The sequence below is a fragment of the Cibotium barometz genome, chromosome 20 (genome assembly GCF_041138505.1).
Source record: "Cibotium barometz isolate CiBa-2024 chromosome 20, ASM4113850v1, whole genome shotgun sequence".
NCBI classification, from domain to species: domain Eukaryota; kingdom Viridiplantae; phylum Streptophyta; class Polypodiopsida; order Cyatheales; family Cibotiaceae; genus Cibotium; species Cibotium barometz.
Genome location: NC_141065.1, coordinates 36,144,343 through 36,216,431, shown reverse-complemented (window position 1 = coordinate 36,216,431; position 72,089 = coordinate 36,144,343). Strand labels below are relative to the sequence as shown.

At 40.3% G+C, this 72,089-nt stretch overlaps 1 protein-coding gene and 1 long non-coding RNA gene across 9 annotated transcripts; both read right to left on the bottom strand.

Annotated features, from left to right (window-relative positions):
- Positions 1-42,771: 42,771 nt before the first annotated feature.
- On the bottom strand, positions 42,772-45,914 carry LOC147627830 (uncharacterized). Of its 4 annotated transcripts, none has more exons than XR_015268339.1 (5): positions 44,549-45,914; positions 44,358-44,451; positions 44,068-44,196; positions 43,214-43,976; positions 42,772-43,127 (listed from the first exon to the last, which is right to left on the bottom strand). It is a non-coding gene; the product is annotated as an uncharacterized LOC147627830 (long non-coding RNA). The 4 variants fall into 4 exon arrangements; XR_015268340.1 differs by having other exon boundaries at positions 43,214-43,311; positions 43,392-43,976; positions 44,358-44,644; XR_015268338.1 differs by having other exon boundaries at positions 43,214-43,716; positions 43,801-43,976; positions 44,358-44,644.
- Positions 45,915-47,780: 1,866 nt separating this feature from the next.
- LOC147627829 (phosphatidylinositol/phosphatidylcholine transfer protein SFH6-like) lies at positions 47,781-54,627 on the bottom strand. 5 transcript variants are annotated; one of them, XM_086814799.1, is made up of 14 exons: positions 54,118-54,627; positions 51,908-52,195; positions 51,578-51,677; positions 51,178-51,444; positions 51,002-51,079; positions 50,814-50,915; positions 50,643-50,692; positions 50,434-50,533; positions 49,945-50,043; positions 49,687-49,806; positions 49,253-49,385; positions 48,557-48,963; positions 48,366-48,440; positions 47,781-48,280 (listed from the first exon to the last, which is right to left on the bottom strand). In XM_086814799.1, exons 2-14 carry the CDS (start codon positions 52,186-52,188, stop codon positions 48,260-48,262), a joined length of 1,833 nt encoding a protein of 610 aa, XP_086670925.1. In that variant the 5' UTR covers positions 52,189-52,195; positions 54,118-54,627; the 3' UTR covers positions 47,781-48,259. The 5 variants fall into 5 exon arrangements, with proteins under 5 accessions (XP_086670925.1, XP_086670927.1, XP_086670923.1 ...); XM_086814801.1 differs by having other exon boundaries at positions 49,687-49,800; XM_086814797.1 differs by lacking the exon at positions 54,118-54,627 and adding an exon at positions 53,130-54,056.
- Positions 54,628-72,089: the final 17,462 nt, after the last annotated feature.

Genomic DNA, 72,089 nt, shown 5'->3' with positions numbered 1-72,089 from the left:
TGTATCTTGGTGATCCATCTACTAACTACAATGAATTTCTAACTTATTTCTAGATGATTTCGGGTCTTAGGAAAAACTTCTCTAAATCAACCAGTTATCCATTCTTCCTACTGAAGAAATGGGAATGGTCACAAGATTTGGCTTAATTTCTTATTCAAGAGATGGGCAGGCATCTTACTGACCCACCTTTTTGCGTGGTCATGGTCTAGCACCGAATTACTCAATTTTATTCCTAAAGATATTTCCTAAAGAACTATAATAATAGAATCAAAATCATGAAAATTCATTCTTCCTGGGACAGAATAGAACTATAAATAATTCTATTTGAATAATGGGATTTAACAAGGATATTTGTTTTTCCAATGATCCTTTTAATGAATATGCATACATCATTTATTTAAAATATTCACATAGAATTATACTAAAGTATTATTTTCTCCAATTGGACCTAGGCATCAACATGTCATAATTTATCTATATTTAAATATGATGAAACTTCCTCTTTTGATACCAAAATTAATTTATGCATTTACCTAATTAAAAATACAATAAAAATTCCTCTTTTGATAAATAATAAAAAATCCCCATGTATATACATACCATGAATATACCTATTTTAAAATATGACAAAATTTCCTCTTTTAATAATTATAATATTTTTACATAGAATATGGTGAAAATTCCTCTTTTGCATCTAGATTTTTATGCATGAATTTTATTATCTTATAGTAAAGATTTTACCATAACTTCCCCATATTTTCTATGAAATGAGAATGCTTAAAATTCCACTTTTAGCCAAAAAAACATAAAATTCATTTTTCTAATGATAGAAATTCTGCCATAGTTTCCTCGCATTTTCTATGAAATGAGAATGCTTTAAATTACACTTTTAGAATAAAATTTATTTTGCATAAACGTTCATTTTCTTATAATAAAATTTTGCCATAACTTCCACGCATTTTCTATGAATTGAGAATGTTCAAAATTACACTTTTAACATAAAAATTAGTTTATGCATAAACCTAAGCTTAAGCTTAAACATAATTACATTTAAGCACCTTGTTTATTTAAGAAACAATACCCAAATATGACTTCCATATAAAAATTAGTTTATGCATAAACCTAAGCTTAAGCTTAAACATAATTACATTTAAGCAAGATCAGAAATTAGGGAAACCTATGCAAGTTGAATTGGCAAGTGGGAAGATTCTTTTCACTCACCTATCGTATTCAGTTCAATCTAGATGGGAATCTAACTGACTGTCAGTTCAGAGTTATACCTTTGGGAGTTTTCCATGGGATCCTTGGAATGGATTGGCTCCATAAAAATCAAGCTGACATTCACTACGTATTCAGTTCAATCTAGATGGGAATCTAACTGACTGTCAGTTCAGAGTTATATCTTTGGGAGTTTTCCATGGGATCCTTGGAATGGATTGGCTCCATAAAAATCAAGCTGACATTCACTACCATAATGGAACCATTTCCTTCCGTGACCTCCAAATGAAAATAAAGTTCAAGGAACCGAAATTTCAAGATTCCCAAGTCTGCAGTTAGTAAAGGCTTCTAAGTTACTAAAAGGACTTAGAAAGAAGCAGCTCATCTATGTTGTCAAAATGAATCCAGTAGACTCAAAGTAAAAAGCTAAAGAACCTGAATGGTTAAGTGTGATTATGATGATTTATTCCCAGTAGAATTAACAGAGATGCCTCCAATTCGGGAAGTAGATCATGTGATAGAATTGACCCCCGGAGCTCAGCCAATAGCCTTACGCACGTGCAAAATGCCAGTTCCTGAAGCCATCGAACTCAAGGAACAGCTTAGACAGCTGTTAGAACAAGGGTTTGTAAGACCCAGTGTTTCACCTTGGGGTGCGCCAGTTCTCTTTCAGAAAAAGAAAGATGGAATGCTAAGACTCTATGTGGACTACAGAGGTCTCAATGAGCTGACAGTTAAGAATATGTATCCTATGCCGAGAATTGATGAGCTTTTGGACAGGCTAAGTGGAGCCCAGATCTTCACAAAGATAGATCTTAAATCAAGGTATTATGAGATCAGGACTAATGTGCAAGATATCCCGAAGACAGCCATCAATACTCGGTATGGGCATTATGAATTCACTGTCATGCCGTTTGGATTGACAAATGCCCCAGCTACATTCAATCGATTAATGCAGGACATTCTCAGAGAATACTTGGATGATTTTGTTCTTGTTTTCTTTGATGATATTCTGATTTACTCAAAGAATGCAGCTCACCATGAAGCTCATGTCAGAAGAGTTCTTGAGATCCTAAGGAAGCACCAACTCTTTGCAAAAAGAGCAAATGCACTTTCTCTACCAACCATGTTGAATACTTGGGCTTTCTGGTATCCAAAGATGGAATTTCTCCAGATTTCGCTAAAGTCCAAGTAGTCATAGTCTTTGGCCTGAACCAAAGATAGTGAAAGAAGTCAGAGGATTCTTGGGATTGACTGGTTGGTATAGAATTTTTATACCAAAGTATGCTCTCATAGCTTCCCCCCTAGCTAATCTTCTCAAGAAGAATATTCCGTTTCAATGGTCTACCAGGTGCCAGAGTGCTTTTGATAAGCTAAAGACCGCCTTGGTAACCAATTCCGCTCTAAAGCTACCAGATTTCTCTCTACCCTTTGAGGTAGTGTCTGATGCTGCCAGTGGTTTTGCCCTGGGAGGTGCACTCATGCACGAAGGTCATGCAGTGGCCTATGAATCCCAAAAACTCAGATCGCATGAGAAGAATTATGCTGTCTATGACCTGGAACTACTTTCAGTAGTATATGCCCTGAAGTTGTGGAGACATTACCTACTGGGTCAAAGATTCATTTTAATGACAAATCATGAGAGCTTAAAGTGGATCTTCACTCAGAAAGATCTCATGCGCCAAAGACGGTGGATGCAAATCCTGCAGGAATTTGATTTTGAAATCAAGTACCCCCCAAGCAAAGAAAATGTGGTAGCAGATGCCCTCAGCAGAAAAGCCTCCTTGCTTGCAATTACTGTAGTGTCAAATCCATTGATTATTGAAGCAAGTTAGAAGATCATGCAGGATAGATTCTTTGGCCCTATTTCTACCCTACTTATGCAAGAAAGCAAAACTCCACAAGAGTTGAACCGAGTTCAAGGGTACAACTTGGATGATGGAATTATGTATTATAATCGTAGGCTATGCATTCCCAATGATGAGGAAACTAAGGGTCAAATTCTGAATAAATCCCATGATAGCCTTATTGTTTACAGGACATCTAGGTTTCATCAAAACCTACATGTCTGTGAAGAAAAGCTTCTTTTGGCCTGGTCTAAAAAAGAATGTACTTAATCATGTACGTCAATGTCTGACCTGTCAGAAAGTCAAGGCCGAGAGAGTAAAAATGCATGGAAAGTTGTATCCCTTAGACATCCCCCAGATGAAGTGGAAATGTATCAGTATGGATGTTATTACTGGATTACCCTCAGTGCAATCAGGTTACAACTCCATCTTCGTGGTAGTTGATAGACTAACCAAAGTTGCCCATCTGATTCTAGTAAAAGAAACCTACACTGTAGTGGATGTGGCCAGAGTGTTCCTCAAAGCAATCTTCAGATTGCATGGCCTACCCAGAAGAATAGTAAGTGATCGAGATCCCAAATTCACGTCAAGATTCTGGACTGCATTTTTTGAAGCAATAGGAACTTTCTTGGATCTCAGCATAGCTTACAACCCCGAGACCGATGGACAAACTAAAAGGGTGAACCAAGTAATCGAAGATATACTTCGGTCATGCTGTGGGGGCAGGGAACCCAAGAAGTGGCTAAGCTATCTGCACTAGTCGAGTTTGCCTACAATGCTTCTTATCACAGAAGTATTTGGATGAGCCCTTTCAAAACTTTGTATGATGGACAAGATTGCTTAACTCCATTAACTTGGTCTGACCCATTGATTAGGGTGGAGATGTCCAGACAGATGCTTGATGACATGGAGCAGTAGATGCAATCAATTCGCAAAGATATAACAGCTGCCCAGGATAGACAGAAGCAGTATGCAGATAAGAAGAGGTCAGACAGAAAATTCAAAGAAGCAGATATGGTCTTCATTCGAGTACGCCCCAAAAGAAGTTCTCTATCTCTTAGGAAGTACAAGAAGCTATCCCTCAGATATTGTGGACCATATTTGATTACAAAGAAAGTAGGTGACTTAGCCTACGAGCTTCTTCTATCTCCTCATCTCAAAGTACATAATGTATTTCATGTCAGCCTTCTTAAAAAGTATATACCAAGCCCAAATCATGTGCTTGATGAGATGAAATCTTAACTTCTTCAACCCAAGGACAGATGGAACTTCAACCTGAAGAAATCCTTGATATTCGAGAAAAGGTTCTCAGGAACAAAATTCTGAGAGAATTATTGGTCAAATGGAAGTTCTATCCTTTTGAAGATGCCACCTGGGAGAAAGAAGCCGAACTGTTACGAGATTACCCCCAGTTTGTAAGATGAAGACATCTCGCGTTTTTCAAGTGGGAGAGAATGTAATATTCCTCCCCAACCTCTCAAGATATCCAGTATCTTCCCTTGTAATCAAATTTCTCTTCAGAAATATAAAAGATCTTGTTTCTACCTATTTTAGCTTAGAGAGAGAAAATATTCTAGAGAGAGGATATTCAGATTTTAGATATTTTCAGAGGAAAAATATCTCTTCTTATTAAAATAAATTCTCCCAAAATAGAAGTTCAAAAAGATTTTCAGAAGGTGCATTAGAAATCAATTATAATCTGTTCAAAAGGCCTTATCCTAGGGGTCCAGATTTTCTTAAAATTTTAAATTAAGGTTTTGAGGAGCCAATCAGATTCATCCAAATATGTGGAGGAGATAAATAGAAGAAATAAAGAAAATCCCCCCAAAAATGAGTAAATACTCACCTAAGATGAAGAGTGGACTAAGGACCAAAGGAAATACTAAAAAAATGAATTTTTGACACCTCAGAGTGGGGATTCCCCCTCATGAAGGAGGTGCCTATTTCACATGTGTGGTGGAGTTTTAAATTCCTAAAAATTGAGATATTTCATCTCTCCTCTCTCCTAATTCAAGTCTAGTTCCAAAAAGTAAGCTAAACTGATCCAAAAATGGTCAAAAATTGACCAAAATTCTAGAATCAGTTTGCTTGGTTAGAAGCTCACTTTTTCCTATAAATAGAAGCCTCCCCCTTTTGTTGAAGCTTAATAGTGTTTTATGCACTGTTACTCTATTCCTCCCCAGAGCCAAAAACTGTGAATTTATTAATAATTCATTAGTTTTTGACCATTCCCTCTTCTAAAGAATTGGTGGCCACTCTTGCTGCAAACAAGAGTAGATCCCTCAAACCATCAAGCCAAAGGAAAGCTCCCAGATATTCATGTAAGTTAGAAATCCTACTTTTTCTTTATTCTTTTAATGATTTTCTAATTTTTGTTATCTTAAAATGATAAATTGATGCTATGCCTTCTTGGAAAGGCTTTCCCCTCTCTTCATTCTTAAATTCAGCCTTTCTTTATCGTAGTTAAGTAATCAAATTGTTAGAATTAAACTTTTCATATTGTTTCTCTTTTAAAAGTGAAATTTGATTAGTTTAGAATGCTTTAAACCATTTCGGGATAATTTTTAAGTAATTTAAGGTTAGAAAAAATTAAAAAATTATCAGCCATACAAAGGAGGTTATGGCACAATTTTATTAAATTTTGTGAAATAAGTTTTATCTTTTATTATTCAAAAAGAGTAATCCCCATCGTTTGTGTATTCTAAAAGTGTTATTTTCATTCTAGGCATAGAAAAATGCATAGTAGAAATATTTTTATTATAAAAGAGTTATTTCCATTAAAATTAAATTCTATGCATAGAAAGATGCATATTGATTTTTTTTTAAAGAGTGATTTTCATTAGATTTAAATTCTATGCATAGAAAGATGCATATTGATTTTTTTAATTATAAAAGAGTGATTTTCATTAGATTTAATTTCTATGCATAGAAAGATGGATATTGATTATTTTTTTATTTATAAAAGAGTGATTTTCATTAGATTTAAACTCTATGCATAGAAAGATGCATATTCAATAGGTAAGCCATAGCGTGTAAACACGTACTCATACAAGAACTTAGTTGTGGTTCTGGCATCATTTTTTACTGTAGCCTTTGCTTCTACCCATTTGGTCAAATAGTCAGTTGCGACTATAATATATTCAGCATGCGTGTGACGAGCTGGAGATTAAATGGGACCGACAAAATCAATACCCCATTTGGCAAACGCACGTGTGCTTAACATAGGCCGCAATGGCATATTGTCCTTTGTGATGGGAGGTTTGGTCCTTTGACAATCGTCACAACGTTTCACATATTCTTCGGCATCCATTTGTAAGGTTGGCCACCAAAGCCCAGACCACCTAATCAACTTAGCTGTGGTATTGCCCGAAAAGTGTCCACCCCCAACACCTGCATGTGCATGAGTCAAGATTTTCAAGTAGTCAGCTTCACATACACACATGCGCAAGTTGCCATCCGTGCCCCTCTTGTAGAGTTGGCCCTCTATCAGCATATAGTTGGCCGCTTCAACTTCAATAGCATGCTTTCGATATTTAGGAATTGTTCGATCAGTATGACCATGCTGAAGATAGTCCACAATATACTTACTCTAACTTGGTGTAGTTGAAATTTGGAATAATGTGACATTATGAATTGATTGTTGAATATGACATGAAGCACAGTTACGAATAAATTTTTCAGCATCCGCATGCATGGTAGGCCACCATTGCCCATCCTGAGTTATACGTCGCACACAGCTGATGCATGGATTCCACCAATACCCTCATGTGCCCATTCCAAGATCTCCTCATATTAGTCAGGGTTAGGTATAAGCCGCAACACTCCATCATTACCCTGACGATATAATCTCCCTGAGATTAACTTGAATGGTCGCCATAGGTCCACATTAGGACCCGCTAGTTGTATCTGCCCACTTGTTAAAATTTCTAAGATGGGTTCAGACCTTTTAGGAGCTGTCTCTACAAGGAAAAGTGTTGAATCTAACATATCATCATCCACACCCACATAGGAGCTTTGCCAGAGGTGATTCGAGACAAATGATCTGCCCTAAGATGAGTTGTTCCTTTTCGGACTGCCACTTCAAAATCAAACTCAAGAAGGATGACAAACCACCTCACAATCCTTCTAGTTGCACAAGGCTTATTCACCAAATATAGCAGTGCTTGATGGTCCACAAAAAATATAAATTTGTTTGCCAAAAGGTAATGGCGAAACTTTTTCACTGCATATATCATGGACAAACCTTCTCTTTCTGTTGTGGTATAATTCTTCTCAGCATTGTTCAACTGTCGACTAGCATATGAGATTGGGAAATCCTTATTATGTTCTCCCGATTGAGCCAAAATACATCCAATTGCAAAGTTTGAAGCATCAATATGGACATGAAAGATTTGGTTCCAATCTGGTGCCCGTAAGATGGGTGCAGACACTAATGCTTGCTTCAACTTTTCAAAGGATTCCTCACACTCGTCAGTCCGATTAAACTTTACAAGAAGAGCATACAATGGTCTGGCTAGGACAGCGTACATGTAGATGAATCGACGATAATAGCCGCAATGTCCCATGAATATTTGTACTCCTTTAGGGTTGATAGGCCGAGGTAATGAGACAATGACATCAATTTTATCCATATCTGTTGAAATACTATTGCGAGAAACGATATGGCCCAAAATCTTTCCTTGTCTTACCATAAATTTGCACTTGTCAGGATTCAAGAATATACGATAAACTTGACACTTTTGAAACACAAGTCTGAGGTGTTCTATATGATCATCACGCTCTTGTGAGTGAACACATAAATCATCCATGAAGATCTCAAGAAATAGCCTAAGGTACTCCTTGAATACATGACTCATGAAAGGTTGCAGGTGCATTTGTTAGACCAAATGGCATAACACGATAGGCAAAGATGCCATCTTCAGTTGGCAAAGGCTATCTTGTGTTGATCCTTCGGATCAATTGACACTTGATTGTAACCGGAGAATCCATCCAAGAAACTATATGCCTTTTTCCCTGCACCATGTTCCAAAACATGATCCGTGAGATTGGAAGTGGGTAATGATCACGTACAGTAGCTGCATTTACCTTCTTGAGGTTTACACATACTTGAAGTTTTCCATTTTTTTTGGGCACCACTACAATAGGGGAGACCCATTCAATGTGTTCAATCTCATAGATAAATTTTGCCTCTAAGAGCTTGTCTATTTCTTCTTTTATCTTTCGTGCAAAATTCTCATTGTAAGTATAAGGACATGGCTTGGAAGGCTTTGCATCCTCTCGCAATGGAATTGTATGTTGACATATGCTTGGATCAACTCCTTTGAGGTCTTTATAACTCCAAGCAAAAACATCACGATACTCCTTTTATTGTTTGAATTAATAACTTCTCCTCATCTAAGGACAAGTCTGTGGCAATCCACACATAGCGAGGCTCTTTTCCTGGCTCAGCGATATCAATTTTTTTTGCATCTTCTAGACCATCATATGAAACCCCTGGCATGCTTGGCTTTTGTCGCATGGGCTGTTAAAGAACAATCTTCCGATCTTGAAGAGTGTACTATGTGAAGTTGGGGGGAACATTGAGACCTTGGTCTTGTCCACTTGAGTCATCACTAATTGAAGACCATGCGGTTTTGAGCTCTCTTTTGCAATCTTGCATCAGAGTTTTTTGTTCAACCTGCCGTCGTTATCTTTGCAGTTCCCACACTCTCTTTTGAATCGGTTTGAGACTTGAGTTTTTGTTTTGGTCTCTTTGTTTTTTTGCGATTTTTGCTAACAGTTTTTAGCTTTTCTCCTGGTTGGAATCCATTTGATCGTTTTACTTGGTCTTTGATACTATCTTGTGCTTGGACATAGTATAGATATCCATTCTTTCCTGAGAAGTGAGGTGGTGGTCGAGAGTGTTCATTCTTAAACTCCTCGTTTTCTTTTTGTATTCTCTCACGTCCTTCCCTCTCATCTTGTTTACGAATTCTCTTATGGCTCTTACAGCATTTACGTTTGGGTCGGCTTCGAGGGATCTCTATTTGAACCTCCCTTCCTCTCTCAAGAGTAGGCGTGCCTTTCCTAACTCTTCCTCGGGGATTATCACATCATCATCAAAATCAAAGTCCCATCCGTCTTCCTTATCAGCATCATTAGCCGATTCGAGTGTTAAATCCTCCACTGAGACTTCCTCTACATGCAGTGCTGTGGATGCAACCCCATAGTACAAATCATCTAGAAGGTCACGTGGTTGTACCATTCGTATAGGAATAATGTCATATCCATCTGAGTCACAAAATTGAATTGGCTTAGGTAAAGCCCATGTCGATAATGTTGCAAGGACATGACTCCATTCTAGGGGATCAATTAAGTGCTCAGGGAAGGGTTGTGGAATGTATGCCTCATCTGATATACTTCGATTACCCTTAAGTCTCTCAGTGTTGAAATCCTTACATGAGGCTCCACACATCCACATATCTTCTCGCCCATCTGACAATGTAACTCTTGAGCCCTCAGATGAAGCAGAATCAAACTCATCTATGGAGACCGCGTTACATCACGATATGAGTGATTCTTTAGGTTGACCCTTGTGATGACAGAATCATGTCGGAGGTACAAATAATTGTATCCCCAATCCTGAATCATTTGAAATTGTCGCATGAATGGTCTACCCAATATCACTTCAGAGTTTGGATGCTTTCCAAAATCCACTACTGCAAATGTGTGCTCATATTCAATCCCACATGTGGTGACCAATATGTTCTCTAGCAGCCCAATGGGATGTTCTAAGCTTCCATCTGCTAGCTGCAAGCGCATCCTTGTACTCCTAATAGCTGGTTTGCCCCACTTTTCCCAAATGGACCTTGTCACAATGCCCACTCCTGCACCACTATCAAGTATTGCAGTTGAAGCTACTTTTCGCACTTCTAATGGGAGGGTAGCATTTCCCTGATCGTCCTTACAAAATTTTCTTACTTTGTTGATAGGAACTGGCATAACATGCTTTGTCTCAGGGTACATTGATGGTGACCCTTTTGTAGCAATACCTGCTCTGACAAACATGTGGCAATATCATTCCACAACTCTGGTCGAAGCTTTATCAAATCAAGCAAAGGTAAGGTACAAGCCACTGGTGCTGACAAAATAGCTTGCACGATACCCATATCCATCTCCTTTGTCAACCTTCTATGCATGGAGGGTATCCTCAAGGTTTGAGAATAGTTCTCATATTCTCTCAAATAAGATGGTAAGGTTTTCATTGTATGCTTACTTCTAGAAGAAACAATTGTTTGAACTTCCTCCTGGGTGCTTGGGCGTCTAAAGTTGTTTTTTGTGCCCCTGGTAAAATCCACTTCAGAGAATGGAGGTGAAATAATAGAGGACATATTCTCATTATCTTTCTCATGAACTACTGCCCACATCTCATTTGCCATGTCCTCGTTAGCATCAATAACTTCATCATTGCATGGGAAGGCAAGACTAGGTGGTGGCAGAATGCCTTCTTTCAATGGGGTGTCAATTGGTGCAGACTTCTTTCAATGGTGGCAGAATGCCTTCTTTCAATGGGGTGTCAATTGGTGCAGACTTCTCGCTATGAGCTTGTGAGATCAGCTCACTTTTCATTTCCCACTTCTGGTATGGTTTCTAATGTTGGCTTAAGAGAGGTGGGGCCCCGAGGGATAGGTGGAGGTGGGCCCTCAAGTATTGATTGAGCTTCCCTAATGAGTTGCTGATGTACAGCTAGATTGATCTTCTCCTCATCACGAGGGTTTGGGTATTCTTGAAGCTTCTTGGGTAGCTTAGATAAAGCTGCAATGTGACTTCTATGAGCATCAATGATGGCATCTAGAGTCTCATTCACCTTATCCACAAAAACAGAACCCCCAGAACTATCCTCGGTTGTACTAGCCTCATCTTGTTTAGCACTAGGCCCAGGTTGAGGTTGATGCTCCTCATGCACTTCTTGGGATGTAAAAGCTTGATCCTTCATGTTTTGTTTGAGAACTAGTGGATGCACTCTTAGTTTGCTTGTTGCGGTTCTTTTTCCTCCTAGTGGTCCTTTTTCTATTGGAATGTAGGGTCTTGTGACTTGTCCACTAGATTTGCCTTTGCATCCCTAGTTCGAGGTGTCTCATCAGTTTGCATTTCGGCATTTCGTGTCTGTGATCTAGTCATGACTCTAAGTGGCACGACATCCTCATTCTCTGATGAAGGTGGCGATGGAACTGCCTCTACAAAGTTGAGTGAGACCTTTGGTTGAGAGGTGCCTTCCTCATGTGGTTTCAGCAAACAATCCTTTGGAAAGTGTTCTACACAACACCCTAGACAATATCTTTCAATTGGTAGAAACTGTGGTACTGTTATATTGGATCGAGCTGCTTGCCTTGGGCAATGTGGACAATCACGAGCCCAATGGGGTTCTCCGCACTCATAACAAGGGCCCATTAGTTTGGCTTCTACTTTCCTTTGCTGCCATTGACCCGAGGGGCCTGGAGTCCTAGGTTTGTAGCCGCCTAGCAACATCAAAGAATTTTGTTCCCCCGGTTGAGGCTCCAGTGCTTGGCTTGGATATGCGGGACTTTCAACGACATTTTCCCTGGATGAATATGATGCATATTCCTCCTCCACATAGCTTGGGTTTACCAAGTCTCTACACATATTTAAATTGTCGTAGTCAACAAACCTCACAGGAGCAGTCCCAGGAGCAGGAGGTTGAGCTCCAAGTACAGGTCGTGCTTGCTCTTGTGCCATCGGTGGCTTACGTTCAAAATTAGTATACTGTTGATGCATTTGTGGAGCCCCTGCACCCCTTTGCTGCTCATGCTCTTGTCTCATTCTTGCAATGCGAGTACATTCCTGTGTGGTGTGGGTATAATTCCAAGCACAGGCCTGGCACCACTTCTTTGTGGGTTGGTTTGTGACTAGAGGAGAAAAGGTATTACATTCTTCGGTTTTATGGTTACCGCCACATGCTCCACAAAGATGAGGACCTGTAGGTAGTACACTCCTCATTCGCTGCTGCTGCTGCTGCTGTGGTTGCATGGGTGGGCGATAGGTTTGTCCCAATCTCCTTAGTACTAGGTTAGCTATCTGGTCTGGATTTACTAGTGCGCTAGACCCTGAACTTTGATCATCACCCCACTGATCTCTAAGTTGCACCTCAGGGCCAGTACCATCTTCGAATTTGAAGTTATCTGTGAAATCCATAGCATCATGGCAACACTCATCGAAATATGTATGCTTCTTTGCATAGAGATGTGTGTGCAGTGTTGAATTTTTGAGTCCTTTTAAGAAGAGAGAAATTAATCGACTCTGGGTGGGCTTCTCATCTTCTGGGCAACGATTAATGTACTGCTTCATCCTATTTACACAGTCTCTAACACTCTCAGTCTCGCCTTGCTTGAAAGAGTAGATGTTTGCTACTGTGTCATGCTGAATCCCCATCAAGGAAAAAGCAGCAATGAATCTCTCTTCCAAAACTCGTAAAGAAGATTTGTCTGAAGCCTCTAGTGCCTGAAACCAAGCAAGGGCCTTTCCCTCAAGAGTGAGCCCAAACCCTTCAATTTGCGTATGCTTGTCAGTCACTTGCTCAGCTCGAACTACTTGCCTAAATGCTGCTACATGGTCATATGGATCTCCCGACCCTTCTTACTTCTTTACCAGTTTCTAAAGAGTTGATGGCCTTACTCGTCTTGAATACTCATCACATCAGGCCTACGGCCTCTCTCTCAGTGGTTCCTCTCTTTGGTAAGGTGGTCCATATGCATTCCGAATTGATGTGGGTCCCCTATTACCTGCCTTACCAACCCTCTCCAAAGATCTTGTTACCCGCATTTCAGGAGGTGCATTTATGGGAGGCCGAGTTGGCTCCCCTACCCTCCTCCGATTGTCATAGTGAGAGAAACGCTGTTGTGGTGTGATCTGTGGTCGCACTTTTGGTGTAGGATAATATCTTGGTGCTAGAGTTGGGCTACTTGCAGTGGTCCACTTTGATGTTGATGGTCCCTCTCTAGTGAACTCTCATAGGGGAGGAGCAACAGTTTCTCCAAGAAAGGCTGTCTCTCCTAGTTTAGCTATATTAGTAGAGAACACTTCCATGAATAATGGTTGTCCTCTCCACGTGAGCTCACGAATCTCCTTCCAATCTAAGGTTCAGTATTCATTGGCCCATTTATCAATGGTTCGGTTCTTGTATCCTGCAAGCTTCTTGACTACCACCACAAGTGCTAGAGGAAGATCTAGCTCTGGCAATCTAGTTGTGGCATAATATCCTTCTAAAGAGTCCTTATAGACCTCTTGAAGTGAGTCATCCTGAAAGACCTTTGTCACTGGAATTTGTCGTACAAACTCCCATTGGTTCTCAGCCCCCTGATCCATTTTGCTCTTGCCTTTCCTGTCCCTTTCCAAATTTAGGTCTTCAAAAAGTAAATCATCTATGAATGGCTTTGAGGACTGGGCATTGGATGGTCCAGGCATGTCCGGCTCAATGAGCCAATCATCTCTAGACTCCCTTGCTCCGGAAGGCTTCGATAAGTCTAGGACCTCACTCTTAGAGAGTCCTCCTAATTTGTCTACATTCTTTGGATGATAGGTGACTTCGTAGCGAACACCATCTCCGCCTATGTACATGTTACCCTGGTCATTGACTAGAGGTGCTCTATCAAGCTCTGAGAAAAAGTCTGCAATCTTAACGAGATACCGCTGCTGTGGATCCCTAAAGATCTCAGCTCCTTGAGCATTCGTGTAGACATATTGAAGTCTCACATTGAGTAGTAATCCCATGATGTCGGCTTCAAATGGATTAAAAGATCTTGTGGGTGTCCTATTTGGGGCTAAGGGATGACTATTTGACGGCCCTAGATTGTCCATAGACAATGAGGTAGTTGTCCTGGAAAGGGTATCAGATTGGGATTCGAAAAAGGTTTCAGCAATATCTGCCAAATTTCCTACCGATTGGGTCCCACTTTCCTGCGTAGGCACTCTAGAAGGTGCCCTAGACCCTATGGCAGTGTCTATATGACGTCCCGACCACAAGTGCATAAGGTCAAATTTTAAGGTTGTTTTTTTTTAATTAATTTTTTTTTAAAATCCAAAAATTTTCAAGTTGGCTCAAACTTTGCCAGAACCCATTTTGAACCCCCTCGAACACATTAGGCCAAAAAAGTAGCGTATTTTTCAAGATCAAAAATCGCCTAAAATTTACCAGTTTCCCATATTGAACTCACTATGGAAAAATGGTTCCGGGACCGAAATTTTGACGATGGGTGTTTTCTAACTCCTCTCGAAAAGTTAGATAACCTCTCAATTTTTTGCGCAAAAAATGAAAAATTTTCTAGACTTTTTTTTTTCACCCCCTTATCCGGTGTGGTGGCGGTCTTTATGGTGCGGTGAGTGGGTCTCTCCGCGCGGTGCGCTGTTCGCACACAACCGTCTTCTTTTATTATTATTATTTTTTCTTTTTTGAAGTGCGTGTGCAGTGAACTAAATGCGTGTGCAGCTGTGAGATTTGCAGCGAATTCAATGCGTGTGCAGTGAACTAAATGCGTGTGCAGCTGTGAGATTTGTGGCAAATTCGAAATGTTCAATCTTCATGTGTGTGTATAGATTTCAATATTCATGTGTGTATAGATTTCAGTTTCTCTACAGGTGCAGGTTTAACAGAGAACTAAAATGCACAAAATTAAAGATGCAGAAAACTAAACTAAGCTAAGAACAGAAAATAAAACAAACATGCAGAAAATTGAAACTGTAAAAATTATCCTCAAACAGAATGACAGAAATGCAAAAACAGGCCTCTCTCTTTCGCACACAAATTGAAATTGGCAAGTTTAGCGCCTACCTCCAATCCTTCCCGTGTGTTGAATCCTTGTCCTGACCTCAAGGGAGAAGCGTAGCTAGCCAATCGCACTCAAATTGCAAGACAAATAAAGAGAATTTAACAACAGATTAGTCTTAAATAAGTATCAAAATTAGTCCCAAAGCCTGCTCTCCTATCCAGTTTTGCAACCGAACAAGGAGTGGTAGTGTGTGTATGGTGCTCAAGTAATGTAGGTACTCGCTCCCCGGCAGCGGCGCCATTGTAGAGCGGTTCTCTCTACCGTGCAATATAGTGCTCATAGAGTACTACCGATCAACAAATGTATTGAGAAACACAATGTCAATCCGAGGACTCGACCTGATTAGTGCATGAAGGCTTATCCCTTGCGGGAGAGCTCACATACACGAACCACCACTTAACGATTCAACCATTCAATCACCTCAATCAATCTCTCAATCCCTTAAACCCACTACACTAATCAAGAGAACAAGCAATGCATGGCAATCTCTTAATCCCATTCAAACATTGATTAAATCTTAGCTTTCCATTAGGGGAAGGTTGAGGTCTATAGGGGCCCTTTAAGTTGCCATGTGATTAAAAGGTTATTAAGGAAAAGGGCCAATCATGTGATGCCATGTATACAAAAATGTTGGGTGATTAAAGGTGGTCAAAAGATTCTCTAGAAGATGCCTTTTGTACTTTTCATTCCCAAAAAGTGAGGGGAAAGTTTGTGAAATTTCGAACATCCATAACTTCTACATATGAGCTCAAAATTTGTCGGAGATTAGAGATCCAGAATCTACTCGCTGAGCTCTTTCCATAGATATGTCACATGATATGGTTTTGCCCACTCAATTTAAGAAGGTATCTAAAGTCAAAGAAACTTAACATTTTAACAAAAAGTCATTAAAATCATAATATGGCAGCTTAAAGGGCCCCTATAGACCTCAACCTTCCCCTCATGCCTAATGCCAGCAAACCCATAAGCGTGCATCTACTAATCCACAAGCTTAAGCAAGCATAGAATGTAACATTCACAAACCCACAAGCTCATAGAGAGAGTCTATCCATGAATAACTCATTGCCAATGAAGTGGGCAAGAGCTTGCATCAATGGAGACTACACACACACACACACTACAAGCATGTAGCATACATAAGAGAAAGAAAGAAGCATTCAACTAATCATAGATTAATTACTTCAATGATGCTAAAACAGATTAAGAGAATGAAGTGGAGCTATACTCATTGGAGCTTGATGCTCATTAGAGTAGTACAATAGAGAGAGAGTTAGAGAGTTGCCATAGCTTGAGAGCTCAAGAGCTTCACTCAATAGCTGCTTATGAGAATGGCCAAAAACGTCCACTTTCTTTAGCTAACATCTCTTTTATAGAGATGTCACTAACCCTAACCCTAGGCCTCTTTCACACATGGGCGGACAACCGCATAAGTGAGCCTTGCTTAATACACTTAGAACTCTCATTTAGAACCCACATTGGCCTAAAACGATTTACATTGCACTTCGGCACAAAAATATGAAAAAATTATGTGCGTCTTTATGTTCCCATGGCTACAATCCCGCTCTCTCGCATTAATTGCTTCCGGCCTCCTTCCATAATCCGTGTTCCCGTGAGTGAACAACATGCAACATCTACTTATCAGCACACCAAGCATACATCTACCCCTCAACAAAGTCTTCAATCTAATCATGAGGATGTGATTGACATCAAGAAGGGGGGATGTTAACCCATTTTAGGGTTAACAAGGTTTTTCACACCTAATTATATGCCAAATCATGAGTAATCTACATCAAATTTCAAGGATGGACACACTAAACTCATATACAAACAAGCCATGAAGCAATGGTGCCCAAATCTCAAACTTGGACGAGCGCCCATAAAGGTTCGATGAATAATTAATGGCATTTTCCGCTCTAAGAGCACGTGTTTGTGAGCTAGGATGTGTGCCCTAGTGTTGGAATGCATCAATGTATTGTGAGATGAAGCAATGTATAAGCAATAAGCCAAATAGAAGGTTCGAGCGCCTGCGCGACCACAGTCTAAGTGTGTGTGAACACTTAGTGGCCATGTACATAAGATAATTTCTCTCGTAATGCAAGAACACTCTCCCATTGTGCAATTAAGCTTTCCCTTTTGCTACAACCTCTTTCTAATCTTCTCTCTAATGCATGCTAGTGAGTGTGTATGAGTGGTTTGCAGTGAGAGGAGGGAGTAGTGCCCATAGTCAACACGATGGTGTGACAATGCTCACACAAGAGAAGGTAAATGGTAAGTTACCTATGGTGGTGTTGAGCTTCGAGACCTCAAGGGTTATGAGTTAGGCCATCGAAAAGATCCCCACAATACATTGAGGTGAGTGGTTCCCTTGAAGCTATCTCATAGCATTAACATTGGGATAAATGAATCTATGGCTACTACTAAAATCTAAACTCAAGGTTTATATAAGTGTAGGATATATTTCAGATTCAATAGCCATACCTTCTTTAAATTCAATAACACCATAGGTAAAAATAAGAGTTAATGTGCAAAAGGAGAAGGAAAATTCTATGTGACAATGATGTGTAAACCTGTATGAAAAAGGATCAACATACAATGATGAGATAAGTGTATGAACCGAATGAGCATATGACATAATTCACATGCGGAAGGACTAAGGAGTCATTTTAGACTTGAAAGACCTTGCAATCAATTCCCCCATCGTAACACAACCAAGGCGGGTTGTGATCTTTCATGTACATGTAGACACCTCAAAAGATTCAACCATTAGTGTAGCACTCACCCAATCCAAGGGGAAAATGTAGACTTCATTGTGTACATAGTAAGCCAAAAGTTCTCAACATGAGAGAACTAGCCTATATCATAATCGAGCGAGAATCCCTTGGCATGGTATTCAAAGTTGCTCATAATAATAAAAATTTTGCAAGCTGGGTTGTGGTGGAGCACAAACCATGGTACACATTTCATTAACAATGCCATAGAGGTACTAGACAAGGAGTTCATGATCAACCTGAACGCTTTGGCTAGAAATTTGGTTGACTAAGTTTCTCTGAGTTTTATTTTGCATGGATCCAATGAGAACATTGTGTCCCTCCAAGTGAGCCCTTCCTATTTGCCAGTAAGTCCACCAGATATAGCCATCCATCGTCTGACTATGCAGCTCCTCTAAGGTTCTTTGTTCTCAATGCAGATAATCAATTTGCAAATAAGACCTTAGGCCTTCACTTGAATACTTGGCAATCCCAACCCTCCTTGCTCTTTAGGGAAACACAGTTGTGTCTGTAAAATTGAACACCAACTTCTTTGATCAAAGGCCCATAAAAGGTCTCTAAATAGCTTCTCCACGCTAGCCCCATTGGCCTTTGCTAAAGGTGCATACAGATGCCACGAATACTATGAGAATGTCGTGATGAGCACCTTGTTCAATTCAGTGATTCTTCCTGCAAAGGAGAGCTGGGTTGTGTTCCAATAAGCAACCTTCTTTCATAGAACCGGTCAAAAGCATTGTTTATCCATGATGTCAACCGCGACAGGGCAGCGAAGAAGCCTTATGACTTGGCCAGCCCGTATCTATTTAAGATTGTACTTCCATGACATTCCTCCTGTTCTCCTCTGTGAAAGAAGGGGGGGCTTCCGCTCAAAGAGTTAGCAGCACATAAGAGGTATTCTGAGACAATGCATAATGGATACCACATAGGATGTTCAACATTGTAATGTGTGCATATGTTACTGCACAAATCCAAATTGATTCAGAAGACGGCCCGGCCCAATGAAACCGGTAGGGGTTTTAGTTGGTAATAGAAGCTAGACAATTGCTAGCGGTGGATTGACGTGGCCGCAGTCATTTGACCTACCCATGCTATCTGAGTGGGGCTTATTGTATTTGATACACAGAGCTGTTAGAGTTTTAGCACCGGTAGGGGTTTTAGTTGGTAATAGAAGCTAGACAATTGCTAGCGGTGGATTGACGTGGCCGCAGTCATTTGACCTACCCATGCTATCTGAGTGGGGCTTATTGTATTTGATACACAGAGCTGTTAGAGTTTTAGCACCAGCAGGCCGGCCCACAACAGGCAGGCAGGAGCTGGAACCTGCTCTGATACCCTGTTAGAGTTTTAGCACGGGCAAGCGCAACATGCGTAGGCGGCCACAGCACGCCGGCCCCCACTTTCCCAATCCTGACGTCCAACCATAAAGGCTGGGGGATGAGGGGAGGTCCAAGGGTATTTTACCCTATATACTAAAGGGGTTTAGACCTTAGGCAAGGTTTATGGGATTATCCATGTACATAAAGGCTGGGAGATGAGGTCCAAGGGTATTTTATCCTATATACTAAGGGGATTTAGACCTTAGGCAAGCTTTATGGAATTATCCATGTAGTGTCAAGCTAGAGAAGAAAGGGCAAGAGGTATTGAGCATAGTTAGTGGTGGTCTATCCAACTGCTTGGGGTAAGTTTGATCAGTCTCTTTGGAAAGGCAATGGGTTGTTGAGTTCAAGAAATGGGTTAGAATGTGCAACAAGGAAGACTGAGAAGAAGAAAATGGAATAGAATGTTCATTGGACAAGCATCTTGTACGGAAAAGCTTAATATCTCTCTGAGATGCTATTTGACACATCAAAGATAGATTTCATGTATGAGAGGATGTTCAAGATTGTATGTTTCAAAGGCCCATAAGAGGTCTCAAAATAGCTACTCCACGCTAGCCCCATCGGCACAAATACTATTGGGCATGTCGTGAGCACACGTTTTGCTACAGTGATTCTTCCTGCAAAGGGGCTCAGCTGGGTCATGAAGCTTCATCATCAAACCAGTCAAAACGTAGTTCATCCATGATGTCAACTTCAATTGGACAGCCAAGAAGCCGTATGATTTGGCCAGAGCCCATATCCACTTGAGATTGTGTTTCCATGACATTCCTCCTGTTCTCCTCTGTGAAGGGGGCGCTACCACCTCATGCAAGCTGTTCAAAGAGTTAGCAGCACATAAGAGGTATTCTGAGACAATGCATAATATACGCAGAACTATGGCTTTTGTCATAATTTTGTAAGAGGTACCGAGCGTAGTTAGTGGTAGTCTATCCGCCCGCTTTGGATCAGTACCAAATTAATTATTTTGGGTGCATATTCAGGTTTTTTTGGATCAGTACCAAATTAATTATTTTGGGTGCCCCCTTCCCGCTTCAGAAGACCATCAGACAAGGCTGCCCGTTAGCCCCCCTCTTATACGCCATAGCCTCAGACGGCCTCAACTGGCTCATCAAGGACAAGATGAAAAAAGGAGAGAGAGAGGGAATAAAGCTCCTAATGGAGACCAGATGTGTACACAGATGTTCGCTGACGACACCAATTGCTTGATAGCCAATGAAGAAGGAAGTATAAAGGCTCTCTGGGAATGCTTACAAATCTATTGCATGGCCTCAGGTTCTTCAATCAACCATTATAAAACAGGCATCAAAACACTCATAGATCCTCCGCCTGACTGGCTTAAGGAAGCAGGCTGCAATCTCCTCCAGGACGGTGAGATCTTCAGGCTACTAGGAATACCTATGGGCTTTAAGGTCACTCTAAGACAAAGATGGCAGTGGGTCATGGAAAAAATAGACAACAAGCTCCTGAGATGGAAAAGAAGACAGCTTACTTTGGCAGGGAGGATCATGGTCCTCAACCACTTCATTCTGCCCTATACCATCTATTTTATCAGCTGCTGGAGGCCACCAGATTCTGACCTGAACAACTTTACCAAGCTATGCAGGAACTTTCTTTGGGGCGGCGACCCTTGGAACAAGAGCATACCCAAAGTAAAGTGGGACATCTGCACCACCCCTAAAGCAAAGGGAGGACTAGGTATTCAGGATATCAGGATCACTGCCAATAGAATGGCAGCTAAGTGGATCATAAGAGCATGTGCTAACCCTTCTGAAGACTGGGCCCAACTTCTCCTCAAGGACACCCCCAGGTTTGTCATCACTGGCTTCAATAAATGGAACAACCTACCCCTCTCAACCATAGTTGTTTCCAAGTTCCCCATCTCTCCCAAAGGCAGTCAACTAGTATCCTCAATATGGAAAGCTTGGAATAACATCAAATCTTACCTAAACCCAGCCCCAAACCCCCGCATTTCAAAAGGCGCTCTGGCCTGGGACTCCTGTTGGTGGTCCAGTCTCCCTTCCCCCCCCCCCTCCAGCCAGAGGAAGCTCAAATAGCGCTAAACCTTCACAAGAGAGGCATTGTAACCTGGGCAGATCTCAAGAATCAACATCTAGGAACCTGGCTTTCAAGAGCTGAACTTGTGGCTAGATTCGACTGCAGGACCCCTGAGTTGGACCTTGTGCAAAGCAGAACCTCGAAATGGGATCAGCAGGAGACCTGGAAGCTAAACAACCCCTCTGCCTTCAACATCTGTGCTTACCAAATGGACAGGCAATAAACCTCTTCTCCCCATCCCTAAGATGTCTAAAGCTCCACCCACCCACCTAACCCTCAACCGTAGATGGAACACTCAGTGGGACCGAAAAAAATGGTACAATATCCTCAAGAACCTCTGGAACCCCCACACTGATCCTAAGAAGTCATGCCTAGCATGGCTTATTGCTTATAGAGCCCTATGGACCCAAGCCAAGGCAGCTAAATTCAATGTGACATCTAATCAATGTGCAAGATGTGGACTCCCAGAAGATGATATTCACATTTTCCTTCAGTGCCAACACATCTCTCATTCTTTCAATCTACTTCAAAGCATAGTATCTAAATGGGGCAAAGCTTTAACCTGGAAACAGATTTTACTGGGAGAAGCCTTAGGATATTCAGATACTCTGTGGAACGTCATTAGAAGCGAATATCTATGGCATGCATGGATGCTGAGAATAGCAGCAACGTTCAACAATCCAGAAATCAAAGAACCACCGCTTTCAGTTAGTCTAAACTCATCATGCAGCAGATACTGGTCTAAAAGATTGCCTTCTTTAATCATCTCTGAGAAAAAGCTAGAAATCAAATTCAACAAGAAAGCCTCAGACTATACCAAGTCCAAACTGGACTCAATCAGAGAAAAAATCAATCTAGTCATGACCAAAGACAGAGCACTAATTGAATTAATCTGTAGCCTGTAAAGACGATCTACATGCAGCTATCATGTCTCTAATCAGAATAATCAATGCGAACCCACACAGCAGAAATCAATAGACATCTGAGTCAGGATGCTATCAAAGTTCAATACAATTGTCAACCAGATCCCTGCAAGGAGGCAGAGACAACGAGGTATAAGCCTCGGCAAGTGACCTGTAGGACATGTGCTTCTCTTCCAGTCGGTCTATTCCTCCGCAAGTCGAACTCGTGGATCTGGATCAAGAAAGAAGAAGGAAATACTCAGTCAGAAAATCCGCCAGCGACCCCTTGGGAGAGCCTGCAAAAGCGAGGGACTCGTACACCAGGTAAAGCCCCTCAGTCCTTTGATGCACCTGCAAGAGGAAAAAGAAAGAATCAGAGCAGAGGTACCCTGAACCTGCTCATCTGATACCTGAGAGAAGATGCCTGCCTGCCTCTCGCCGTGAAGCGAGCCAAGTGGAAAGAAGACAGCCATACCAAGGGCGATCCCCCTTCGACCCCTTTAAGGGCTCCTGCACATGGATTGAAATAGAAATAGATTAAAAGGGAGAGGAAGCCAGTACAAAACAAGAAGATGCTCCCCAACAAGCCTCATCCGGCGCCCAGAATGGTGAGCAAGAAGGACCCTGCAGATCCTTTGCAAGGAGAAGAAGAGAGAGAAGATCGATCGGCACTAGTAAGGAGGAGGAAAGCATTCCAGATCAGCGGACATCTCAGCACCCCACCAGCATTTCGTTGTAGAAGAATCAGAGGTTCCAGGCTGCCCGAGGAGATCGCCTTTCAAAGGAGACGGTCTCTGGACGCCTCCCTTCCCTCGAAGCGGCAGCAAAATGAATAAAACAGAACAACCAGGAAATCGCCTGAGAGCTTGCCTCCGACACATCACCAGGAGCACCCTCTCAAAGCATACCATGACCGCGTCGGGAGGAAACTCGTGATGAAGATAGATCCCTGCGAGCTGAGGAAGATGCACGCCAGAAAGGGCGAAGAGATGAGCCTCAACAAGCCACCCCCAGGTGCAGAATCAAACGAGAAATATTGCATGCAGGATGGAGCTGCCTCATTCGAGTGGAAGTGACAGATAGCCAGTAGTTGATCATCTAGCATGTGATGACACGTGTAGCCAGCCACTTGTCCACTGCATGTTGGACAAGTGGCATCTGTTTCTTGGATTCTCTCTTTCTTCTCTAATATACGAGCCCCTTTTTTTGAAAAAGGCTTCGAAACTCATCACATTAAGACCGAAAGGTAAATTATAAATTTACTGAACATTCATTAAAAACAAAGGTTTAAAAACTCATGACATCAAGGCTGAAAGATAAGTTACAAATTTATCAAGCAAATTACAAAGAAGAAATAAAGCAATTACGAAGAACTGCATATTATATTATATCGACAAGGAAAAATACAAGAAAATTTTGAGAAATACATTGTTGGAAAATTGCTGATCATATTCATGAGGACACCATAGTAAAATTGTTGGAAAATTGCTGATCATATTCATGAGGACACCATAGTAAAAGCAATATACAAATAGTAACCATCTTCCTTGTGAAAAGCAGAGTATGTTACAAACGAACTCCAAAGCAAAACCAGACTATTACAGTGCATGAAATTTTTAAAGTCAGAAGATAAATTTAACTAGAGAAAACATCCCTCTTCCTCTGTAAGCCCAACATATTTACAAACTGAAGGTGATAACCAGACAAACTCATCACCATCAACGATAGCTTTTTTGAAGTTATATGTTTTCTTATAAACAGAGAGATAAGATTGACTGTAATTTGGCTCTGCTTGGGAACCTCCATCATTAGCATCTACAATAATAGGGTTGTTCTGACTCCCGAGCTGCATGTCAGCATCTGTTTCATCATTCCTGGGATTTTCATCTTCATCACTGTCTGGATGTTGGTATGTTGGATCAAAATATCTCCCTCTACCCCCTGGGTTCTCTGCAAAGAAAATCTCATCAATTTCCATACATTGTGTTAGGTGAGGCAATTTCATTACCTTCCAAATCGTTGCTGACCTCCTCCTGCTCATCCCGTTTCCTGTCTTTGGAATTATTCAGGATGCAGCAAGGTAGTACTTACCTGTGCGCGTACCATTTTCAGAAGTGTGCTTTCAAGCGATGCACCTAGCTTGTTAGATACATAGTTGTCCATAAAAACATAGGCTCTCTCAAAAAGATGAACAGGAGACAAACAAACTTTAGTTTTAAGATCTGCATGTCTGTACAGTGCGTAAAGCTGTCTGCCTCTAGTTATTTCTTCTGTTGATACATTGTGTGAGAAGAATTTGAAGTGTGCCTTGTGAAGACCTTTGAATGTGTGCATTCGAATCTGTCGTCGTAGCCCTCTGCACATGACTATGGCTCCTTCTGGTTTACAGAACTCCCATCCTAGGTATCGTCTGATGGTTTTACCAATACTAATGAGTGAAGGAGCCATGATCGTTATCACCATCTGGAAATGGAAGTGATTTAGAGTACCTCCTCTTTCAAGGGCAAACAAACCCTTGAGGCATTCCATCCTAACAAATCCTTCTAGTGGTTCCCAGGAGCGAACATTAATATCTCTATTCCCTATAGCAACTGTTACAGAGACTTCGAACAATTTAGTTTTTTTCTCAGATGGAAATTTAGGGATTTTCTGAACAGAAGGTTCAGACTCTATATTCTTATCATTGGGCAGAGGGGCAACATAAGGTGTCATTGGCTTTTTCCCTTTTTTTGGAGCTTCAGAGGGTGAAAATGTAGTAATAAACTATCAAGTGACATGAAAAAAAGATAGTAGTACACTACTTCATGGGCAACTTCCATACCTGAGGGGCCGGGCTTTCTGCTTCACCGCACGCAAATTGCGAACAACGAAGGAGCCTTCTGGTGGCATCATGATTTTGGACACTGCAGGAATGCACTCAGCTCTTGGAACAGTCGATGCAGAGGGTTGAGCCTCATCACACAGTAACGGTGTACAAGATGGACTAAGGTCCATGCATTGACATAACATAGACGAAGAGCAAGGGCCTCGATTTATCTTCATTATATTACTAATGTTATTGAAGGGCTTTCTTCTGGAAGGCATCACGGTTACAGAGCAGAAGCAGGGTAGAAATCAAAAAAATTAAGACATTATTATGGTCAAAGTTCTTAAATAAGCAATGCTATGTCTAGAATAAGAAACCAACACATTATGGGCTGAATGATTCGTACAGCATACCAAAAGAAGAAATCTATACTTCCAGAAAAAACAAGAACAAAAGAAGAAACATCGTGGAGACAAAAGTACATGCACTTGTCCAAGCTTTAAAGTATCTATAGACATGTGTCCGTTGCATGTGCATAGAATGTTCATAGAATCCAGAAGGTAGAATAGTTAGAAGGCAGTACAGTTAGCAGCAGTAAGAAATAACATGTGTCGTATGCACGTGGCGAAGCTTTAAAGTATCTATAGACATGTGTCCGTTGCATGTGCATAGAATCTAGAAGGCAGAACAGTTTAGAAGGCAGTACAGTTAGCACCAGTAAGAAATAGCATGTGTCATTTTGGATGCTTGCATATGCTATCATGGTTGCATGCATATGATGTAGCCTCACCACCATGATTTACTACGTATCCAGAAAGGTTTTTAATTGATTTTAAGGTGAAATAAAATAAATTAAAAAATTTACCACAGTTCAGGAGTCAACAAAATTACCACCGTTGATACGGCACATGTGTTTAGAAGAGCAGCCCATCGTCTTTGGCTGATGGTGGCATGATGAGATGGAACAACACAACTCTAGCGGTAGAAAGTTCATGACTACAGAAATTGCCACAGTTTAATTGATAGGAAAATTACCACAATTAAATAATAAAAAACACCACAACGAGTTACCACCATTCCACGACAGATGCGTTTAGAAGAGCAGTCTTTCGCCGCTGGGACAAGATGAGATGGAACAACAAAACTCCAGCAGTCACTAGCATTGGTCAAACAAAGGGAGGGTTTAGGACGAGGGATGATGGCACACGAACAGACGAGCGCTCTGCTCGAACTGGGAGGGATGACAAACGAGCAAACGGCCAGAGCAAGTTACCACCATTCCACGACAGATGCATTCAAAGGAGCCGTCTTTCGCTGCTAGCAAGATGAGATGGAACAACAAAACTGCAGTCACCAGCATTGGTCAAACAGAGGGAGGGTTAGGACGAGGCATGATGGCACACGAACAGACGAGCGAGGGATAGCAAACAAGTAGACGGCGAGCATGCCCAAAATATACAAGATGTGCTTTTTAGAGAGCATGGCACTCTTCTTTAACAAAAATAGAGTGTCAAATATTGGGACTAGGGTAAAGCCATAGGCTTTAATAAATTCCACATAAATAAATGTATCTTTCCTAAAGTTCAAAATGGAAAAATCATTTGCTAAGGTTACAAGCTACTATGCTTGCCAAAAATGAAATGTGATGAACCAAGACATTTCTTCCAAAGTAAACTCTTCAATTCCCATAGTCTTCATCACCTGAAAATATAAGTCTAATTAATTATTAAATTAATCCCACAAATATTAAACAGGCACAAATAATCACCAACTCATGACTACCAGGCGTAAGTACCCCAGGAATCACCCTGCCATACAAACCTAACTGAAATAATCATAGGTGGCCTCAAACATACGTCATATACTGCACGTATTAATATTTATAGTGGTATCACCCACGATATTAACCTAGCCGGCATGATGCAAGAGTAATCTAGGCATCCCCAAATTACTCAAGAGGGGATAAATAATATTTTTCTAGAGGACTTAAAATATATTCTCATGACACTTAGTGTCTCTTGATTGTGTGAAACATAGGCATGCCCCAAACCCTTTATAAAGACCCTATGTTAGTTACAAAATTTAAGGCTCCTCTGAAAAATCTCCTCTCAAATTATTCCCTTGCAATCTTCCTAAAAGTTTGTGCAATCCCTAGTTCACTTTTTTGTCGGATAAAGTTCACCATTCGGTATCCCTACTTCACCCTTACTCCTAATTCACTTCAAATCCGATGGTGTCGATTCAATGTCGATCGCGATGCCTCTTTCTAGCATAGATCCTTGCTGACACATGGTGTGTCACATAGTCCTGAGGATGACCCCCCACCACACACACGCACACACACACACACACACACACACACACACACAAATCCCCAACAAGCACCAGAAGTAACCAAGAACAAAAGACACTCAGGCCAAGATGGTTTGGCATTGAATTCTGCTGGCATTTTTGGGACCTAATGAAGTACGCCCTATCTACTATGGTCAACCTAGATTAGAAGAATGGAGGCCTTTCCAAAGAGGTTAATATGCACCCAAAATAAATTTTTGGACGCACGGCTAATTAATTTCTCAACACGGCTAATGCTACACGTGTCGCTTGCTTTTTTTTTGTAAGGCCACCTAACACATGTCGTGTGATTGCATGTGATGATTCACGTGCTCGCACGCTGTCGTGCCACAGCACGTCTATGGTGTGAAACCATGCATGTGAGGCTATTAAATGCAAATCCAGATGCATGGATTAAGTGCCTGTGTACATATGGGATGTATGGCGTGTGGAGGGTTTTGCTTTTAAGGGCGTCGCCAGGTGTTAAGGGTTGACGGTATTGAGCTTGTTACAAGCCTGTCTGGAGTAGGGTTCACTGGAGGTGAGATCAGCTGCTTGGTCGTCTGAATTTGTGGGCGTGTCTAAATACAATGGGCACTCGTGAGTCAGTATTCTGAGGCATGGGCAATTAGGAAGGTAATGGCCAAAAGATTTGGTGTGAAAGCATTGTGTAGCCAAATAATATATATATATATATATATATATATATATATAAGGTGGCCAACATATAAAGGGGCCACATGGCTGTTTGCGCGATAGCCAGCAAAGGGCCTCCAGAAGATTGGCGTGGGCGATGCTTCTGGGGAAACAGAGGACCCGAGGGGTAAAAAAAGAAAAGGAGGCGACTTGCTGGGGAGGTGGCCGGGGAGGTGCTGTAGTCGATTGCAGACTGTGGCTAGGCTAGAGAGCCACCTCTGGCAACCAAAAGGAAAAGGAAGCAAGCAAGGCGCCAGGTGGTCGCTGTGGTGACTGGCGACAGAGAGAAGAAAAGCCAGTGAGCAGGTGGGAAGGTGCAGCGGTGATAGATAGAGATGAAGAGTCGGGAAAAGCTGGTAGCAAAAAAGTGGAGGGCAAGAAGCCTTGACGCCAGAAAAGGCTAGTGGTGACGGAGACAAGCGGTGCCGACGTGTGGAGTAAGGCGCCTGTAAATAGAGAAGGAAGGCTGATTGTGGAAGAGAAGGAATAAGCACGCTGTTTTGCTGCAGGGAAGTTGGTAGCGAAGCAAGGGAGCTGGTAGCACGCAGTCACTGAAGTAAGCAAAGGGAGAGGGAGGTGGCGACTGGCACAGCTGCTGGCGACGATGAGAGGGCTGGGTATTTGTACAGAAGAGGAGCAGAGAGGTGAAGGCTACCCTTGGAGCAGCTGAAGCCGTGCGCAGCTGCAGGTATACACGGAGTGCCGGTTCGTTGAGAAGAGGACGACGGGGCTCTGAAGGCAGCTGGGGTGGGCGTAGAGAGCCAGCATCGAGGGGGGGGTTGATGAGCAGAGGGCGGAGGCGCTAGAGAGAGAGAGAGAGACTGGTGATCTCAGCGCTGGAAGCTTAAGCTTGTGGAGGTGGCAAACTCCTTGATGATTCTTGTTGCTGGAGTTGATGGCGACAGCCTTACAGTGCAGCTTTGTTGACAGTGTGGGCATGCTGCTGGTATGTCTGAGGTATTATCATTATATGATCGTGTTGTTGTAGAGATTTTGGTGTCTTATTGCTCATGAAGCTATGTGTAATGGGTGCTGACGGTGTTTGGGCCATGTTCTTGCTTTAATTGAAGACTTGATGATCATGATGGTTTGGTGTTTAGCCAAGAGAGATACCTTTTCCCCCTTGTACATGCGTCTCTGAGAGAGGAGGGAGGGGGTTTGGCGGGATTTATTTTCTCTGAATAATCAAATCAAGTGAATGCAAATCAACGTAACTCTCACAGCCAGACACCCAGTGTGTTCCCGGCTAGACCGCACACGTCACGATAGCTTTGGTGAACCCGATGTGAAACCGCTGGGGTGAGAGTACGTAGAGATGGCTAGCAAAATGGAGCATTTATATGCAGAGATGAAAGAGCTTGAAGAGCGGTTCAGGAAGATTGAAGAAGAAAAGCGAATTCAGGAAGCGGTGGAAATTGTGGTGCAATTGGTATATGACAGGGTCAATATATTTGATGGTTACGATCCAGAAAGCTATCTAAGGTGTTATGAGACAGAGATGAAGAATCAAGGGGTTCCTGAAAACATGATGATTGCATCTTTTGCATACCTTGTAAGTCCTGATTTAAAAGATGAAGTGCTGGAACTAGCAGAGTATCACTCCAAACGATGGAGTGATTTTGCAGATGCACTTGTTTATGCGAGTTCCAGGTATAATGTGAGCTGTGATAGTGTTCCAGCAACAATCCGAGCCAATTTAGAAGCGGTTGTCGATGCATGTCTTATGGAGGACAATCAACTGCTATTCAAGGCTGATACAGAGATTGTGGAGGCTGTTTATGCTAAATTGGGACTACAAAAAGCCATTAGTGAGCAACAAGGCCTTCACAGTGCCAAAAGCGATGCTTTGCTACAGCCTCATAAAGATGCAATGGGTGAACTCTGCAAGTATAATCTGTCTTCCTTGTTCGAGGGTGCAGACATACAGGGTCCTATGATCATACCAAATGATGTGTGTATGCCTATGCTTGAGGAGACACTTGATTCAGAGAGCTTTAGGACAGGTGCTCAAGACCCAATACACGAGGAAGAGGACATCACTAATAGTTTCCTCTTGGGCTGTGAAGCATGTAAGCTGTGTAAACTTGAGGATTCTCATGACGAAAGTGCTCATTTGAAGGGTATTCCTCAGGTGTCGTATCATATGTGTGAAGAACAGCAGGAATCAATGCTTCTTGCTGAAAGCATGATTGCAGAGTTTGAAGATCTAAGACAAGAAGAAGATGTTATCATTACTGCATTCTTATCTGGTTATGATGCTTATAAGCAGGATGATGTACATGAATATGCAGATGGGCCACAAGTATGTGTGATTGATTTAGAGGGGGTGAGTGATATGGGTGATTCCAACAGTGATGTTGTTTCTGAAGCTGGTTGCCAAGGTTCTTTGGATTTGGGTTATTCTGGAATGCTAACAGGGTGTTCCAACAATAAACAGGGTGATGCTATGTCATCAGTGTCAGGGTTACCTTGCAACCACATTTGTGAGCAACAATCTCGAGCTTGGAAGCCTGTTTATGATGATGATTTGGAGAGGGAAATTGAATCTGTCTTTTTGGATCATGCAGGGTTCAATGACATACAGATTCAAGGGTACTCGGGTGAGGGACCCATAATTCTAAGCCCATCTGCAGACAGGTATCAAGAAATACTGGGAGATAACATGCAGGATATGCAAAGTGTGGTCACAGAGCCTCAAGAGGCTGCATATGAGCAACCAAATGGATATAGTTATGGGGTTATGAATGTTCATGGTAATCAACATGTGGGATTGCAAGATGATAATGGCTTCAATGTGATTGATCCTGGATTGGATGCTATCTTAGATGATGCATTGGATGATTTCATGGTATATAATAGATCCCCATCAACTTTGGGCTCTTCTATGCTTGATGCTAGTCAACTGTTGGTTGCAAGTGAGGATGTGCATGTGTTATGTAAGCCAAATGATTGTGATGAGATTGATTCAGAGCTGGAGGCTATTCTCGATGATGCCTTGTTGGACTTTGTATGTGTTGATGCTTTTCCGTCTTTGGATGAGAAGAATGAATGTTTGTCAGTGGGTGAGCTGGATCCGGGCACGGTAGATTTGGATGGGATGTTACCAAGTGTGTGTTTCATGCTGTTAATGCAGTTGTTACTTGGTGTGGCCATACAATATGTGGTGCAAAGGCTTCAAACATGGCCTGAGGAAAATTTTGAAGCAAATCATTTTGAAGAGCATCCCACTTTGAATGATGAGGGTAATTATGCATATGCAGAGAATCTAAGTGAGGATAGGGCTTCATATGAGCAAAGGATATGGCACATATGCCAAAAGCGATTGGTATTTGATCCAGGTGGGAAAGCAGAACCATTCAGATGTGATTGCTAAGATATAAATATCTTGCAGGCTAAGGGGGTAGGCTAAGATGTCATGCTATGTTTCAACAAAGGATAACCCCTTGTGAGTGGCACTATGTATATTCTTCTACTGTTTCATGTTTACTAGGGTGATACCAACTGGGTCGGGTTTGACAGGGTTTAAGACGCCTAGTTGGATGCTTGTACATATACCAATGTTGGTGTGCAAATAATGAATGGACACTGAATTTCAGGACCTGTGTGGCACATACCAGAGGATGTGCAGGTTTAGAGGGGGTGGATGTCGTGCCACAGCACGTCTATGGTGTGAAACCATGCATGTGAGGCTATTAAATGCAAATCCAGATGCATGGATTAAGTGCCTGTGTACATATGGGATGTATGGCGTGTGGAGGGTTTTGCTTTTAAGGGCGTCGCCAGGTGTTAAGGGTTGACGGTATTGAGCTTGTTACAAGCCTGTCTGGAGTAGGGTTCACTGGAGGTGAGATCAGCTGCTTGGTCGTCTGAATTTGTGGGCGTGTCTAAATACAATGGGCACTCGTGAGTCAGTATTCTGAGGCATGGGCAATTAGGAAGGTAATGGCCAAAAGATTTGGTGTGAAAGCATTGTGTAGCCAAATAATATATATATATATATATATATATATAAGGTGGCCAACATATAAAGGGGCCACATGGCTGTTTGCGCGATAGCCAGCAAAGGGCCTCCAGAAGATTGGCGTGGGCGATGCTTCTGGGGAAACAGAGGACCCGAGGGGTAAAAAAAGAAAAGGAGGCGACTTGCTGGGGAGGTGGCCGGGGAGGTGCTGTAGTCGATTGCAGACTGTGGCTAGGCTAGAGAGCCACCTCTGGCAACCAAAAGGAAAAGGAAGCAAGCAAGGCGCCAGGTGGTCGCTGTGGTGACTGGCGACAGAGAGAAGAAAAGCCGGTGAGCAGGTGGGAAGGTGCAGCGGTGATAGATAGAGATGAAGAGTCGGGAAAAGCTGGTAGCAAAAAAGTGGAGGGCAAGAAGCCTTGACGCCAGAAAAGGCTAGTGGTGACGGAGACAAGCGGTGCCGACGTGTGGAGTAAGGCGCTTGTAAATAGAGAAGGAAGGCTAATTGTGGAAGAGAAGGAATAAGCACGCTGTTTTGCTGCAGGGAAGTTGGTAGCGAAGCAAGGGAGCTGGTAGCACGCAGTCACTGAAGTAAGCAAAGGGAGAGGGAGGTGGCGACTGGCACAGCTGCTAGCGACGATGAGAGGGCTGGGTATTTGTACAGAAGAGGAGCAGAGAGGTGAAGGCTACCCTTGGAGCAGCTGAAGCCGTGCGCAGCTGCAGGTATACACGGAGTGCCGGTTCGTTGAGAAGAGGACGACGGGGCTCTGAAGGCAGCTGGGGTGGGCGTAGAGAGCCAGCATCGAGGGGGGGGTTGATGAGCAGAGGGCGGAGGCGCTAGAGAGAGAGAGAGAGACTGGTGATCTCAGCGCTGGAAGCTTAAGCTTGTGGAGGTGGCAAACTCCTTGATGATTCTTGTTGCTGGAGTTGATGGCGACAGCCTTACAGTGCAGCTTTGTTGACAGTGTGGGCATGCTGCTGGTATGTCTGAGGTATTATCATTATATGATCGTGTTGTTGTAGAGATTTTGGTGTCTTATTGCTCATGAAGCTATGTGTAATGGGTGCTGACGGTGTTTGGGCCATGTTCTTGCTTTAATTGAAGACTTGATGATCATGATGGTTTGGTGTTTAGCCAAGAGAGATACCTTTTCCCCCTTGTACATGCGTCTCTGAGAGAGGAGGGAGGGGGTTTGGCGGGATTTATTTTCTCTGAATAATCAAATCAAGTGAATGCAAATCAACGTAACTCTCACAGCCAGACACCCAGTGTGTTCCCGGCTAGACCGCACACGTCACGACAACGCGTCAACACATGCAGAGTTAAGTTGTCTTTGTCTTCTGTGTGTGGCGTTGTCTTTTTGGCATGGAGTGCACTCGTCTCGGTCGCCATGCTCGTCTCTTCGTTTGCCATGTTTGTTGTCTGCTCGTTTGCTATCCCTCGCTCGTCTATTCGTGTGCCATCATGCCTCGTCCTAAACGCTCCCTCTATTCGACCAATGCTGGTGACTGCTGGAGTTTTGTTGTTCCATCTCATCTTGCCAGCACAGCGAAAGATGACTCCTCTAAATGTCGTGGAATGGTGGTAACTTGCTCTGGCCGTGCGCTCGTCTCGTTTGCAGCTATGGCCTAATTTTGGTGAAAAAGAAAGCTAATAAAGAAATACTCTTGTGTGGGGAGAGGCCACGCACAAGAGGGGGGAAGATTGCACCCAATATGGTCTATTGAGCTAAGTATTTTTAATTTTGTTAAGTGTTTTAAATTTCAATTGATTTGATTTAGTTGAAGCTTACAAAGCAATGGTTTTTATGGTTGAATTAATTCTTATAAATTCTCTACTCTTCCACAATCAATTCCTAGAATAAGATTCCGATTGCAGTGGTATCAGAGCTTGGGCTAGGAGATTTGTGGAGAAGGTAGGAAAGGGCTTCAACTTTTCAAAAATCAAGAAAGTGCAAGAATTTATCCAGTGGACAGAAGGGTGTTTTGTAGGTCTTTACCCAAAGGTCAAAGATTCAAAACTAGATCTACTCTCAAACCCACTCACCACCTTGCAAAACCATCCCTCTCTATCAAAAAGTGGTTTTTCCAAATACTCAGTGAAATCAAAACCTGACCGTATGGATGAAATCTTCATAGCCAAAAACCTCACGGGAGTCTCTCAGAAATCAGAAAGCTTCAAGCATGAGTAAATCCATAATGGACGGAGGAGGTAAATCAGTGTAAAAGCCATCAAAAAAATCATCAAAAGAAAACCCAAGGAGAAGCGCACGGCGGCAGCCTGCCGGCACAAAACGGCGCTTGGGAGTTGATTTTAAAAAAAATCCAAGTGCTTAAACCCACAAGCCTAATCAAGCTTAATCACTTCTTAATCTACTCTTACTTTTCTCAATCCCTATGCAAGTCACATCACTTTTTTTAGCCTTTACTTTTCCTATTATCAAATTTGAAGAGAAATTCAAAGGTTTCCAATTCTGAAAATTTCTGGGTGCAGAAAAGTGATTTACAGGTTTTAAAAGGCTTGCAAATTGCCTAGAAAAGGCCAGAAAATTCCGAAATCGCTTCTGAAAAATTCTGAAAAATTTCAGAAAATATTACAGAGATTGGGCAAGGTTTACAGGACTGTTTCAGTAGGTTTCAAAGTGCAGAAAAATTATTTCATCAACAATTCGACTAGCCCAAGTCTCTTGAATCACGTGGAATCGTTCGGGATTTGTTTGAGGCGACGAGAATTCAATTCAGCCATTGAACAGCGTCTTTGTTCAGCTTTAACCAAGATCAAATTGCGGGAGAAAAACAAGATAAGTACTTATTTTTGCTTTATTTATTTACATCAAATAAAGTAAAATTTTAGTTATCTACATCATTTGCACAAGCACTATGGCAGATTTGCCTATCTCGCCATCAATTCAAGAGCAACTCCTTTCTTTACAACATCAAATTGTAGAAGAAAGAGAGAAGCGTATTGAATTAGAAAGACAGCTCACGAGTCGTAGACGCAAGCGTGACTCTTCGCTATCTTTTGATGACGAAGATGACACTATTCAAAGGGCTGTAAATGCTACATTGCAAGCACAAAGGTCACAAAAAGAATCCAAGATTAGTCGGAAAGCTTTCACATTTCAAAATTATGATGGAAAGAAGGATGCTAGGGTCATTTTAGCTTGGCTTGGTCAACTAGATGACTATTTTTCTGGAGAAAAAATTTCAGAAAGTGATAAGATTAAATGTGCAGTCAATCATTTGGTAGACAGTGCAGCTTTATGGTGGAGTGTAATAAAGCAAGGTCGTGACAAGCCAGAATCTTGAAAAAGATTTCAACGGCTGGTTAAAAAGCACTTTTTACCCTCACAATTCAAGTCCAAAGTTAGGCACCAATGGGACACTTTGCATCAATTGGAAAAGGAAACTATGTCACAATATGTAGAAAAGTTCTGGAATACTTTATTACAGGTGCAGGTTGTGGATAGAGTCAGCGAGAAGGATCAAAAGAGGAAGTTCATATCGGGCCTTAGATCTACCATTAGGGCCGATGTGAATATGTTTCGACCTCCTTCACTATCTTCTGCAATATCTTTGGCAAACTAATTCAGAACGTAAAAATGGTTTTCCTAAAGAGATTAAAGCACATGAGGGTACTTCTTCTAAACCATTTACTAAATCTTTTTATGCTTCAAAGAAGATGTATAAACCAGGTTATGATGACAAAGGCAAGGACGAGGCTAAAGGCAACATGAGTACCAATAAGAAAGTCAATGGTGGCAAACCGAAGACATCTACTATCAAATGTTTCAAGTGCCACAAAGAAGGACACATAGCACCGAATTGCCCGGAGCATACCAAGAATTCGACACCAGCAGCAGCAGCAGCTCGAGTCAATATGATTGAAGAAGACGACAATGAAGAAGAATCATTCAAGCAAGAGGGTAATTCCGATCCAGATTACTCAGAACAAGAAGGTAAACCTCATGTTCATTCTTTGCTTAAAATAAAAGGAACGATAAATGGACATGAAGTTCTTATTTTGCATGATGATGGTAGTACACATGATTTCATTTCTGAAAAGGCACTTAGAGCATTAAATCTTCATTCTTCACCTATGCACTATAAAGTCAAAGCAGCATTTACTGGAACAAAGTATAATTGCATGCAAGAGGTGAAAAGTTTGGATTTATGCATCAAACCTTTAACAGAAAAAAGGGATCTCTTAGTTGCACCTTTACAAGGGGTAGATATAATTTTGGGTATGCCTTGGAGACACAAATACAATCCTATTATAGACTACGACACTCATAGCATTTCTCTAAGGAAGGACAATGAAAATATTATCCTCCAGTGTCAAGTCAAAGGAGAAATGAGTCCTTTGTTGAGTCACACTCAAGCAAAGAGAGCTCTAAGAAAAAGAGACAAGACTTATATGGTATGGGTTAACCAGCTTGATGCTGAGTCTGACACATCCAAAAGTTCAAAGTTTGATCTTTTTATCTCCAAATTTAGTGATTGTTTCATGGAAGATCTACCTCCAGGATTACCTAAGTCTAGGCCTGAGGATCATAGTATTGACTTATTGCCTGGAAATTCCCCCCCTTGTAAAGCTCCCTATAGAGTCAACAGAGCAAAAAGAAATCCAAAGCCAAATAGAAGACTTGCTAGAGAGAGGCCTTATTCGACCTAGTAGTTCACCTTTTGGAGCTCCAGTACTTCTTGTTAAGAAGAAGAACGGAACTTACCGAATGTGTGTAGACTATCGTGCATTGAATAAGATTACTGTCAAGAACAAATATCCTATTCCTAGGGTGGATGATCTTCTTGACAAGCTTAGAGGATCAAAGGTCTTTAGCAAGATTGACCTAAAGTCTGGGTATCATCAAGTTCGTATGACTCAATCTGACATTTTCAAGACAGCTTTCAGAACCCAAACTGGTCATTATGAGTTTTTGGTTATGCCATTTGGTTTGACCAATGCTCCAGCTACTTTCAGCTGTATGATGAATCGCATATTCCTTAAGTTTCAAAGTTTTGTTATAGTGTTCGTTGATGACATTCTTGTTTTCAGCAAGGATCGATAAGAGCATGAACAACCCTTGGAACAAGTGTTCAACCTTTTGAGAGAAAATGAATTATATTTCAATCCTGAAAAGAGTTCTTTCAAGAAGAGATTGAATACTTAGGCCATATAGTGTCAGCTGAAGGGATTCGTGTAGATCCTAAGAAAATTGAGTGTATTGCTTCTTGGCCTACGCCTAGAAACATACATGATCTTAGATCTTTTCTTGGCCTATGTAGTTATTATAGGAAGTTCGTCAAGAATTTTGCTTGTATTGCTCATCCTTTGACTGAACTCCTTAAGAAAGCTACAAATTTCAATTGGACTGAAAAGCAAGATAAATCTTTTGCAACACTCAAGAATGCTTTAACACAAGCACCAATTCTTACACTACCTGATTTTCAAAGACCATTCTTTATAGTAGTGACTAATGCTAGTGGCAAAGGATTTGGAGCTGTTCTTATGCAAGACAACCATCCTATTGCTTATCAAAGTAGAAAGCTTAAGCCTGTAGAGCAAAATTATAGCACATATGATAAGGAATTAGCAGCAGTAGTGCATGCTTTGAAAATCTGGAAGCATTACCTAATGGGTTCTGAATTTCTCATCAAGACAGACCAACAAAGCATTAGGCATTTGCTTACGCAACCTCTTATTTCAGATAGGCATATCAAATGGGCAGCTTTCATTCAAAGTTTCCAACCTATGATTCAATATCAACGTGAAAAAGAAAATGTTGTTGCCGATGCTTTGAGTCGAAGACCAAATATCAAGAACATTTCCATTATTGAAAGTGAACCATTTGTACTTATGAAAGAAACTTATGAAGTTGATCCAGATTTTTCTCAAATATGGATCAAATTGCGTGAAAACAATTGGACACCTCAAGGAAGTTATTCTCATAATGATGGCTATCTTTTCTTTGAGAAAAGATTGTGTGTTACTCAACCTTATAGACAACTTGTCTTGGAAGAGATGCACCAACCACCATTTGTGGGACATAGAGGAGTTTCCGCAACACTTCAAGTAGTTTCTCGAGAATTCTATTGGCCTCATTTGAAGAATGATGTAGCTAAATTTGTAGCTGAATGTAACATTTGCCAAACAATTAAAAGCTACAAAGGCAAAGCTTTAGGATTGCTTATGCCTCTACCTATTCCTGATAGACCATGGGAACAAGTGTCTATGGACTTCATTACTGGCTTTCCTACTACTTCCAGTCACCATGACATGATTTGGACAATAGTGGACAGATTTAGTAAGCAAGCCTATTTCATTCCATGTAAAAAGACACTAACTTCTCAGCAAGCCACGAACATATTTGTTAAGCAAATTTTTGTTCATCATGGACTACCCAAAGTGATAGCTTCTGATAGAGATTCTAAATTTTGTAGTCACTTTTGGGTTGCTCTTTTCTCAAACTTAGGCACTAAGTTAGATTTTTCCACAGCTTTCCATCCGGAATCGAATGGACAAACCGCAGTTACAAATAGCACTATCTTAGATATGCTTAGAGCCTATGTTTCCCAGCAACCTAGTGCATGGGATAAGTACATACACCTACTCCAATTTGCTTATAATAATACTTCTCATACTGCTACTGGTCGAGCACCATTTGAGATAATCTATGGTAGAGCTTTGCCTATTCCGGCTACTAGACTCTCTCATAAGATTGAAGCCGCCGACCAATACGTTAGAGACTTTGATCGCATTTTATCTGAAGTGCGTGATTGTATTGCAAAAGCTCAAGAGAAGTATACATCTCAAGCAAATAGGAAGCGTAAAGATTTTTCATTTCAAGAAGGTGATTATGTACTTTTGAGAATTGAAAAACGTCGATTAAAGAGTGTGGAAAAATTCCCTGCAGTGAAGCTAGCACCTAGAGATTATGGCCCATTTAAAATCCTTCAAAAGATTAATGATGTGGTCTATAGACTAGAGCTTCCATCTAATTGGAATATCCACAATTCTTTTCATATCCATCTCTTGAAACCTTTTCGAGGAACACTTCCTACTCATCCAACATATGAGGAACCACCTCTTATTGAAGGAGAGGAAGAAGTACTAGTTCCTGATGCTATCATTGACCAAGAAATAACAACAACAAGAACAGGTAATCAATACTTCAAGTATCTTTTGACTTTCAAGAATCATCCTCAAGAAGATGCTAAATGGATGCCTGAGAAATTTTTCCGAGTTTACCTTGAAATTCTTCATTCTTTTCAAATCCAGCAAATCCGTAATTGAGGACAATTGCAAACTCAAGCAAGAGGGATGTCATGAGAATATATTTTAAGTCCTCTAGAAAAATATTATTTATCGCCTCTTGAGTAATTTGGGGACGCCTAGATTACTCTTGCATCATGCCGGCTAGGTTAATATCGTGGGTGATACCACTATAAATATTAATACGTGCGGTATATGACGTATGTTTGAGGCCATCTATGATTATTTCAGTTAGGTTTGTATGGCAGGGTGATTCCTGGGGTACTTACGCGTGGTAGTCATGAGTTGGTGATGATTTGTGCCTGTTTAATATTTGTGGGATTAATTTAATAATTAATTGGGCTTATATTTTCAGGTGATGAAGACTATGGAAAATGAAGAGTTTACTTTGGAAGAAATGTCTTGGTTCATCACATTTCATTTTTGGCAAGCATAGTAGCTTGTAACCTTAGCAAATGATTTTTTCATTTTGAACTTTAGGAAAGATACATTTATTTATGTGGAATTTATTAAAGCCTATGGCTTTACTCTAGTCCCAATATTTGACACTCTATTTTTGTTAAAGAAGAGTGCCATGCTCTCTAAAAAGCACATCTTGTATATTTTGGGGGCTATGGCCTAATTTTGGTGAAAAAGAAAGCTAATAAAGAAATACTCTTGTGTGGGGAGAGGCCACGCACAAGAGGGGGGAAGATTGCACCCAATATGGTCTATTGAGCTAAGTATTTTTAATTTTGTTAAGTGTTTTAAATTTCAATTGATTTGATTTAGTTGAAGCTTACAAAGCAATGGTTTTTATGGTTGAATGAATTCTTATGAATTCTCTACTCTTCCACAATCAATTCCTAGAATAAGATTCCGGTTGCACTAATGTTTGCACTCGGTCCCATGATAAGTATTATAGTAAACTTAGGGTAAACCATGTGACTAAACTACGGGTAATGAACTAGGAGATAAAGTGAAATTAGGATAAACTAGGTAAACTAAGAGTGAACTAAGTGATTTCTGGCAATAATTGCATATTAAGAAAACTAAGGGTGATCTAAGAGTGAACTAGGAGTTACCTGGCTTTAAAGTAAACTAGGGGTAAACACTTAGTAATCTGGGATTCCATACTCCATATTCCCGTACTCCTATTAGGTTCCTTATTTAGCATGGTTTGAATATATGTGCCCTTTCTTTTTGTTGCACAAGTATCATTTAATTCAAAAACCTTGCAAATGTAGGTTCCAAAAGAGTTGCAAGATCATCTCTACTCTTAAATGATGAGGCTTATGTACAGTGTCACTGAATTTGATTTTGAGCAAAACTATCAAGGGCTTCTGCAATACTACGCTGCGTCGTATGGGAATGTGCAAAGATATGTGACAAATCGGTGGTGTGGGCATGATTGTTCTTGGTGCAAGAGATGGCCCAAGTACGGGCATCTACTCAGTTATGGAAATGTGGACACAACAAACTTGCTTGAGAGATTATGGCAATATGTAAAGTACACTCTATTGGATGCACAAATCAATAGGTCTATCCTAGATCTTCTACATGCTATTGTGGGTGATTCTACTAGTGACACTCACATGGGTGGAACTTTGTTGAAGTTTTTTAAGCAAAAACAAGAAATACGTAACTAAATTTTCCAATGTGTCAATTGTTTTGGATTGATTGCTTCTTATAACACGTGGGTTAATGTTCTAGTTGACTCGGGGTGCGTTAATATCCATGGATCGTCAAAGAACCACACCGCAAGACTACAAGAAGGCGAGAACATATGACAACGATATGAGAATGATCCATCTTCTTTGCAGATTATAAATGCCATGAGATTATTGTTCAAGATCCAAAGTGTTTCTACTCCAAGTCATTGGTATTATGTGAGCATGCAATGCAATTATTGTGATTGCCCAGATTTGACAAGTGCTTGCAAACACCTCTATACGCTACGTCTAAACATAGAGAAGCACTTTCCACACTTGCTTCCCATTCTTCCAATTGTGGATAATGCACATGGCAAGGACATACATGACACAAATGCAGATCATGTACAAGATGGAAAGTGCTATGGAGAACAATGTGGCAACCTCAAGGTGCAGCAGTGTGGATAATAGTAAAGTCATGGTTTGTGTCCAACGAAGTGAGAGACATCCTTTTCAAGATTAAAGGAGAACTAGAGCACACTGATTCTTCTCAAAAAATTACCTTCATGCATCAACTCATCACTTGCAACAAGGAAATTCTGATGAGAACTCTTGCACCCAAAGTGAAAGAAATGCCTATGAGAGGAAGCATTCACCAAATACAAGCAAATGTGACTCAAACAAGGCTTGGACATGGAAAGAAGCTAAAGTTGTGTGCTACATCGGAAGAGCAAATTGTGATAGGGTCTTCCCAGCCCATGAAGAGTGCTTTTATAAAACTAGTGTATTACGAAGGAAGCATCAACATGGCCGAGATTGCGTCAGATTTCAAGAGAAACCACGGATTTGGTGTCCACATTGTTGTACCAAAACTTTTATGGTAGACCCTAGAGTTACCATCACATGCACCACATGCCATGCACTATTGCCCCTAGCAGCAAGGCATGCTCCAATTGGTGTAGAGTGATTTCTACTTAATAAGCATATGAAAATATGTGATATCGCAACTAAAACATCATGCAAAATTTCAACATGCAAGTACGGGGAATCCCCAAATGATGAGAGGTGCTTCACATTAGTTCAAGAAGATGGTAGAGTCCTTTGTAATGTTTTGCATCCGAATGGAGGCTTGTACTCTTGTAATGGTTTTTTTGCAATGCCACTGTTAATGTACGAATTAATTGTCACTCTCTCTCTCTCTCTCTCTCTCTCTCTCTCTCTCTCTCTCTCCCTCCCTCCCTCCAAACCTTGAGCTGTATTGATTGTCATTCATACTCTCTGTCCCCCCCCGTGAAGCCTACTTCTCTAGCAGTGTATATTCCCAGGCTTACTCTAGTTCACTCTTAGTTCACTTCTAGTTTACCCTTAGTTCACCCTTAGTTCACTTCTAGGTCTATCTACCGCACTTTCAACCCTTCAAGCCTACCTTCCAGTTAGTGTATATTCCCAGGCTTATCTTAGTTCACCCTAGTTCACGTCTAGTTTACTCTTATTTCACCCTTAGTTCACTTCTTGGTTTATCTACCCCACCACTATCCCCCCTTTAATCCTACCTCTCGGTCAGTGTATATTCCTAAGCTTATCTTAGTTCGCCCTTCGTTCACGTCTAGTTTACCCTTTCACCCTTAGTTTACTTCTGGGTTTATCTACCCCACTATCCCCCCTTCAAGCCTGCATTTCGATCACTGTATATTCCCAGGCTTATCTTGGTTCACCCTTAGTTCACGTCTAGTTTACCCTTAGTTCACTTCTGGGTTTATCTTGGTTCACCTTTAGTTCACGTCTAGTTTACCCTTAGTTCACTTCTGGGTTTATCTACCCCACCACTATCCCCCCTTTAATCCTACCTTTCGGTCAGTGTATATTCCCAGGCTTATCTTAGCACCCTTAGTTCACTTATGGGTTTATCTCTCCCTCAATGCCATCCCCCTCACCAAGCTTACCCTAGTTCACCCTTAGTTCACTTCACCCTTAGATCACTTATGGGTTTATCAAAACACATCCAAAATGTTCACTGCACATAGGAAAGGGTGGAGTTGCATCCATTCATCCAAAATGTTCATCAATACATAGGAAAGGGTGGAGTTGCATCCATTCATCCATTCATCCAAAATGTTCACTACATAGGAAAGGGTGGATTTGCATCCATTCATCCAAAATGTTCAATACATAGAAAAGGGTGGATTTGCCTCCATTCATCCAAAATGTTTAATACATAGAAAAGGGTGGAGTTACATCCATTCCTCCAAAAATGTTCACTACATAGAAAAGGGTGGATTTGCCTCCATTAATCCAAAATGTTCAATACATAGAAAAGAATGGAGTTGCATCCCAAATGTGAGCTTCACTTGTTTTCCACCTTCCAAAGCACTCCTAGTCCAAACGACAAGTCCTTCCTTCAATCCCAACACATTCTCGTGCTTGAACCATGTCTTTGTTAGCTATACACAATAAAGGAGAACTTAATGTGAGATAAAAGAAGTAGATCTTTCATTTCGGAATAAAAGGAGTATATCTTTCAACTCACCCAACTCTTAGATCTCTTCCCATAAGCACCATCAATGAGATACTTTATGTATGCCATGACGTAGAGCCACAATCGACAGCATTCGGTTGACATGGAACCTAGAGAATCAACATTATCTTCAAAATGAACATGTGAGCTTGCAAGACACCTAGCAATATTGAATCTTCCTTTGATATACCTCTGGGATCTCCTGTGGATCTAATGTCTTTCTTGGCCTCTCCACCATAAAGTTTTTAGATGGGTGTTTGAGCAATTTTGAGATATGAATTGAAGTGCCCTAAAGTAAAAGTGGCGTAAAACATTAGAGAAACGTACTTTGTATTTTGCATATACAAAGTCTCAAGCACAAGTACTTGTCTTATTGGAAAACAATAGGAAGGTGATGTTGAGGGTTGGATCCAGGCAATGAATTGAAGTACATAACGCCATGATCTTCCCATGATAAACGTACAAATTTTTTCATGTGGTGGTTATTGTACATCACAAAAAGAACCTAGTGGTCCCTTCAAAAGAGAACCAAAACCATGCATAAGAAATAACCAAAACATAAAATACTCATAGTAGAAACAAGAATCATATAACCATACCTATCAACTATCGGTAAGAAGAGAAACAATTTTGTAGACATATCTATACCGCCAAAAAAGTTTTTGACTCCAATGCTATCCTCGTGGAGACATGATGGCATCAATAATCATACCACAAACTATCAAGGAACCAGACCCTATCAAGCACCTCTTTCTGCAATGTGTTTTCAAGCCACCTACAAGGCTCAAAACAACCAATGGTTATGTAGAGTCTAAAGAACATCCCTAATCTATTAAGCACATAGAATGATGTGAAAATAAACTCACAGCATGAATAAATTCATGGTCCTTGTCGAGGCCTTTCCATTCATGATTGCATCAAGCACGATCACATCAACCTCAAAAACCAAATTAGATCTTTGAGATCTAAAGTGTATAGATAATCCACTTTTAAATCTACAACAAGAGAGAAGTTGAATACATCATTACAATGTAAACAATCACAAGTAGTAATAGCTTAAAATTAGATGAGATAGAAACTAAGTTGCTAACACTAATCTTTCTCATATAACCCCAACATCATTTTCAATATTTAGAAGGTTCCAAGTGAATCCCACCGTTAGAGATTATCAATGTGAGTGGTATGGTAACACTCAAGGAAGGAGAGTCCGTAATCGTCACATGAGGTTGAGAGCCAATAGCCCATCGTATCTAAAGATAAAAAGAACAAAGATGCCAGTAAGATACACCCAATATAAAAAAAGGTATAAGTCTCATCAAAGTTTTAAAAAACAAATTAACACCAAACCTTAGTTATTTTGCGCATTTGAGTTGAGAGAGTTGCCTCTTCCTTTCTTGATTCTAGAGCGGTTTTGATGGTAGTTTTTCCTCAGCATACCTTATTCATTTTTCTTTCTTTGTGGGAAAGAACCATGTTCATCTCTTGTACGACGGTTCTTCTACAACATTAGAGAGGTCAACTATTTGAAGAATTTCATGACCAAGAAAGATTATGTTTGAGAAGAAGGCTATAGCATTTACATATCGGAGTGTAGGATTGATTATCTACATTATCTTTACTATATTCCATCACTTCGACTTCTTGTGATTGCTCCCTTTTTATGGTACAGCGCTTCTAAACAAAGAGAACATTATGGGGGGGAAAAGTAACTCAGACATGAAAGAGATAAGATAAAATGAAGTTTGTGGAGTTTCACTTACATGTGCATTTCGTAGCCTTCATCAATCCTTCTTTGAATGTCTCGCATCATGCGCTCTTCTTTTGTGTCCATATATGCATCCAAAGCTCTCATTAGTTCCCTTTCAAGAAACACATCACAAGGCCCCTTTGCTTGCTTTTTGACATCGGTCATAGCATCCCACGCCTTGCATTTCGCTTTCTTTTGCTCTCTTTCGAAATTCTTATTGTTTCTCTCAAACTTATACTCCACATTTGTGAAGCAAGCTCGAGTTTACTTCTCGTACCTTGATGATCTTGAAGCACCATGCACGAGCAAACCCGAGGGGCAACCCACAATGTGATAGACCTCATTAAGGTGGTCCATCATGTCTGTCCTCCTCTCGTAGCAAATGTTTTTTGCACGGCAGTCACTAGCTAAACATCGCCTAGTTACTCTACCGTCGGTAAGCCTGACATCTTCATACGGAGTCACATCGGCCATAGGTGCACCCCGAGTGAACTAAAGCTAGAAAAAATCAAGAAGTTTGATGAATGGAATCCGATGCGATATCGGCCACGTTGATTAAGTATGTAATCCTTTAATTCCTTTAGTCAAGCCTTGATATAGGATATCCATGTAATAAACATTTTCCATTACCATGTTTTTGTAATATACAAGAGGACATACATTTTCCATTTTCCATTACCAAATCATTGTAATGAAAAAGAGACATTACGAAATCATTATACAAGAGGACAGACATCATTGGTTTGGTAATGGAAACACTGTATAATGAAAACATTGTATAATGGAAATATGGAAAACATTGTATAATGGAACCAGCTTACAGAGCACTTACCGAACTTTGCTCCAGAGTAGTGTCACCTCCGTGCCGCCTATGCGCTGCGCGCTCTGCCAACGAACTCCACCTCCGTGTTGCCTATGTTGCTTGCTCTACTCTGCTCTCCGTGTTGCCTATATGTTGCTTGCTCTACTCTGCTCTCCGTGTTGCCTATATGTTGCAGGGATGCAACTGGTTCGCAAGGATGCTCTATGTTGCCTATGTGCTGCGCGCTCTACCAACGAAGGCCGCCTTGCTCGTCTCTGGATGTTGCAGGGACGCGCAAGGCGGAGCAGCACGTGAACTCAGGATGTTGCAAGCGGATTCCTTGGAATTTTTCTCCATTTTTGAAAAAAAAAATCAGTAGCCCGGCCCTCGAGAATAAAGATTCTCAAGGCGAATCTAACAGTGGGAGAAAGATATGCCCTTGATCCCTCCAAGACGTGTTGTGTCAGTGAGGCAAGACCCCCCCCACCACACACACTCATCAATGCTCGCCGCTTGCGTGTGCCGAGGTGGCATGACCCCCCGTGTTGTGTCAGTCATATAGTCCTAAGGCAAGACCCCCCCACCACACACACACTCATCAATGCTCGCTTGCGTGTGCCGAGGTGGCATGACCCCCCCCAACCACACACACACTCATCAATGCTCACTTGCGTGTGCCGAGGTGGCATGACCCCCACACTCATCAATGCTCGCTTGCGTGTGCCGAGGTGGCATGACCCCCCCCAACCACACACTCTCATCAATGCTCGCTTGGGTAGCATGACCCTCCGCTCCCACCGTTGGATTCGCCTTGAGAAAGAGGGATATAAAAAGGAGGCGTGAGATTCTCAACTAATTAAATGGTGCGGGATCAAGGGCATATATTTCTCCCACCGTTAGATTCGCCTTGAGAAACGGATATAAAAAGGAGGCGTTAGATTCTCAACTAATTGCGGGCGGCCGGGCTACTGAAAATTTTATTTTTTTTCAAAAATGGAGAAGAATTTCAAGGAATCCGGTGCTCCTGCAATCCCGCTTGCAACATCCTGATTTCACGGTGCCGATTCAATGCCGATCGCGACGGCTCTTTCTAACCATAGATCTTTGCTGACACATCGTGTCACATAGTCCTGAAGCCCCGGGTCATTCCACCCCCAAGCGAGCATCGATGAGTGTTTTTGTTCAACCTTTCCTTTTCCCTGTGCGTGAACCTGTCCTTAACTTTTGTCCCGGTCCAATTTGCTCGTGTGCCTTTTCACAGGCAATTGAGACATTCTCTGTCCTGGCACTTTGGTGTGAGGCTTTAAGGTTCTAAACCTTGATTTATTCAAACCTTTCTTTACTTTATTAACTTCAACTGTGAACTTCAAAATATGCCGCACCATCTTCGTTGCAGAATGTCAACAGCTCGTTTTCCATAAGTGCCTCAGAATCACTATCGTAATGAACAACACACTGCTACATCACATACAGTCCATTTTTATTGAACAAAGAACGTCTGGATCACCTGTCTCTGTCTGTAGCGCAAATTCCAACGAGCTCTCGATCACAAAAAAATAATCTTCCTCTTTCTCTAAATTGCGCATGCACCAATTTCCAAGAACGCACACATGAAGGCTACTCCATATTACACACAAGTTTGCAAGAACTCATGGCATCACACTCAGTAAACCCAATTTTCTCCTACTCTCTGCTGCCTCTTTTCTCCTCCTTACCCTCCCCCCTCCGGTTCTGCTACCCCACCCCAAGGAGGAGCCACTTGCACTATTTTCATTTACATTGTTGATTAAAATAAACCTTTTCACATCTCAATGATCACGAAATGGGCCTAGCCTCAATCTTTTGGGTCTTTTCACACAAATCAATGAAGATCTGGATCACCTCCGCAATTCATCCACTCACATTCACGTTTTGCCAAGCAGACATGCCTCACACGGCCGCGTGGCCCCGCTCGTTGAAGGGAGAGAGAGAGAGAGAGAGAAGAGAGAGAGAATATAACCAAAGGCCAAGCCCTTTCTTGCAAAATCAAAGGAAATAACCATGATCTTTGTATGATTTACCAGAATAAAATGTTGACAAATGCTGTGCCCCTTTCTTGCAAAATCAATGGAAATAACCATGATCTTTGCATGAATTACCAGAATAAAGTGTTGACAAATGCTGTGAAGGGTAGGCCCTTTTCCACTAACGGTTTTAGGGTGTAAATGAATATCCATGTGGCCTTTCAGGTGTGAAGGTGATACATCTTGAATGTGTTACTATGCCTTTGCATAGTCAATTTATGCATTGAGATTGCTAGATGTGTATATATTAGTAACATCAATTGAGGCAGAACAAGCTGTAATCCTGTTCAACACAATCTACACTGCAAGTAACTTTCGGAGGAATTGTTACATCAACCTTATGCACACATGCTGCACTCTTATTTTTTCAATTATGTAACAATCAGTTTGCATTTATTATAGGTAACCAGATCTTCAAAGCCTTGGGTCCCGACTAAATGCCTTGTTTACCAGCAGCTTGCTCTCCTCTGCAAACATCCAAAGCTTACGAGTTACTATACTAGACTCAAAGTGCTAAGATAAAACTCAACATTCAACAATTTCAGTGGTTACCTTCCATTTTTGCTCTTTGAAGTGTTCAAGACAGTTAAACAATTCTGTCTGCTTTTCAAGTACAGCCCAGAGAGTCTGTCATCAAGCGAACAACACACAGAAGAACAGATGAGAACATGGTAACCAAAAGCCACTTAAACACATTGTAAATGCAGGATTTCTAGAAACCAAACTCCTGAAAAATGATCTACCTTCCGTGTCTCTGACAGCTCTGTTTCCAGTGACCTAATTCGTTGTAAAGATGCAACTCTCACCGCTTCTTTTGGAGCATGTGGCTCTTGAGCCTTGCTCAATGAAGTGACCTTCTCTTCTAATCTGTCTAGTCTCTTTCGAACTGCTGGGGAGGCATCCAAATATAATGATGGATAGAAAGCATACTGAGGTTCTACGCTGGCCAGACCTGGCATCTCCTTGTAGCGGACTGGTTTGATGAAAGGTTTTTGTTCGTTACTTGCTGTGTGTTTTCCACTGCAACAACATGCACGAAAGATATGGCGGGCTGCTGACAAGATGCCCAAGACAACAGCTATAATCATCGCCACAATCCCATAGAAGACTTTCCTGATGGGCAGCATCAAGCCAGATACCTTGATGCCTCCTGCAAAATGACGCTTGTTAGCAACAGGTTAGTACTCTAAATACTTAACATATGGGACTTCAAAATTCAGAGCGACACAAATGGCCTGGAATTTCTATAAAAGTGCAGTGCATATCTGAGAGAGAGAGAGAGAGAGAGAGAGAGAGAGAGAGAGATTTTCAAACGTTTGGAAACAAAAAGGAGGGGACGGGGGTGGGGGGTTGTGCTTGATAACCATATTTGAAACGTGTTTTTTGAGATGCCTGATAACCATGAGAGAGAGAGAGAGAGAGAGAGAGAGAGAGAGAACCTTTTGCACGATCCAGCTTTCTGACTGTTGCCTTGCCTCCCCATCCATTGTCAATGGCCTTGTCAACAACAGGAACAGAGCCCACTCCAGACAGCTCAGGGGAATCACCATACGCTGACATGCTCATTTTACCCTGTCAAAACAGTATAAATCAAGAACAGCATGAGCAACCTCCACTGATAACTTGAAAAAAAATCACTTAAGGTTTAACACAACTCTTCCACACCATCGTTTCTAGGACGACTGAGTCTATACACAATGACCCACAAACTAACAAATAGACACTATATTTTTTTTGTAATGCCTAAAAAGGCTCCCTATGACAAACATCTAAAACGAAGCATCAAATGGGTTTACTGTGGTCAGACCAGGCATAGTCCACAACATACATACATATAGTTTGTCAGATAATGTAAAGGGGGAATGGAACATACCTCTTCACGCACAGGTGCCAACTTTGGATGTCGATAGACCATACTGCCTTGTGGTGAAAAACCATCATCCACATCTGACCCAGACTCGGCAGTGGATAGATACAACTCCTTACTCTGAGTCTGAGGGGTAAACAAGTACTCAAATTAAGAATGACGCGTGGCAACGAGAATGAGAATTGATCACTGAAAAAACACAAACTAATGAAGTAAAAATACAAAGAAGCACCTCTGATTGCAAAGAATGTAAAAATATATAACCTTTGTAGAACCTGGCTTGCAAGGAGAAGAAACTTTGCCATCAGAACTTGAAATCGTAACAATCTGCCTGGCATTCTTCACTTCCCCGTCCATAACTGCCTGCAATAAAGAAGCGCTTCAGATCCAGTTGGAGGAGTGCTAATTAGCCTCCCTCAACAATTAAAAAACACAGGCAATAATTGCGTTCACAGGCAATAATTGCTTTCCGCAAATATAAGCTGAATGGCTTCCCATCCTTCAGAGTTAAGGCTATGCAATGTACCAGTTGATGTTATGGCTACAGGTTTCATCCATGTTAACAAATATACCAATGAGGTATTACCATTAAGTCTACACCAGTTGATGTCATGGCTCAAGAGAGTTTATCCATGTTAACAAATATACCAATGCAAATTAGCACCGCCTTCTAAGAAACATAGGGGTATTACCATTGAGTGTACCGACAAACAAAACATCAAAAACTGAGACTGATCAGATTCTGAATAAGACCTGAATAATCATTGGATCGTTCCAAGGACCCTTGTCAGAGTAAAGGCATCCTCCTTCTTCAGCACACGTACAATCTCCTCCAAGAAAATCTGGCAGCTGACTGTCAAGACAATGACATGTTATATTCAAATTAATGTAAAGAGGTGAGAACTATGCAATTTTTATGATTGATAATAAGCACGAAAAAGATGAAAGGTACCGGTACCTACCTCGCGTCAACTACCTCCAACAACTTGCTTTGGTACTTATTTCCCAAAACCTGTTTTTTCAGGATTGTGTCAGCCATTCAGCTGCAAGCGGAGGGAGGAAATTGATAAAAGGGAGGGGGGAGAAAAGGGGGGGGGCGGGGAAATGTGGGCAGGGATGCAAAAGACTCTTACACTAATTTTTGATGTAGTTTTGGGGTCTAAGAACCCTTTTATTGAATTCCACAGAAGTCTGAAGCCTGGACCAGCATTTATTATGAACATCCGGTGCAAGGTCTGAAAAAACAGCACAGTAATCCAAAGAAAGATGAGCATTCAATACTGAGCAATAGAGAGCAAGCAACACACAAAAAACTCCTTACCTCTGGATAATTGTCTGCATCAATTTTATGGATCCGTAACACAAGCTCCCGGGCACTCTTGCTGACATTCTTAAGGCCCTGCATCAGGTTCTAAGCATCATTATCAAGGCCAATAATGATTGCTCTTGCAATTAAAAGTTCAACAAAATCAGGATGAAGGGTTCTGAAGGGTATACCAGTCCAGCAACATCAAGTATAGTCGTAGTAGAATCTATGTGCTTTTTTGCTGCAACTGAACATGCAGGAAACTTCTTGTTTAAGGACCTCTCAAACTCCAGCACATGGTATTTCAAGTACCTCTCCACAGTAGTGACTTGCATCAGTTTGTTGGGTTCCACCTTTCCTAGTCTTTCAATATATACGGGTCTTCCCTCCTTATCTAGCCCATGATGACCTTGTGGATAGTATTTTCGTACTTCATCCAGCTCTGCATAATCAAAGTCCTGTACAAATGCAAAGAACATCCATGTTTTACACACCATACAAATTTTTACCTGTATTGGCCTACCTCCCCAGTTGTATCAGACACCATACGCTTCGATCTGTAAGGAATATATATAAAGGAATGCAGCCTACCTCCTCAATCGTATCAGCACCAAATTCTTTCCTCCACTGGAGATTGTCAGCCCACATACTTTTGGTCTTTTCAATGTCAAACTTGCGGGCTTTAAAAAACCTGCAAACAAAAACTAAAAAGCATCAAAAAGGGAAAGAATGCGACTCAACAAGCCACAATGCCCTTCCTGAGGGAAGAGAAGATCAGGTTTGTTGTCAATCCATGATGCCTACTCGTACAGATGCATACACCATAAAGACTATGGGTTGTTAAGCCCTACTCACAACTTCATAGTCTAGTGCCTACATACTATGCATCCATCTAAGAAAACCTTGAGGTGAACATCTAACCTGAGAAGAATGTGGTAATCGTCATGTCTAGCTGGAAGTAGATTCTCTGCAATAAGCACCTGCCTAAATGCATCAACTGCTATCTGTTCCTGCTCATCCCGAAAATCCTTGATAGCAAAAATACCATATTGTTTTCTCCGCCTCCGTTTCAGTGAATTCCTCAACTTCTTAGAATTGATCACTGCCATCGCCTTAAGAGCCCCAATTTTTGTCTTGCCCCTCCTTTCATCGTCAGTGTCCCGCTCCCCATCTGACTTTCTTTCCCCTCCTTCGTGTGCCATGGGAGATCTGTTCAACGCAAGTAGGGACCAGATGGATACTTGTAAGGACTTCCTTCTTGCACCACCACAATTGTGAGCCATGATAGAAACAAACAGAACAAAATATTTCATGTACTACATAAGCCAGTCCTTCTTGCTATAAGAAATCATGGGAGAGCACCACCAAACAATTGTGACCTTTTGGACCATGACAGAAACAAATCTTTCGTGTAATACATAAGCCAGTCCTTCATGTATAATCCGCTGACATAGAAGATTTAGAAGTACTCCTTAAAAAGTAAAGCATAGACAAAGCAGATAACTCCCTCACAGGCATCTGCATTAAGTAGACAGGCAATACCTCTTGACCAAATAAAAAAAGTTCACATCCTACATGGTATGGTTGCCATCAAACTAGCTTGGAGATACATTTTCATTGCTATTAGAGGCAAGACCCCTTGAGCAGAGGCAGAGCTTACTGTGGCTTCTTGGCAACACCGTTTTGATACTGGTGGAGGATAGACAATTCAGTTGGTCAAGATCCTTTTACAACAGTTCCCTTGAGTACAAGAAGTGTCCAAGCAGGCTATCAGCATGGTGCAGCACCAACAACAAAGGGCTATCATAAATCCTATTTACGTAGAGCTCTAACAGACAATTCCCTTTCTGCAACCTCAGGAATAAACTCAACAGCCTCAAAAACAACAGCAGGCAGCAGCAACATGCAGAAGCACTTTCTGATATTGCCTAACAGTGTTTAAAGAAAGACAAAATGGTGTGCCACAAACAGATCTCGCAGTTTGGTCAAAGGATATACGTGCTTCCCTTGCAGGATAAACCCAACTCAAATTTTTCTTATAATGTGATCAGAAACAGATCTCCCACAGAAGAGCAAAAAGATCGATTGCTTCCTGTGAAAGGCAGAGTGAAATTAAATCCACATTGTTATTCTTTTAATTTACCTGCAAAATTCGTAATACATACAGGTTCAGGACCACTTCGAGTTGGTTTTGCAGTCTCACTTAATAAGTAGCAAGCATGAAAGGATGTCTTCACCAGTCTACATGATACGAATGCAAAAGAGGGCGGGATTGCAGTGCACAATTAGGCCTGAGAGAAGTGGCAGAAAAGAGGTGGGAGGCCAACCAGATTAGAATTTTTCCCTGGCCCCTGATGTTATGAAAGAAATAAAAAATGCAACGAAGGGCTTGGGATATGAATGCATATGTAGGTGGGGGAGTGCATATGTAGGTGGGGGAGGGAGTCTGAAAGGAATGGCAAAGGCGAGGGAGAGAGCTGAGCCCCTGTGTGTATGTGATGAAAGAAAGAAAATGCAACAACGAAGGAAAATGACTGCAGAAATCTACTTAGTAGATTTCTGCAAGAAGAAAGAGACGGATAGATGATAAGGTGCAAAGCAAGCAAGCAAAAAGATGATGAAATCTACTTAGTACTGTTGCGACCTCTCTCTCTCTCTCTCTCTCTCTCTCGTTCCAGCTTTCTTCTAAAAGATCCTGTGCACCCGTGGGCGATGATGCCGATCGGTAGCTGTGCCAGAGGATGTCTCTACGTGCGATCTATCATCTTCCCTTAAAATAGCACAAGCAAATTGCCTTTCACGCTGCAAGCTTTTGCTGCTCATCACATGGGTCGCTAGTAGGGTAAAACAGCCTCACAGTGCACACTCCTAACCGAGCACTAAAACTGGGTTAGCTGCATGAAGGTCAAAAGCTCATAAATGCCGGCCTTCGCTTGATCCGATCCACCGCTTACACGGCTATTTGGGGGGGAAAATTAAAGGAGTGCGTACCGCGCGGCGCTCCATGTTGTTGTTGTGTGCGTGTCACTCTATGTGTGTGTGCGCAGTGCGCACTGTGAGAGAGAGAGAGAGATCACACGGCACCCTAAAATTTAATGCACAGCAAGGGCCTACAGAGAGAAGAAACGCACCTGTACACAGGAAAAGACTCTGCGGTTGGGACGTAGACCGGTCACCCGTGACTGCTTTTTGCAAACCCTAAATTGTAGCACGATTGCAGAGAGAGAGAGAGCAAAACGCGATAAGGGAGTGTGATTGGCAGCTACAATCCACTGCACAGAGATGAAGAAAAGGGACATACTACCAAGCAGCACCACCGGTCCACCACCATCACCAATCACCGATTTACAATAAGAATCTGCGTAGCAATTACTTGTGAAGATTAAAAAACACGAAAAATCTGGTGCACAGTAAAAGACTATTGCTGGCAAGTTGCTGCTGCTACCACTGCTGCAAGGACTAAAATTTGCTTGCACAGACGATGACTGCTGTGCAGCCGAAGGGCCCTACTGGCGGAAACCCGGCGTAGACAGTAGTACTAGACACTGAGAAAGCTCAAAAGCTTGATTGGAAAGGGAGATGGGAAGAACCCTACAACGGAGAGAAAATGGGTAGCGGGCGATTTTACAACGGACCCCGAGAGAGGTACCACTGTGTTTGGTAACACGTTTAATGTTCATGCTATCCGATAATCCGACCGTTATAGGACGCTACACCAAACAAACAAAAAAAACAAACGGACGTATTGTAGTCAACAAGGTAGATGATTACTAATTGTTGAAGTCAAACAGGTTGTTTATCAACGTGAGTATTGAGCAATGAATACTTCTTCTTATCTTTATCTTTCTTCTTCTTATCTTTATCTTTCTTATTCTTACTATCTCTTCTCTATACTAGTGTCGCGACATATCTCCGTCTATGTCTCCGACGGGTAGGAGCTAGACACCATTAAAAAAGATAACTTTTTCAAGGTAGCATTTTGCATGTAGTAAAGTCACCCTTCCTTTCCATATAAAAATACATCTAGCATTACAACCCAATAAGATGATGACAATCTTAACACACTTGATGAACACGGCTTCAAAACAATCTTCGAACAACTGGATTATCTCTCCTTGGAAGCCTATACTCCTCACCTCCATCTGGCAAAATAAATGCAAGATAAAAACATTAGCATTGAATATATAATTTTCGTTGAAAAAAAGAAGGATAAGAAAAGAACCTTACAAAACTCATTTGGCGGATCAATATTTGAGACGAACGGCATTTGAATAGGATTGTAAACAGCAAATCGAAAAATTATTTATTGTCCAGTGCCTATGCACCAAAAATCTAACTTATCAGGCTTTTCATAGTCCACAAACATTACACGTACATGAAGTTGATCTGCAATCTTACGCAATCTTAGATTGTAAATTCCTAGGAGCCCAAAGCTCTCGTTGTAAGTGTCTCGACCATACAAACCGAACAATAATCTGGGTTCTAAAAAATAAAGATATTCCCTATTGCAAAAAGAATGTTTTAATAAAAATATGAATTAATCAAATAAAACTAGAAGCTACATAAAAAGGAAGTTTCTATATATATATATATATATATATATATATATATATATATATATATATATATATATACCGTAAAACACCAATGCTCTCTAATAGTTCGATAATTAGAGATGTTGTTGCTTGTCCTTCCCAAAATGGAGAGTCTACAATTCAGCCATGAATATTAAATAGATCTTGGAAAATAATAATACCCATATTATAGCAAACGTCCAAAAAAATTACCTTCAATATCTTGTCTATCACCATAGATGAACGAAAATGACCTCCTTGCCACATCCATCCTAAGCAATATACCCTTGATATCAAATATAACACACTCTCTCTTTCTCTATGTGTGTGTGTGTGTGTGTGTGTGTGTGTGTGCGTGCTCAATAGCTTGAGCCAAGCAAGGGATAATATAATGGCACTGTATATAAAAGCAATCCAAAAGCAAACAAAGACTGCACATGGCATATCTTTGCAAACATTCCCCATTCAAATGCTTACTTCATTGTACAAAGATATGTATAAATGTAGTCTCTCACATTTGTAAGCTACCATTTACATTTACATTCTTCGGCATGCCATTTGCAATACCTCCTTGTAGACAACATTGGTTGTGAAGACTTCATTTGAACCTTCTATGCCACTTTTATATTCCACAATATGCTTTACACACACTTTCACTGCATCGGATGATCTAACACGTGACATAGCAACGTACAATTATCCATGTATGAATACTTGTGTGGCCAGATAAGGTCCCAATACACTCAATGTTTGTCCTTGGGACTTATTTATTGATATACCAAAAGCTAAGCTGATAGGAAATTGTCTCCTTCTCATGTCAAAAGGCAATTGAAGCATAGTTGGCATAAATGTTATCCTGGGAATAAAGACTCTGTCTCTAATGTTTGTACCTGTAATGATTTTTGCTTTTATCACCTTTGAGTTAAATTGCTTGCATATCAATCCGGTACCATTACAAAGTCCCCCGTCTCGAGGGTCCAAATTGCTGAGCAGCATGATAGGGACATTAATCCTTAGAAGTAAGCTGTGAGGAGAGCAACCACCACCTAAGTTCAAACTGTTCAAAAACTCAATTGGATATAGTATTACGTCATTCTCGCAAGAAACAACAGAATCTGCACTAAGGTATTCTTTTTCAAGACCGGGCAACGAACTCAAGGCTAGTTCATTGATCTCATCAACCTCTAGATTTCGTGGCGCAAGAATAGCATGGTCTTTGAAGAAGCATGCATAATCCTCCACTCTATTGAAGATCTTTGTATACCCATTTTACCAAACTCAAAACAGAGTTGCCATGGATCAACATTTGTGGTGGAATTGAAAAGCACATTATTGTGCATCGGGAGATAATCATGTAACCTTTGTATATCAAGCTTTTCATCGTGCAAATCATATTGATATATGCACGAGCATGCCTCTGAAGCTTAAACGTACCGTGAATCGAGATATTGACTAACCTCATCAATAACCCCATTTCTGTCTTGCAATTCTATAGTAGCTCTATCATGTCCTTTGTATACATACTTATACAAATACTTTACAGCTGTAATGGTAGGGCATACTTCTATGTTAATATGGGCTTTGTACCTCAAAGAGAGAAAAGGGTGGAATAACCCATCGACTATCCACCCTATGATCCTTTACCTGGATGAAACCACCATCGTCTCATCATCGCATGTAAGTTGGATACCCATTGTCATCAACGATAGTAGTCTCACAAAAATTCTGAGCATACCGATGTTTGCAACTTCCATTAACCATGCAAGGAGATATGATCCTTTACCTGGATGAAACCACCATCGTCTCATCATCACATGTAAGTTGGATACCCATTATCATCAACGATAGTAGTCTCACAAAAATTCCGAGCATACTGATGTTTGCAACTTCCGTTAACCATGCAAGGAGAGCGCATATTTAGTTTACCACATGGTCCATGGACATTACAATGACTAATTATGTTGTGCAACTCTAGAAACATCACCTTATCCCAAGAAGTTCAGCACACACCAACATATCATAGTGAGGGATCTCAATCGGTTTACTTTCACTTTCCAATATCAATAATATATGTGCATGTGGCAAGCCTCTTTTTTAAAATTCAATAACAGAAACAAATCCCAATACCCTTCCAAATATTGATTTTTTCACCAATAAGTGCGTCATATCCTTATGCTTCTCATAAAAGACCCGGGCAGTCAATCCTGAGCAACCTGACCCGGCAATAAAGCATTGGTTATTTCGTCCCACTTGGGATTGCAAGTAAAGGTGATAAACAGGTCAGGTTTACCTATCTTCCTAACAATAGCCATTGAATCCTGGTATAATTGATGCATATATCTAGGCCCCCTAGTATATGTAGATGGCAGTACTACCCTGTGAACAGCAATGCTTGCAGAGACTCTATTAACCCCATCGCTTAAATTTACCATATCTGCAAGACGTTGGTATACTTTAGCATACATTACTTTCTGGTTATTGCGTATCCATATTAATCTAAATTCTTCCATGCTACTATATGCATCAACAATGTATTGTTGCAAAAGACGACCACCGCGTAGAAGGCATGCATTTGTATCTTCCCTAATTTGTAGTCTATATGCATAATATTGTCGTTAAGTTACGATCTTTGTCTCCTCATTTGAGCCTTCTCTATTCCTACCATTAAGTGGAATTCCAACATGCCAACCATCCTCTCTTCGAGGAAATAAAAGAACATATAATAAAGGCATATATGAGCGATGCAAGTTAGATATTTTTTTTATAGCACTTGTGCGCGACATTATTTGAATGTCTCTATGCCCCACATGAAAATCATCTCCTTGACTCGGCATAATAGCTGCTACCTCACTTCCTGTAGGGACCAAGTATTGCCTTGAGGTTGATCGCGCTTCAATGATGACCATTCTCAAATCTACAGGTGGACTTGACAACAACATTTCTCTCATTGAACGAAGTGCACGGGCGTACGGATTATGTCCATACATCATTGTTTGCAACCTTTCAAGAATGATATGATTTAAAGAGGGCATCCCATGAAGTCTATTCTCTAATTCATGCTCTGTATCATACACATAAAGCTGAGCAAATCAAGGAGCTGCATCTTGTGTTTCATCAGGTATATGAGAGAACCAACACGATGATAAGTGGTGCCATGGATTTGAAAATTGAATACTCCTCCCCCCCTAGTGAACTGACTATCCAAGTGAGCACCCAATGAAATGAATGCCAAGGCATTATTATACAAGAGCGTATATACTTTTTGTATTCCTTGCTTGTATTATCATTACCACGGTAACAACTCCACCAATGAAGGAGGTGGATATTCCAATGGTAGGTAGTAAAGAGACCTTCCCACTTCCACAACAGTGTTTGCCCACATATTCTCCAAGCTTTCTTGACGCCTCACACTTCCAAATTATTGCACCACAAAAATGGCACTTATGAGAAAGGGCTCCTAATGAGTGAAGAGTATACCACCATAGTTGCTGGGTGCTTAACATTCCGAGGCAAAGAAAACACCCACCTTATAGAGTGGCATTCAAATTTAATATCTTTCACATTACCAACAACAAACGTTATAGAATGAAAATTATCATTCATAGGTAGCTCATTTAAATCAAATGACAAAGGGCCTCGTGCCATATCTCTATGTGTTTGAGCATTGTGATGTTCATTGAAGAACCATAGCATTGAGAATTGATCTGTCTCACTTGAATCCACTTGAATCTAAGTGGATTGAGAATTGATCTGTCACTTGAATCCAAGTGACAGATCCAAGTGGATTGAGAATTGATCTGTCACTTGAATCCAAGTGACAGATCCAAGTGGATTGAGAATTTATCTATCACTTGAATCCAAGTGGATTGAGAATTGATCTGTCACTTGAATCCAAGTGAATCCAAGTGGATTCAAGTGGATTGAGAATTGATCTGTCACTTGAATCCAAGTGGATTCCACCATGGAGTTCTATATGCTGCTCATTTTCAACCCTTCCAAATGTTTCAATTCCATCTAGGTTAAAGTAATCCGTAAGATTAGCAACATTTTGTTTTCGAATGCAAGCCCTTGTCCATGATCGTTTACGGCGAGTCATGTGTTACATCCAAAATGCAAAGCCGACAAACTTGGTTCGAACTCAAGTATGTACATCTCCTAACCATCTTCAATCTCCTTCGAAACACAAAATAATAAATACTATTTTCCTTAACTTCAAAAAATAACACAACACTTGAGATAGACATAGAGAGAGACAATGACAGATAAACAGTGAAAAAAAAAAAATATATATATATATATATATATATATATAGAGAGAGAGAGAGAGAGAGAGAGAGAGAGAGATAAAGAGAGGCAGAGTTGAAACATGTTGAGAGACGAAAAATAAGAGCCGAGAACAAATAGAAGAGATCAATATTAAATTTGAGAAAATAGAAATTTCATATATATCTCCAAAATGGAGAGCCAAATCTAAAAGTTGCAACACAATCTGTCCCTTGATCAAAAAACATCATTCCTCTTACAAAGTCTCTAGGAAACTACCCTGGTTTCTAAAACACGGCACATCTTTTTCATAATTGCATTGAGTCGATTAACAGATATCTTTAGACTCAATACCTCCGCGCCTAATGTACACACTTGATCTTTTAGAGAATCTACATGTTCTTCACATTTCCCATTACATCCACGTAGACATTCCCCAATTTCAACATGCATGTTCTCCATGGAAGAAATCATGTGTAGTTGTTTTGCCTCCATGCGACCACTACTGTCATTGACGCGATGGAGATGATGAGTCAACTCATCTCTTAACATATCTCCCCTTTGGCTGCCACTTCCACGAATCTCATCCCAAAGAGCATCTAAGTACTCCTTGCAAGCAACCAAAGTTTTCTCAGTGCGCTCGCATATATCCGCAATAGTTTGTAGATATTTAGAGCTTGTTTGTTCAGATGGAGACCTTGACCGAGCAAAGGTGTTTTGCAGATCGAACATTCATCAACTCAGCGGCGTAGACAAAGCTACTTGAAGAGTTGGTAGATCGCCTCTCCTCTAGCTTAGCCAGGTAGGCTCGTTTCTTCCTCCCAAGGCGTCGCAAGATCATCCTGGCTTGTCTATGCGTGTGAGTCCCAATGGCAATCTCATGCTATAGCTGTAGCTGTGCTCATGTCTCACAGCACTCATCATCATACTAACTGTTCTGTGGGGCAACAGGGGGGGTGGAAGGGATCATAGTGCAGGGAAACGCATATGAGAGGCAGATGCATGTAGTACAGCTGCCAATCCTCTCGTGATCTCGTCCAGAGGGCTATGCAGGTCTAAAGCAAACAAGCCATTAGATACTGCATCTCGGTAAACCCAACCATCTCACGTGTAAACTGAGAGGCTCGGGTACCTAGGTAGATGAGTGGCTAGCCCATATCTCGGGGATCTACCTACTAGTGTGAAACTCAGGTATGCATGATCGGCTGCAAATCATCTTGATCATTGAATATCACATTATTGTGCATCAGGAGATGGACATACAACCTTTGTATATCAGGCTTTTCATGATGCAAATCATATTGGTAAAGGGAAGATACGCTAAGAGACGAGTTTTCTCATCATCTCCATTGCGTCCTTGATAGTAATGGTTGGATAGAGGCTAACCAACTAGACATGATTTCTTTCATGGAGAATATGCATGTTGAAATTGGGGAACATCTAGGCGGATGTAATGGGCAATGTAAAGAACAAGTGGATTCTCTAAAAGAGCAAGTACGTACTTTAGGCTTGGAGGTATTGAGTCTTAAGATATCTGTTAATCGACTCAATGCTGTTATGAAAAAGATGAGCTGTATATTAGAAGCCCGGGTAGTTGCCTAGAGTTTTTGTGAGAGTAATGATGTTCGAATGGTTCAAAGCTAATCAATTGTATATGGATGCAAGTAGCCTGCAATATGTTGATTTCCCTTGGAATTTAGCTCTTCGATCATGGACTAAAAGGAAAAGGGAAAATATGATCAGGCATATGTATAATGTTAGTCCGAGTGTGCAGGTGAGCAATATTACTTACGCATGTTACTTACAGTGTGCAAAGGTTGTAAATCTTTTGAGGATTTACGAACAGTGAATGGACATTTGTATCCCTATTTTTTTAAGGCTGCATGTGAATCCAGAGGAATGCTAGAGAGTGATGAGGAGTGGTACATGTGTCTCCAAGAAGCTGCATTTCAGAAAACAGGATTCCAGCTGCATCAATTCTTTGTCATTATAATGGTTTTTTGTGAGCCTATATGCCATGGACACCTTTGGAATAAATTCGCCACTGAACTTTCAGATGATTTTTTCCATTCCTTGCAGCAGAGAGGGTGTGTAGATGTTGGTGTTTATCATTCTATAGCAAAGAATCAAGCTCTATTGCAAATGCAAAACCTCTTACAACATTATGAAAAGAGGCTGCATGATTTTGAAGGGTTGCATGTTCCTAATAGATCAAGTGTTACCAGTGTCAACAATGGTTTCTGATGGAAGAGATGATGTTTGATTCTATTCAACAGGCTGATTTGTCCATTTTCATGGACAAATCAACTATTTAGACTCCTTTCCATTTCCATGGAAAGGAGTCTAAATAGTTGTCAATCAAGAGCATTTGTTACTATCCTTGAGGCTGTTTCTTTGAACCAAGATTATGTTTTTTTCCTTGATAGACCAGGTGGATCAGGTAAAACCTATCTTTATAATACCTTGCTATCACGATTACGTGGAGAGAATCAAGTTGCATTGGCATGTGCATTGTCTGGAATAGCTGCGTTGTTACTTTCAAATGGTCGTACAACGCACTCACGTTTTAAAATCCCATTGGTGCTCAATGCTTCTAGCACATGTGGTATCAAAGCTAATAGCCCATTGGCTGAGGTGTTGAAGCTTTCAAGGTTAATCATTTGGGATGAGGCTCCAATGATGCATCGGTACATATATGAAGCACAGGATAGGACATTGAAAGACATTATGCAAAGTGATACAGTGTTTGGTGGGAAAGTTATGCTCTTTGGTGGTGACTTCAGGCAAATCTTACCGGTTGTGCCAAAGGGATCGCGTCGTGAGGATATTGTTGATGCAACATTATGCCGGTCACATATTTGGAGATATGTGAATGTTTTAAAGCTCACCCAAAAAATGCAGGCTAGACAGAGTGCTTTATGATTGTACACAGAACAAGAATTTGTTGAATGGACATTACAAATTGGAGATGGCTCTATAGGCCATCCAAACAATGAAGGCAGAGTGGTAATACCACCATGAATGTTGATCCATGGGAACTCCATTTTGAGTTTGGTAGAATGGGTATACAAAGATCTTAAGAGAGTGGAGGATTATGTATGCTTCTTTAAAGACCATGCTATACTTGCACCATGAAATCTAGAGGTTGATGAGGTTAATGAACTAGCCTTAAGTGCATTGCCCAGTCTTGAAAGAGATTGCCTCAATGCTGATTCGGTTGCTTCTTCCGAGAATGACGCAATATTGTATCCAATTGAGTACTTTAACAGTTTGAACTTGGGTGGTGGTTACCCTCCTCATCGCTTCAGGGACTTTGTAATGGTACCAGATTGATATGCAAGCAATTTCACTCAAAGGTGATAGAAGCAAAAATCATTATAGGTACAAACATTGGAGACAGGGTCTTTACTCCCAGGATAACATTCATACCTACTATGCTGCAATTGCCTTTTGACATGAGAAGGAGATAATTTCCTGTAAGGTTAGCTTTTGGTATATCAATAAATAAGTCCCAAGGACAAACATTGAGTGTATTGGGACTTTATCTGGCTGCTCAAGTGTTGCTATAGCAGGTTAAGCAAGGAGTCACGGTGATGGCAAACTCCATGTTGTATGGCAAGAGGAAGCGGAAGAGAAAGCTCCTGCAGAGATAGCGTGTTTAGGAATCGTTGTGTGGTTAATGTTGCAAAGGAAAATGGTGTATGCGTGCATCGTGTTTGTTGTTCCCACATAAACTTATGACATTTGGAATTCAATCATTTAGATGGGAAAAGAGAAATTCCTAGCATATTGGAATTATTGGATATTTTATTTAAATTCAAAGATGAATTTTAGATAAATTTATTTTATCTATGAGAAATATTTAAATGGTAAAAGAGGAATTCCTATGACATTTGGAATTCAATCATTTAGATGGGAAAAGAGAAATTCCTAGCATATTGGAATAATGGATATTTTATTTTAGATAAATTTATTTCATATATGAGAAATATTTAAATGATAAAAGAGAAATTCCTATGACATTTGCAATTCAATCATTTAGATGGAAAAAGAGAAATTCCTAGCATATTGAAATAATGGATATTTTATTTTAGATGAATTTATTTTATGAGAAATATTTGATGATAAAAGAGGAATTCCCATGACATTGGAATGCAAATAATCAAATGCAAAAAGAGGAATTCCCACGATATTTGAAGTCCAAGAAATTAAATGGGAAGAAGAGGAATTTTTTGTATAGTTCAGTTTATGATTATTTATCAAAAGTGGAAATATGGGTAGAATTAATTTTTGTAAATCCCATGAATTCTTCTATTCCAAAAGAGGAATATTGAATATAATTCAATTGAGAAATTGAGAAAGAATATGGAAATAGTCGTCAAGAAAAAGAACCTTTATCTAGGCCATGTAATTGGCAAAAATTTAGAAAAAGTCCTATTATCGATATCAAGGTAGTAAAAACTACTAAATGGGAAGAGAATGTGGAACGGATGTGATAAGATGTAAATGGGATATGATAAGATGTAATTGGGATGTGATAAGATGCTCGGGGGGGTCACTATATGTAAATCCTCTATATCACGTGCGTTCAAGGCCTATTTAAAAAGTCCCTTATCTGTGAATTTTTTAGTGAATATAATGTATCCTTTCCTATTCAAATCTGTAAAAAAATTTTAAAATATAATAAATAAATCCCCTCTCTAAACATATTTCTGTAAGTTTTAAATATTTAAAATGTCCTATTGAACCCACGTGATACTTACATATTTATACAAGTGACTCCCCCGAGATAAGATGTAAATGCGATGTGATAAGATGTAAATGGGATATGATAGGATGTGAATGGATGTGATAAGATGTAAATGGGATGCGATAGCATATGAATGGATGTGATAAGATGTAAATGGGATGTGATAAGATGTGATGTAATGAAAATGGATGAGGATGTGAATGATGAGATAAGAATGAGATGAGAGGATATGTGAAAGGGTGAGATGAGAAGTACATGGATGTGGATGTGAAAGGGTGAGATGAGAAGTACATGGATGTGGATGTGGATGTATATGTGAAAGAATGGATGTGCATGTGTATGTGAAAGAATGGATGTAGATGTGTATGTGAAAGAATGTGATGGGATGTAAATGAATGTGGATGTGTATGTGAAAGAATGGATGTGGATGTGTTTGTGAAAGAATGGATGTGGATGTATATGTGAAAGAATGGATGTGGATGTGAATGAGATGTGATGTGATGTAAGGGGGTGTGGATGTGAATGTGGTGTAAAGAGATGTGATGTGATGTGAAATATATGTGGAAGTGAAGTGATAGATGTGAATGGATAGATGTGGGTAGTCGTACATGTGAATGATTGGATGGATGTGGATGAATGAGATGAGATGTGTATAAATGAGATATGATGTGGATGTGATGTAACATGGATGGGATGAATGAAATATGATGTGGATAGATGTGATGTGATGTAATGTGGATAGAATGTATGTGATGGGATGGTAATGAGAATGAATGTGATGGACATGAATGAATGTGATGCGATGGATGTAAATGGATGTGATGTAAATGAATGTAATGGATGTGAATGGAGGATGGGATGTGATGTGATGAGATGTGATGAGATGTGATGTGATGAGATGTGATGTAAATCAGATAGATGTGAATGAATGGATGAGATGTAATGTGATATGAATCGGGATGTGAATGAATGAGATGTGATGACATGTGAATCAGATAGATGTGAATGAATCAGATGTGATGTGAATCAGATAGATGTGAATGAATGGATGAGATGTGAATGACATGTGAATCAGATAGATGTGAATGAGATGAGATGTGATGACATGTGAATCAGATAGATGTGAATGAATGGATGAGATGTAATGCGATGTGAATCAGGATGTGAATGAATGAGATGTGATGTCATGTGAATCGGGATGTAAATGAATGATATGGGATGTGAATGGATGATATGTGATGTGAATGAATGTGATGTGATGTGAAACAGGATAGATGTGAATGAATGAGATGTGATGTGAATGGATGAGGTGTGATGAGATGTGAATATGGGTAGATGCGAGTGGAGATGAGATGTGATGAGGATAAATGAGGAAAGATGTGATGAGATGGAAAATGATGTGATTGGAAGAGAATGGGAATACTTATGAATTGGATGTGGACTAAGTAATGTGGATTGATGTGGAACAATGTGGAAAGACGAGAGTTCATTATAGAAACTGTATTTATGACCTATCTTTAAATGATTGTTTTATGTCAATAATGCTAGTGAAGCATTTTGACCGTCTTGTGAATGAGGTTGGAACAATGTGGAAAGACGAGAGTTCGTTATAGAAACTGTATTTATGACCTTTTTTAAATGACTATTTTATGTCAATAATGTTGGTGAAGCATTTTGACCGTCTTGTGAATGAGGTCATGGGAGACCTAACTCTTAAAGTTGCAACAGCTGACGGACAGTCAACGGAGGACGTCTCACGTGAGGGACCAAGGAAGCGGCCTATGAGTGAAGCGTTAAGTGACTTGCGAAGGATCCTAGAGGGTGCTAACCATACGGTGCTCGGGCTCTGGGTCATCGAAGATACCCACACGTGCATCAAGGAAGATATTGGAACAAGGAGTAAGAGTTGTTTTCTGAATTCGGGCATGGATTTGGTTGATTGACCTTGCTGGTCCTCAAAACGGATGAGTTATTACCGGGTACTATGAGCTAGGAACTATCGAAAAGGCCCCTGAGTGGATAGGTGGTGAGCGTTCTGGTTGCCAATGATGCCATAGGTACACCGATGAAGGAATGATTGGAAATTAGGATTCAACCGGATATTTTGGAGGATTATGATCAGTGACACTATGGTTTCATTAAATGATTGTTTTAAAGATAGCTGAATCTGTGAAAAAGGCAATTTCATATTGGGTGTGTAAGTGGTGTGACTAGTTTTAAGTTTGCATGAATATCCGGCTAGGGGACCTAGGAAATCTTTTCCTTGGTACCCGGGACAAAACCTAACAAAATTCCTAATTGGATCCCATCACTACAGTGGTTGGGTGGTTGGCTAACCCATGGGACTGTGGATGGGGTTAGGCTGGACTGATGGATCCCTAAAATGAGACTCAATTCTGTTATGGTATGATAGATGAAGTAAATCCCGGATAAAAATTGTTCTATGGAAAAGAATCAATGGGTGTGCCTCTCAATGAGGAAAGAAGCGTTGGTCTCTATGATCCAAGTGTAAGTCTCTTCCTTGATTTGATCGAGTGTCTTTACAGGTTCAGTAAGATCAATTTGGTTAGTAATGACCTTGACTACGTTAGAGTAAAAATATCCTGGAGGAATCGCCCGTGCTTTCCGGGCGAGGGAAGTTTTTCTGGGTTCGGTTTTGGAAGAACCGAGAGATTAGTCTCTTGTCCGAATATCCGTGGGCAAGGCCCCGAGTGAGGGACCCTACCCCGTGCAAGAAGTGCTACTTCCACTGCTAGCACCCCAGAATTGGTTGCGCGGAGGGGAAAGGGATCTTCCAGCTATGGTATTAGAGCGAATTGGCTAAAGTGGATCAACCGAGAAGCCAAAAATGTCAAAATTTTATGAAGTAATAGTAAAAAGTTAGAAATGTGTGATGAAATTCATACAAATTGATATTCAGACTGAAATTCATAAATTAGTAATTGGGTCTTCAGATGGAAGTACCGCAATTGTATGGAATCCCTAACTTGCTTGAGGCCTAGACATGATATTATTTACCTTATAAATCCAAGGACCGTGACTACCCATATATACCGAGAGTATAACTGTAGCTCTTTACTGGCAGTATATACGAGTAATTATAAGCAAAAATGCTATCCAGATGATGAATTCGAATGTGGTTGATATGATTTTAAAACTCTGGTTGAGAACTGATGAGTTGATTTGGATTTTGATTGAAAAATGATAATTCTTGAATTTTGGTTGAAAAGCGATAAGCTGAGTAAAACCACAATGAGGATGAATGGGACAAGTCCCTGTGATGATGTTCGTAACTGGAATGACAATAATGACTTTAACAAATCACTCTATGAGATTAGTGGATTGTGCTGACAGATTGCTACTGTTAACACTTGACCCAGTGGATCAAGTTAAGGGATGACAAATTAAAAATCTGTATAATTGAAATTCCCATGGAGGACTGTTCAGATGGAAATTTCGGTCTAATGGACCATTATTGTGTTAAAGATATGAATGATATGATCTGAATGAATTGTTATCTGATGATAAGTTCTATATAAGGGATCTTTATCCCAGGATTCTGTTGGGTTGACCAAACTATAAGGAACCCCAGAATCAGTTGGATCTTAAGGGAAAGAGTTGTCCTCTAGTTTGCGAGATGAGGACATCTCGCATTTTTTAAGTGGGGTAGGATGTAAGATTCCTCCCTCCAGCTTTTGAGGTGTACAGGTGTAAGAACCTTCCCTTGTGATCTTATAATTATTCCCCTCTCTGAAATAAAAGAAAGATCCTGTTTTATCCTATTTTGGCCTGGAGAGAGAAAATGTCTAGAGGGAGGTAATCCAAAATTGAGATATTTTTGGATATAAAAATCCTCCTAGTGTCTAAAATGGTTCCCTTGAAACAGAAATTCAAAAAGAACTTTCCAATGTGCAATTGGAACTAATAGAAAATAGGTATAAAGGACCTTAGCCTAAGGGTCTAGATTTTCAGAAATTTTTGGATTATGGTCCAATTAAGGTTCCTATGGGCCAATAGGATCAATCCAAGTGTGGGGAGGAGATAAATCCAATTTATAAAAGAAAAATACCCAAAAATGAGTAAATGCCCACATAAGATAAAGAGTTGACTGAGTACAAGGTTTATTAGTAAAAAACTATGAATATTACTAAAAAAATGAGATATTTTGGGTATAATGATACATTTTTGACACTTTGGTAAGGAGAAGGAGACTCTTCAAGGAGGCACCTATTTCACATGTGTGGAGGAGTTTTAAACTCAAAAATAATAAGATATTTTTATCTCTCCTGGATCAAACCAAATCAAAAGGGAGCCAAACTAGGTCCAAATCTTGTCCAAATTTAGCCAAACTGAACCTGGAAAATTCTAGAACCTAGTTAGACTTAGTTAGAGGCCTCCCTCACCTATTAATAGATCCTTAGCCCTTTGTAAAAATATATGTGAACTATACCATGCCAGTATTATATTGAAATAATGATATTTTCTATTATCCTCTAAAAATCCTCTACAATTTGGAGAGAATGAAGTTTCTCTCTCTCTTCAACCTTGTTTGGAGTCTTCATCAACATACTAAACCAATTGATTGGTTGGGGGCCTCTCCTTAGACTAAAGAATCAAGCAAAATAAGAAGTAAAGTATGATTTATGGTCTTTTTCTTAATCTCTAAATGTTTCTCACTTCTCAACCCCTCTCAAGCTTGAGAAGTACTCAATTGAATGGCTCTTTAATGCAATTGAAGCTCTCTAATGGATTTTAGTGATTAAACACATACAGTTTTCATTTCTGCTAATTTTTTTTAAAAGCATATCTCTCCCCCCCCAAAGAATGGTCATTCCTATGACCTATTCTATATTCAATTAATGCTTCTCATGGAGAAATTCTTTATTCACAAATCAAACTCTAGGCTTGTGAAGCTAGAGGTTTAAGAAAATGGTTTTTATACTTATATGCTTGAAAAATATGGTAATATTATGGGATAAATCCATAAATTAGATTTAATGCTAAAAGATAGTTATACTATCATAATTATTTTACTATGTCTTATTCTTTTTGTAAAATTTAAAAATTGCCAGAGTAATAGCAGCGGACCTATGGTAAAATTTTAAGAAATTGATGCATAATTCATTCTTATGCATAACATGAAAAGAGGACTTCCTATCATATTCTAGGATTGAATATCCTAGGTTAAAAGAATGGTTTTTGTCACATTCAATGGAAAACTAATTTTTAAGTTTATGTGTAATTAAATAATTAAGCAATGAGAAAATTATGGTAATTATATGTAATGATAAAAGAGGAATTCTTATGATATTTGGAATTCAATCATTTAGATGGAAAAAGAGAAATTCCTAGCATATTGGAATTATTGGATATTTTATTTAAGTTCAAAAATGAATTTTAGATAAATTTATTTTATTTATGAGAAATATTTAAATGGTAAAAGAGAAATTCCTATGACATTTGGAATTCAATCATTTAGATGGGAAAAGAGAAATTCCTAGCATATTGAAATTATTGGATATTTTATTTAAATTCAAAGATAAATTTTAGATAAATTTATTTTATCTATGAGAAATATTTAAATGGTAAAAGAAGAATTCCTATGACATTTAGAATTCAATCATTTAGATGGGAAAAGAGAAATTCCTAGCATATTGAAATTATTGGATATTTTATTTAAATTCAAAGATAAATTTAGATAAATTTATTTTATCTATGAGAAATATTTAAATGGTAAAAGAGGAATTCCTATGACATTTGGAATTCAATCATTTAGATGGGAACAGAGAAATTTCTAGCATATTGGAATAATGGATATTTTATTTTAGATAAATTTATTTCATCTATGAGAAATATTTAAATGATAAAAGAGAAATTCCTATGACATTTGGAATTCAATCATTTAGATGGAAAAAGAGAAATTCCTAGCATATTAAAATAATGGATGTTTTATTTTAGATGAATTTATTTTATGAGAAATATTTGATGATAAAAGAGGAATTCCCATGACATTGGAATGCAAATAATCAAATGCAAAAAGAGGAATTCCCATGATATTTGAAGTCCAAGAAACTAAATGGGAAGAATAGGAATTTTTTGTATAATTCAATTTATGATTATTTATCAAAAGTGAAAATATGGGTAGAATTGATTTTTGTAAATCCCATGAATTCTTCTATTCCAAAAGAGGAATATTGAATATAATTCAATTGAGAAAGAAAATGGAAATATTCGTCGAGAAAAAGAACCTTTAGCTAGGCCAAGTAATTGGCAGAAATTTAGAAAAAGTCCCATTATCGGTATTAAGGCAGTAAAAACTACTAAATGGGAAGAGAATGTGGAACGGATGTGATAAGATGTAAATGGGATATGATAAGATGTAATTGGGATGTGATAAGATGTAAATGGGATGTGATAGGATGTGAATGGATGTGATAAGATATAAATGGGATGCGATAGGATGTGAATGGATGTAAATGGGATGTGATAAGATGTGATGTTATGAAAATGGATGAGGATGTGAATGATGAGATGAGAATGAGATGAGAGGATATGTGAAAGGGTGAGATGAGAAGTACATGGATGTGGATGTGGATGTATATGTGAAAGAATGGATGTGCATGTGTATATGAAAGAATGGATGTAGATGTGTATGTGAAAGAATGTGATGGGATGTAAATGAATGTGGATGTGTATGTGAAAGAATGGATGTGGATGTGTTTGTGAAAGAATGGATGTGGATGTATATGTAAAAGAATGGATATGGATGTGAATGAGATGTGATGTGATGTAAGGGGATGTGGATGTGAATGTGATGTAGATGTGGTGTGATGTGATGTGAAATATATGTGGATGTGAAGTGATAAATGTGAATGTATGGATAGATGTGGGTAGTCGTACATGTGAATGATTGGATGGATGTGGATGAATGAGATGAGATGTGTATGAATGAGATATGATGTGGATGTGATGTAACGTGGATGGGATGAATGAAATATGATGTGGATAGATGTGATGTGATGTAATGTGGATAGAGTGTATGTGATGGGATGGTAATGAGAATGAATGTGATGGACATGAATGAATGTGATGTGATGGATGTAAATGGATGTGATGTAAATGGATGTGATGTAATGAATATAATGGATGTGAATGGATGGATGGGATGTGATGTGAATAGATGTGATGAGATGTGATGTGAATCAGATAGATGTGAATAAATGGATGAGATGTAATGTGATGTGAATCGGGATGTGAATGAATGAGATGTGATGACATGTGAATCAGATAGATGTGAACGAATGGATGAGATGTAATGCGATGTGAATCGGGATGTGATTGAATGAGATGTGATGTCATGTGAATCGGGATGTAAGTTAATGATATGGGATGTGAATGGATGATATGTGATGTGAATGAAATAGGATAGATGTGAATGAATATGATGTGATGTGAAACAGGATAGATGCGAATGAATGAGATGTGATGTGAATGGATGAGGTGTGATGAGATGTGA

Coding starts and splice junctions, on each gene's coding strand:
- LOC147627829 (XM_086814797.1), bottom strand. CDS start 53,149: ATGTATTACGAATTTTGCAG. Junction 51,080..51,177: donor TACTTGATGTTGCTGGACTG/GTATACCCTTCA, acceptor AACCTGATGCAG/GGCCTTAAGAATGTCAGCAA. Junction 49,386..49,686: donor TGGCACCTGTGCGTGAAGAG/GTATGTTCCATT, acceptor CTGTTTTGACAG/GGTAAAATGAGCATGTCAGC.